Here is a 72,089-nt window from a genome sequence, read left to right as displayed (position 1 = left end):
CTCCGATGCCCAAATTCAAGAACTTACTCTATTCAATCCTATATGCAATTTATAATTCTCACTTGCGAGTTCAACTATAAATTCATAGATAGTACTCTATTGTTAGCTACGAAATAGAATAATTAAGTGCAAGATTGAATAAATAAATTAATATGATAAAGTCAAGCAAAACAATCAACCGTCAATTTACAATAATCAAGAACGACCCATAACCCCAGAATAATGAGGTTCTTAGATACTCATGTTCATAACAATCATCAAAACATTATTTTCAAATATAAAAGCTATGAATACTAGAAGAAAAATGGAAGAATTGATGAATTCCGTGCTCCCGAGTGTTTCGTACTTGTGTTTTCTCTCTCAAAGTTGCGTCTCCCTTGCCAAAATAGGTATAGGTTTGCTCTTGGGGTCGAAATAACTGAGTCGCGGGCGAAATATGACAAATTCACGTCACCAGTACCCAGGGTAGCGCGGGACGCTAGCCCTATCGCTGAAATTTTGTTCTTCTAGGATTTACGCCACAGGTAGCACCCCACGATACCCAGGGCGCTACACTGTTCAAATTTCTCACTTTGTTCCCTTTTTGCTTCAAATCATGTACTTTCGTCCCACATTACCTCTAGATGACTCCTAACATAAAAATACCACGAATTAGCGTAAATTATCACATTACACATCCGAAATCTACGAAACATGAGTAAAATGTGAGGCGATATGCATATAAATATACATACTTTAAGCCGAATATCATCTTTCATTAACAAAAGAAATTGCAATATCACATCATTCCAGAAAGGAATGATTCAAATGGAAAATGGCACGAAAGGGTGTAAAAACGCATTCAAGAATTTCGTATTGATCTGAAATATCAGTGCAACCAAATCAAGCAAAGCAAATGAATCGGGGGAATTAATAGTGTATGTCAAGAAATTACCATGGTCCAACTTCTATGATTTAAGAAGGGGTCGTTTGGTTGGGAAATAAACTATCCCATGATTAATTATTCTGAAATTAGTTATCTTGGGAATATTTATCCCACTCTTTTATAGAGATAAAAAAATGGAAATACTTATCCCACCCTTCCATAGAGATAAAAAAATACTATACCCCGGGATTAGTTATACCACGATATTATCCCAATCAAAAAAATAAACTTATTTCAAATTTAATCCCGAAATTAATTATCTCTTATCCCACGTACCAAACAAGCCCTAACAGGATAGATAAGAATGGTCATTTTCTTAAACAAGAAAGTCAAAGTTACGTCAACCCAAAATATAATGCTCCCATTTCTTTTACCTTGTGGAGCAGGAGAACTTCCTTTTTCTTTCTTTTTTTCTTTTTTTGTTTTTCACGCGGTGTCCGATATTTATATTGAAGCCCGATTAAATTTGGATTCGCGCCGGGAAATCCTACATTGAGAGTAAAGCGCTCCCCAATAAAGACGACTCCATACATAGGGACTCAAATTCGAGACTTCTAATTAAGGATGAAGGAGTACTTACCACTCCACCACAACGCTCGCTGGTGGAGCAGGAGAACTTCAAACCAAAAGATTTATATGCCATAAGCAAGTTCTTTTCATCTTTAGGTTTTTCCTTTTTTAATGTCATTAGCAAATAAATTGTTTCTTTAAGGAATCAAATTTGAGGAGCCAAATGACAAAGAGGCTAATATATAGGACACCCGCGCCTTGTACATTTAACAAATTGAGTCATGTTATTGCTTTTGAATTTCAGATTTATCATTAATATTTGAAAGATTTAACTTATATAAATTGTTAATATAATAAAATATTTTTACACTATAAATATAATTTAATAATCAGCTATATATAGTACGTTTTTTATCTTTTTTTTTTAATTATTAATTTTATTTTTATGAAAAAATACCTGTAAATATTTGAAATGACTTGTAATATAAGAACCTTTCACATTGTCAATATAGAAAAGTTACTCTTCCTATTTAATAGATAGTGCTAGTGTGAAAGGAAGTAAATGATCAACACATCATAAATAGGACAACTGGAGCAGTCTGGTTTTTAAAGAAAAAAAAAATTGCATGTGGGCTTTGCTTCAGTAAGCTTATGACAATCAAAATAATGCCATATTCAATGAAAATATGAAATCATTGATCTCAACTAAGCAACATACTTGGTGAAACCTTTGCATTTAAGTCCTTTATTTCATGCAATTAATTCCATAAATATTCTCACTTTAATTTTCTACTCCTCTAGCTAATTTATGTGTTTCTATGATAAAATATACAACAATCAAACCTATTTATAATAATACTTTTATATAATAACCATTCACTATAAAAAATAAGTTTTTCTTGGAATTGATCTTTTATGTTATGTTACAATATAAGTTCTTTATAGTAACACTTTACTATAATATTCAAAAAAATATCGGAATAAACGTGACTGTTATAAAAAGGTTTGAATGTACATATGTCATCACAACTTTTATGGACTTGATATAGGATTATCCATCTTAACTAGTGTATGTAAAAGATATGCTCAACGTTTCCTTTGTTTTATCTCATAATCTATGTATTTTGCTGTATTATTTTTTCTATTATCTTCCCTGCATAAATAAACTTAATCAAATGACCTTTAATTGTCATGAAGTCATGCATTTCGCTGAGGTATCGCCATTCACATTTTTGCAAGTAATCACTAATTATGCCAAATTTGAAGTTTAAAAACAAAAACAAAAAAACAGACTCTTGTTGTTTTTTGGTACAAAATATAGAAGATATCCTATAGTCCTTTTACGGCAGAACTCAGAATTACGCTATCTTTCAAGTACGGAGAGCCCATTTGGATTGGCTTATTTTAAGTGTTTTTAAGCCAAAATCGCTTTTAAGTTATTTTGTAGTGTTTGGATAAAGTGAAAAAGTATTTTTAAGCCAAAATGACAAAAATAAGCAAAAAACTAGAATTCCTGACTTATGGCTTTTGGCTTAAAAATCACTTAAAACAAGTTCATCCAAACGGGCTCTAAGTCTTCACGACATGCATCATTGCAATTGCATCCTTATTGAATGTGATTTTAGCTTAGGTCACCTTGAGATCTAGATCTGGAGCCCGAAACCAAAATATTACTTTTTTGGACTCAAAGTATAAAAATAAGTGAAAAACTAACTGATCACCAATTTATATATAACACATGTGTTGAATGCGCTATATCTTAACGGCACGTTTGTCCGTTAAAGCATAGCGTATGCAACATATGCGCTATATTTGAATTTTAAATTGGCAGTCAAAATATATATAGCGCATATACAGGATGCACTATACCAGAAGTTGAAAAGACAGGCAGGTACAGCGCATCCTATATATGCGCTATACCTACATAAAATATCGGGCCAGTCTTCTTCCCCGACCAGACAGAATCAAAACTCAAAAACGGTCCCCCCACCCATTTTTAAAAAAAAATCTCCATTGGAGCGCACCCGTCCCCCAAAAATCATGTCCTATCCGTATTTTAGCAAGCTAACATCGGATCCAAGGCGTTGTCGTGTAGTTGATCTCATCTATCGCTAGTTTAAGCTTGTCACGACCCAGATTTCCCACCCTCGGGAGTCGTGATGGCACCTACTAATGGGAGCTACGCAAGCCAAACCTTAACTACTTGCTACACTTTCATTTTTGCTTCTTTTAACAAATACAAGCCGATAATATGATAAAAGCAGAATTTTAAATAATTAAGCGGAAGTCGACAATTATATATCTTAAGGCTACGTCTATTACAACTTTTAAAACCTCATATACCCAAAACCTGGTGTCACAGTGTCACAGACTGTCTAAGAGTTACTACATACAAGGCCTGAAGAAATACAATACACTGTTTCTGAACAAAGAAAATGAAACAGGAATTAGAGATAGAGGGAGACGCCAGGGCCTGCGAACGCCTGCAAGTCTATCTTGGGTCTCTGAATGGACTGAAGGAAGCCCTCCAACTACAGTCCGAAAGCTGCTCTTGGATCTGCACACAGTGCAGAGTGTAGTATCAGCACAACCGACCCCATGTGCTGGTAAGTATCTGGCCTAACCCCGGCGAGGTAGTGACGAGGCTAGGACCAGACTCCAGATAAACCTGTGCAGTTATATAATATATGGCGGAAAATAAATAGGAATAAGCAGTTTAAAATGGGATGGGGGGTACATGCTTCGGGGAAACATATAAAGTCCAACAGAAACTTAATAAAATATGAAAGGACAACTCACTATCTACAACAATACAATAACAATACTGTTGTGGCGCGCAACCCGATCCCTTATCACTTAACATTGTTGCGGCGTGCAACCCGATCCAATATAATATTTGTTGCGGCGTGCAACCAGATCCAATATAATATCTGTTGCGGCGTGCAACCCGATCCAATATAATATCTGTTGCGATGTGCAATCCGATCCAATATAATATCTGTTGCGGCGTGCAACCCGATCCAATCTTGCTACAACATCTAACTACCTCAGCTATAACCAAGCTTGTTACAACATCTAACTACCTCAGCTATAACCAAACTTGTGACAATACCTAACACTAAGAATCATCAACCTAAACATCCGTAATATCAATTAAGAACACAATGCAGGGGGAACCACAACTCATAATAGCCCGGCAAGGGAGCAATATAATGATCTCTTCTCTTTCTTACTTTTACTTCACAATTCACTTTACGACTCGAACCAATACCCTAGAGTTTCAATTATCACTTATACTTTCACAATTCATTACACCACTGGAGCCAACGCTCCTCAACGTTCAAAGGTCACAATTCTTTTCCAAAACTTTACACAACAAGTATAAATCTTCACCAAGGCATGGATAATACAACGAAGTCATGAAAATCACAATATAAGACACCAATGTATAGATATTCGTCACCATGCCTATACGTCGAACTCAACAAGAAGCAAATAGCAAATAGGACACAACTCCTAATCCCTCAAGCTAAGGTTAGACCAAACACTTACCTCGATGCCTCGAACACAACTCAATCTTCAATTATAGCTTTACCCCTTGATTACACCACCAATTCGCTCGTATCTAGACACAAGTTACTTAATTACATCAATAAACGCTCAATGAATCAATTTTAATGCATGAAAATGAGTTTTCCAAAGTTTTACCCAAAAAGTCAAAAATCTTCCACGGGCCCACATGATCAAAACCCGAGGTTTGAACCAAAACCCGATTACTCATTCCCCCACGAACCTAAATATGTAATTTATCTTGAAATCAGACCTCAAATCGAGGTCCAAATCCCCAATTTTTGAAAAACCTAGGCTTTACCGAAAACACCCCAATTTTTCTAATGAAAATTATTGATTTGACGTTGAAATCGTGTTAAAAGATGCTAATGATTGAAGAAAACTAGTTAAAACAACTTATATTTGATTTGGAGAAGAAAGATTGTTTGGAAAATCGCCTCTTAGGTTTTTGGGGTTTTGATAAATGAAAATAACTGGAAATCCCGTGTATTTATACCCCTCTCAGGCCCCCTGTGAGCACCGCACAAAATGGACTGCGGCCGCACAGGCTTTCCTGAGGTATTGCTGGTCCAGTGCCTTGTGCGGACCGCACGAAATGGACCGCGGACCGCAAGAAATGAGCGCGCCTGTGAAGACTTGGCCTTGCTCACCGCAGATCGCACAAATCCCACTGCAGTCGCGGAGTCCCCACCGCGGCCGTGAAGTTTCCATCGCGGACTGCATGACCTGGCTTCAGAGACCTGCAACTTTTTCCTAAGTTCAAAACTTCCCAAAACACATCTGAAACACACTAGAGCCCTCGGGGCTCCTAACCAAACACACGTGCTAACTCAACAACATCATACGAACTCATCTGTGCGATCAAATTGCCAAAATAACCTCAATAACAATGAATCAAACCTCAAAATCAAGAATTTTTTTCTCGAACTTCATCAATTATCAAATTCAGCAATTTAGATCTGGATCACGTCAAACGTCGTCCGTTTTCAACCAAACATTACAAAAATAACTTAAATAATATATAAAACCTGTACCGGGCGCCGAAACCAAAATACAGGCCCGATACCACCATGTCCTAATCAAATTTCATTTAAAATTTCTTTAAACAATTTCAGAAAACAATTTTCTTTGAAAATTCATTTCTCGGGCTCGGGACCTCGGAATTCGATTTCGAGCATACGCCCAAGTCCCATATTTTCCTACGGACCCTCCCGGATAGTCAAATTATGGGTCCGGGTCCGTTTACCCAAAATATTGACCGAAGTCAAATTAGCTCATTTTATAATTAAAACTTATCATTTTTCACAGATTATCATATTTAAGCTTTCCGGCTACGCGCCCGGACTGCACATGCAACTCGAGGTGACTCTAAATGAGGTTTTCAAGGCCTCAGAACACGGAGGTTTCATTTTAAAAGAAGTGATGACCTTTTGGGTCATCACATTCTCCACCTCTAAAACAACAGTTCGTCCTCGAACGGACAGAAGAAGGAAGTACCTGAGTCGGGGAAAAGATGGGGATAACGGCTCCGCATATCGAACTCGGGCTCCTAGGTCGATGACTTAGGAGGCTGACCTCTCCACTGAACACGAACAGAAGGAAAACTCTTCAACCTCAACTGACGAACCTGCCGGTCTAGAATAGCTACCAACTCCTCCTCATAAGACAAGTCCTTGTCCAACTGGACAGTGCTGAAATCTAACAAGTGGGATGGATCGCCGTGATATTTTCGAAGCATAGACACATGAAACACTTGATGCACGACTGATAAGCTCGGCGGCAATGCGAGTATATAAGCCACCTCTCCCACTCGATCAAGAATCTCAAACGGGCCAATGAACCTAGGGCTAGGTTTGCCCTTCTTCCCAAATCTCATCATGCCCTTCATAGGCGACACTCGAAGCAATACCCGCTCACCTACCATGAATGCCAAATCTCGAACCTTGCGGTCGGCATAACTCTTTTGCCTGGACTGAGCTATACAAAGCCTATCCTGAATAATCCTGACCTTGTTCAAGGCATCCTGAACCAGATCCGTACCCAACAATTGAGCCTCTCCCGGCTCAAACCATCCAACCGGAGATCGACACTGCCTACCATATAAAGCCTCATAAGGAGCCATCTGGATACTCGACTGGTAACTGTTGTTGTAGGCAAACTCTGCTAAAGGCAAAAACTGATCCCACGAGCCTCTAAAGTCAATGACACAAGCTCGGAGCATATCCTCCAAAATCTGAATAGTCCGCTCGAATTGCCCGTCCATCTGAGGATGAAATGTTGTACTCAACTCAACCTGAGTGCTCAACTCTCGCTAAACTGCTCTCCAGAAACGCGAGGTAAACTACGTACCTCGGTCCGAAATGATAGATACATGCACATTATGAAGACGAACAATCTCCCGGATATAGATCTCAGCTAACCTCTCAGATGAATAGGAGACTGCCATAGGAATGAAATGCGCTGACTTGGTCAGCCTATCAACAATGAACCATACTGCGTGGAACTTCCTCCGAGTCTGCGGGAGTCCAACAACGAAATCCATAATGATCTGCTCCCACTTCCACTCGGGAAGCTCGATCCTCTAAAATAACCCACCAGGCCTCTGATGCTCGTGCTTAACCTGCTAACAATTCAAACACCGAGCTACATATGCAACGATATCCTTCTTCATTCTACGCCACCAATAATGCTGTCGCAAATCCTGATACATCTTCGCGGCGCCCGGATGAATAGAGTACCGGGAACTATGGGCCTCCTCTAAGATAAACTCTCGGAGTCCATCCACATTAGGCACACAAACTCGACCCTGCAATCTCAAAACTCCATCATCATCTAAGGTAACCTTCTTGGCACCTCCGCGCTGCACAGTGTCTCTAAGGACACATAAATAGGGATCATCATACTGCCGATCACGGATACGCTCCAATAAAGAAGAATGAGCAACCATGAAAGCTAATACCCAACTAGGCTCAGAAACATCCAACCTCACGAACTGATTGGCCAAGGCCTGAACATCCAAAGAAAACGCTCTCTCACCTACTGGAATATAAGCAAGACTGCCCATACTGGCTGACTTCCTACTCAAAGCATCGGCCACCACATTGGACTTTCCCGGATGATATAAGATGGTAATATCATAATCCTTTAATAACTCCAACCACCTCCTCTGTCTCAAATTCAAATCCTTTTGCTTGAACAAATACTGAAAACTCTTGTGATCCGTGAACACCTCACATGCCACGCCATACAGATAATGCCTCCAAATCTTCAATGCGTGAACTATGACTGCTAATTCTAAATCATGAACTGGATAGTTCTTCTCATGAATCTTCAACTGCCGCGAATCATAGGCAATAACCTTGCCATCCTGCATCAACACTACACCAAGCCCAATACGAGATGCATCACAATAAACTGTATAAGGCCCTAAACCTGTGGGCAAAACCAACACTGGTGTCGTAGTCAGAGCTGTCTTGAGATTCTAAAAGCTCGCCTCACACTCATCCGACCATCTGAACTGGGCACCCTTCTGGGTTAACCTGGTCATCGGGGTTGCGATAGATGAGAACCCCTCCATGAACCGACGGTAGTAGCCTGCCAATCCTAAGAAACTCCGAATCTCTATAGCTGATGATGGTCTAGTCCAGTTCTTGACTGCCTTAATCTTCTTCAGATCAACCTGAATACCCTATGCTGATACAACATGACCTAGAAAATGCAACTGAACTCAACCAGAACTCACACTTCGAGAACTTAGCATATAACTGGCTTTCCCTCAAGGTATGAAGAACCACTCTAAGATGATGCTCATGCTCCCCCCGGCTGCGGGAATTTATCAAAATATCATCAATGAAGACTATCACAAATGAGTCCAAATAAGGCCTGAACACTCGGTTCATCAAATCCATAAAAGTTGTTGGGGCATTGGTCAACCCAAATGACATGACCAGGAACTCATAATGCTCGTACCGAGTGCGGAAAGCTGTCTTAGGGACATCGGATGCCCTAATCCTCAACTAATGATAGTCAGATCTCAAATCAATCTTTGAGAACACCTTGGAACCCTGAAGATGATCAAACAAATCATCGATCCTCGGCAATGGATACTTATTCTTGATTGTAACCTTGTTCAACTGCCGGTAATCAATACACATTCTCATTGATCCGTCCTTCTTCTTAACAAACAACATCGGCGCACCCCACGGAGAAACACTAGGTCTAATGAAACCCTTCTCAAGCAAGTACTACAACTGCTCCTTCAACTCTTTTAACTCAAGCGGGGCCATACGATACGGCGGAATTAAATGGGCTGAGTGCCCGGAGCTAAATCAATGCAAAAGTTAATATCCCTATCGGGTAGCATACCCGGAAGGTCTGAAGGGAAAACCTCAGAAAACTCACGAACAACAGGCACAGAATCAATAGAGGGAACCTCGGCACTAGAATCACGAACATATGACAAATAGGCCAAACACCCCTTCTCGACCATGTGCCGAGCCTTCACATAAGAGATAACACTACGGGTAGAATGACTAGGAGTCCCTCTCCACTCCAAACAAGGTAAACCCGGTAAGGATAAGGTCACAGTCTTGGCATGACAGTCTAAGATAGCGTGGTAAGGTGATAACCAATCTATTCCTAATATAACATCGAAATCTACTATGTCTAGAAGCAACAAATCCACACAAGTCTCAAGACCCCTAATCACAACTATACAAGAGCGGTGGACTCGATCTACCACAATAGAATCACACACCGATGTAGACACATATACAGGATCACTTAAAGAGTCACTAGGCATAACCAGATATGGTGAAAAATAAGAGGACACATACGAGTACGTAGACCCTGGATCAAATAATACTGAAGCATCTCTATCACAAACCAGAACTGTACCTATAATAACTACATCTGAAGCTTCAGCCTCGGGCCTAGCTGGAAGAGCATAACATCGGGGCTGGGCCCCACCACCTTGGACTACATCTCTGGGATTGGCCTCCACCTCTAGCAGTTTGAGCTCCACCTCTAAATCCTCTACCTCCACATCTAGCACCTCTAGCCCCACCTCTAGCTGATTGGGCGGTTTGTGCAACACCTGGTGCCTGAACCATAGCGCGGGAACCCTGCTGCTGTGATTGAGTACCCACTAACCTCGGACAAGTCCTCCTGATATGACCATACTCACCATACTCAAAACATCCACCTGAGTGTTGTGACTGAGGAAACTGAGACTGACCCTGGCGACCCGAATGACCACTCCAAAAACTTTGGAGAGGTGGTGCACTGATAGGAGCTGGTGGTGCACTGTAGGACTGCTGATCCGAATACTACATTAGCGGACCACGCCTACCTGAAGCACCGTGAGAAACCTGAAGAGCTGACTAAAATGGCCTAGGATGATGGCCTCTACCATATGAATCTCTGCCTCTAAATGAGGCACCACTAAATCTACCCGAATAACGGGGCCTCTTATCTGACCCATGACCACCTTCCTACGACAGAACCACCTCCACTCTCTTGGCCACATTGGCTGCCTCCTAAAAAGATATCTTACTCCCAGTCTCCCTAGCCATCTGAAGACGAATCGGCTGAATAGACCATCAATAAACCTCCTCACCCTCTCTCTCTCTCTCTCTCTCTCGGTAGGAAGTATGACAAGAGCATGGCGAGCTAAGTCGATGAACCTGGTCTCATACTGGGTAACAATCATGGAACCCTGCTGGAGGTGCTCAAACTGCCTCCGATAGGCCTCTCTCTGAGTAATGGGGAGAAACTTCTCCAGAAATAACAATGTGAACTGCTCCCAAGTCAAGGCTGGCGATCCGGCTAGTCTCGCTAAGCAATAATCCCTCCACCAAGTCTTGGCGGATCCAGATAAGTGAAATGTAGCAAAATCGAACCCATTGGTCTCAACAATGCCCATGTTCCCGAGGACCTCGTGGCAGCTGTCTAAATAATCCCGGGGATCCTCAGTAGATGCACCGCTGAAATTAGAAGTGAAGAGCTTGGTGAACCTATCCAGCCTCTACAAAGCATCGGCAGACATAGCCACTCCATCGCCGGTCTGAGCTACCATACCCGACTGAACTGCTCCAACTGGCTGAATCGCTGGATTCTAAATCTGGGGAGCTACTTGCTTCGGAGTGCGAGTAGCAGGAGTCTGGGCTCCTCCTCCAGCCTAAGAGACGGCTGGTGCTACAGGAAGCAAGCCTGCTCGGGTGACACTCTCCATGAGGCCCACTAATAGTACCAGAGCATCCTGAAGAATTAGGGTAGCAATAAACCCCTCTGGGACCTGAGCTAGGCCCATCGGAGCTGCTGGAGCCGAAACCTCATCATCAAAGTCAACCTGAGGCTCCGCTATTAGGGCTGTTGCTCGGGGCTGAGCTCTACCCCTACCTCGGCCTCTGGCACAGCCTCAGCCTTGCCTCTACCCCTTGTAAGAGCTGCTGCTGGGGGCTCGGGCTACTAAGCGGTAGATGAGAAAGCGCGTGTTCTCGCCATCTGCAAAAGAACACAGTAGAAGTTCGATTAGCATTGAGGAACCAAACCGCATGATAGGAAAGAATAATGTGAAGTTTTCCTAACTCTTTAGCCTCTGCGGGATAAATACAGACATCTCCGTACCGATCCTTCAGACTCTACTAAGCTTGTCAATGAACTATGAGACCCATGTAACCTAGGGTTGTGATACAAACTTGTCATGACCCGGATTTCCCACGCTCGGGAGTCGTGATGGCACCTACTAATGGGAGCTAGGCAAGCCAAACCTTAACTACTTTCTACACTTTCATTTTTGCTTTTTTTAACAAACACAAGCCGATAATATGATAAAAGCAGAATTTTAAATAATTAAGCGGAAGTCGACAATTATATATCTTAAGGCTACGTCTATTACAACTTTTAAAACCTCATAAACCCAAAACCTGGTGTCACAGTGTCAAGACTGTCTAAGAGTTACTACATACAAGGTTTGAAGAAATACAATACATTGTTTCTGAACAAAGGAAATGAAACAGGAAATAGAGATAGAGGGAGACGCTAGGGCCTGCGAACGCCTGCAAGTCTACCTTGGGTCTCCGAATGGACTGAAGGAAGCCCTCCAACTACTGTCCGAAAGCTGCTCCTAGATTTGCACACAGTGCAGAGTGTAGTATCAGCAAAACCGACCCCATGTGCTGGTAAGTGCCTGGCCTAACCCCGGCGAGGTAGTGACGAGGCTAGGACCAGACTCCAGATAAACCTGTGCAGTTATATAATATATGGCGGAAAATAAACAGGAATAAGCAGTTTAAAATGGGAGGGGGGTACATGCTTCGGGGAAACATATCAAGTCCAACAGAAACTTAATAAAATATGAAAGGACAACTCAATATCTACAACAATACAATAACAATACTGTTGCGGCACGCAACCCAATCCCTTATCACTTAACATTGTTGTGACGTGCAACTCGATCCAATATAATATCTCTTATGGCATGCAACCTGATCCAATATAATATCCGTTGCGGCGTGCAATCCGATCTAATATAATATCTGTTGCGGTGTGTAACCCGATCCAATATAATATTTGTTGCGGCGTGCAACCCGATCCAATATAATATCTGTTGCGGCGTGCAACCCGATCCAATATAATATCTGTTGCGGTATGCAACCCGATCCAATATAATATCTGTTGCGGCGTGCAACCCGATCCAATATAATATCTGTTGCGGCGTGCAACCCGATCCAATATAATATCTGTTGCGGCGTGCAACCCGATCCAATCTTGCTACAACATCTAACTACCTCAGCTATAATCAAACTTGTTACAACATCTAACTACCTCAGCTATAACCAAACTTGTCACAACACCTAACACTAAGAATCATCAACCTAAACATCCGTAATATCAATTAAGAACACAATGCAGGGGGAACCACAACTCATAATAGCCCGGCAAGGGGGCAACATAATGATCTCTTCTCTTTCTTACTTTTAATTCACAATTCACTTCACGACTCGAACCAATACCCTAGAGTTTCAATTATCACTTATACTTTCACAATTCGTTACACCACTGGAGCCAACGCTCCTCATTGTTCACATGTCACAATTCTTTTTCACAATTTTACACAACAAGTATAAATCTTCACCAAGGCATGGATAATACAACGAAGTCATGAAAATCACAATATAAGACCCACAGTCATGCTTGACACCAACGTATAGATATTCGTCACCATGCCTATACGTCGTACTCAACAAGAAGCAAATAGCAAATAGGACACAACTCCTAATCCCTCAAGCTAAGGTTAGACCAAACACTTACCTCGATGCCTCGAACACAACTCAATCTTCAATTATAGCTTTACCCCTTGATTCCACCACCAATTCGCTCGTATCTAGCTACAAGTTACTTAATTACATCAATAAACGCTAAATGAATCAATTTGAATGCATGAAAATTAGTTTTCCAAAGTTTTACCCAAAAAGTTAAAAATTGCCCCCGGGCCCACATGGTCAAAACCCGAGGTTCGAACCAAAACCTGATTACCCATTCCCCCACGAACCCAAATATGTAATTTATTTTGGAATCGGACCTCAAATCGAGGTCCAAATCCCCAATTTTTGAAAAATCTAGGTTTTACCCAAAACACACCAATTTCCCCCATAAAAATCATTGATTTGAAGTTGAAATCATGTTAAAAGATGTTAATGATTGAAGAAAACTAGTTAAAACGACTTACATTTGATTTGGAGAAGAAAAGTTGTTTGAAAAATGAAAATAACTGGAAATCTCGTCTATGTATACCCCTCTCAGGCCCCTGTGCGGAACGCACAAAATGGAGTGCGGCCGCACAGGCCTTCCTGAGGTACTGCGGTCCAGTGCCCTGTGCGGACCGCACGAAATAGACCGTGGCCACACAGGTCTCCACCGCGGACTACAAGAAATCGAGCCCGACCATGAAAGCTTGGCCTTGCTCATTGCGGACCGCACAAATCCCACCGCAGTCGCGGAGTCCTCACCGCGACCGCGAAGTTTCCACCGCGGACCGCGTGACCTGGCTTCAGAGACCTGCAACTTTTTCCTAAGTTCAAAACTTCGCGAAACACATCTGAAACACACCAGAGCCCTCGGGGCTCCTAACCGAACACATGTACTAACTCAACAACATCATACGAACTCATCCGTGCGATCAAATCGCCAAAATATCCTCAATAACAATGAATTAAACCTCAAAATCAAGAATTTTTTTCTCAAACTTCATCAATTATCAAATTCAGCAATTTAGATACGGTTCACGTCAAACGACGTCCGTTTTCAACCAAACTTTACAGAAATGACTTAAATCATATATAAGACCTGTACCGGGCAGCGGAACCAAAATTCGGGCCCGATACCATCATGTTCTAATCAAATTTCATTTCAAATTTCTTTAAACAATTTCAGAAAACAATTTTTTTTGAAAATTTATTTCTCAGGCTCGGGACCTCGGAATTCGATTCCGGGCATACGCCCAAGTCCCATATTTTCCTACGGACCCTCCAGGACCGTCAAATAACGGTTCCGGGTCCGTTTACCCAAAACATTGACCGAAGTCAAATTAGCTCATTCTATAATCAAAACTTATTGTTTTTCACAGATTATCATATTTAAGCTTTCCGGCTACGCGCCCGGACTGTGCATGCAACTCGAGGTGACTCTAAATGAGGTTTTCAAGGCCTCAGAATACGGAGGTTTCATTTTAAAACAAGTGATGACCTTTTGGGTCATCACAAAGCTCCCAAATCATCAATTTTTCACAATTCAAAAATTTTTAAATCGAGGTATTCCGACTTACTTTTTGGTAAAACTCATGTATATAAAGTTCTTATTGGTTGTTTTTACTGTGTTGTATGTCTTTTTGTGATCGTTTTGTGATATAATTATTTTTTTTATTTTTTATCCGGATTAGTTTATTTATGTGCTAAAAATTATTTAAAATAATTATTGTTATTTTATTGAATAATTATTGTTATATGTGATTTTATTATTGTACGTATATTAATATGTGACTGTATTGTTGTTTAGTGCCCTTTAGTGTTATGTTGTGCCTTTAATTATTATGTAGTGCCCTTTAATGTAGTAAAACTGATAATAAATTTTAGCTTATGGTAGTTGACTTTGTTTATGACTATTTAGAGTAGTGTTACTTTAGTGCCCTTTAGATTACGTAGTCTAGAATAAAAATTACCTGCTCTCCTTAACAAACTCGGTTAGAGTACTCAATTATGGATATAATATATTAGTAGATAATTATCAAATATTAGATATGAATCATAAAATAATCAGTTGACGTTACAAAAGAGACGCTGCCAAAAATTTGTGCAAAATGTGGCAGTTAACAAATAAATCGTTACGAATGACACAAATTAAATATTATTTACTATTAAGTTTGTAATATTTTTTATATGAATAATTATTGAATATATATTGATTATTTATGAAATTGTAATATTTACTTCTGTTATAACCCAAAAAAAATTAAAAGAGAAGATAGTTCAAACAAAACCATGTAGAATTTTAGTAAAACAATATAGGAAACTAACATATGAAATATTATTATAGAAAAATTATCAGCTTAAGCATTTGTTATATGAATAATTACTAAAATATCTGTTTAGTTATTGAAATTAATTATTTAATTCTCTATTAACCCCAAAAATATTTTTAAAAAAAGATGATATTTCAAATTAAAACCCTCTCAAATTAAGTAAGGACAAGATCTTCAAGTTGCTCGTTTTCACTACACAATTAATAAAATAATGAGTTTCTCAAATTTATCCAAACATTATATATAAACTTTATCACTTAACTTACAAATCCTAATATGGTGATATCCCACGATGCACATTATCCTGTTGCTGATGGCTCCAGGATAGACCACCATGATCCAACACACTAAAACTGAACATATTCCAACTGTCAATTGGTTCATAACTTGTAAAATTCATATCTGGCCGGTACCCCCTTTGAAATATATGAGTATTAATACAAATATAATATATAAAAACATAATAATACAAAGGAAAATTGAAATTTACCACTCGACTTGTGGATTATGTAAACTTGGGAAGAAATTATGTCCTTGCTCCTCATTCGCCCGTGGAGATAAGTTTAGATCTGGCCAAACTCTTTCAAACGAAACCTGTTCGGATAAAACTGCTCCAAAAAAAATTACCCGATGATTGAGGGTTATCTCTATTTTGCGGAACCTCAATATTGCGAACGTCTTCAGATGTGACGTACATTTTCAATATTTTTATCACAAGAAGTTCCCGATGTTCATCCGGAGTCCTCAAAAAATATGTGAGAGGTTTATCGTCTTTGATGTTAAACTCAGCATAACAAGCAACCCCTTGCGAAGTAATACGAATATCTTCCGATTACTTTAATATTAACCAAACATTTTCTCACACTTATTTTTTTTACATAATAACGAAACCAATCTATCGTACTCCATTGTAAGTGGTAACTTAACAATACACTGTGGAGAACAACTATAGCGTACTGAGTTATTCTCCACCACAACCCCACCCCCCAATATAATAAAACTCTAATTTTTTGCTCTTCGGACATTATGATAAAATATAAAAAAAGTTAAGCAAACAAATATTTCGGAAGACCTGGAGGATCTTGAATGGATTTTTAACGAAACAATGAAACACCTTAAATAAGCAAAAAATCAATTCGAGGGCTCCAATAATTGAGGGTATAGCACATGCATGATATGCGCTGTATATGTGGCGCGTATTATGCATGCGCTATACCCTCAATTATTGGTGGGTCAGTAAAGTTCAAATCCATTAGTGGTGGGTCAGTAAAGTTTAAATATAGCGCATGTGTTGCACTTTAACGGGACAAACGTGTCGTTAAGGTATAGCGCATTCAACTCATGCGTTATATATAAATTGCTCATCAGTTGATTTTTTCACCTATTTTTGTATTTTGAGTTCAAAAAAGCAACACTTTGGTTCCGGACTCCTAGATCTGCACCATATATCTCCCACGGTACTTCTATATAAACAAATGTACTTAAGTTAGTACTAAGGCTACATTTAATATTTTAGTAAGTAGTACTATTTTTTAAGCATATCTAATTATGACTTAAAAATCTTCTTTTACAGTATTTCTTAAAGTTCGTACTTAACCGGATAATTAATGTCAAATAAATTACTATAGGGACTATAAAAGTCAAAACTAGAAGCAATGTGCCACTCATTTGGGCAGTGCACTAATTTTCTGTTTGAGGTAGTCTTCTTGTTCTTTATTTAAGTCCTGCTGAATTAATGATGCAACTATTTAGAAACTTAAACAGAATTCTTAAATGTTTTGGAACATGGGTTAATGACAAAAGAAAGTAATTTTGTTAAAACAATCTAAGAGTACTTGTTTGCACGTAAGGATTTACATTTCAAAACATATCTAAATAAGATATTTATTGTTCTTTGATACTTATAGATGTTTGATAGTCAACGATTTTCTTGCTAGGCAATTAGGAACTAAATAAAAATCCTCTCGAAAATAGCAACCATTTTCCTTCCATAAACTAATCTTCTTTTCCTGGTCAAATAATGAGAAAAAAGTTACAAGAATGACTATTTTCTTTTTGTACTAAGTAAGTTCTTTGAAAAAAAATGAGTTTTTTGTATACAGAAAATAGCAGTACAAGATATTCATTTCAATTATCTCTTCTTAATATGGTTATGAATATCTTAAGCTAGTACACTTATAGTAAAAAAATAACTCTTTTCTTATGGTAGCTCCTTAGGAGTATTTTGGATCTTAAAATTAATAAAAGCTTTGAATTTGATAGACAAAGTAGGAGTTATAGTTAGAGGTAAACTAGGTTAGAAAGAGATAATGATTATCTATTAGTCTCTTCTTTTCTTTTTGAAGTTGCCTGACTCCAATTGAATTAGCACATTTTCAGTGATTTTCCGTAATTTCCTCCAACCTTCCTTATTTTCCCTTTCTCTCTTATTTATCTTGTAGACATGGAATTTAAAATATTAAAGTAATTACTAATATTATATAAATATTAGTAGAAGAAAACCCCTAATTAACAACTACTTCAAAAGTTAATGCAGTTGGGTAAATTATAATTGTTACATATCGTTTCATAATGTATTGTATTGTATTGTACTGTATCGTTTGATGAATACAATGTTTGGATGGATTGTGTCGTTTTGCGGTCGTTTTATGGTATCATGCACCAGTAATATAATGAATAAACTTGCAATATTATAAAGAAAAATTATGAGATAGTATATAAAAAGATAGGGTAAATGATAAAATAAAATTATTTAATAATAATGAAGGGTGAGATTGAGAGAAAAACACAAGGAAACGACACGACCACACCAAATCGGTCGTTACATAAAGTGACACATTTCATCGTTACGTAACGACAGATTTAACGATACGATACAATAAAATTTAAGTAACAATCAAAACAAACATTGTATTTAAAGTAACAATACGATACGATACAACTGGTAACAACCATCCAAACAAGCTGTTAAGTTATGAATAAAACAATGAATTGAATTGTAAAGGATTTTGAAGACTGTTCAAAAATATAATTATGTTAAAAATTTCTTGAAAATCTCATACATAAAATAAGGTTCTCCATCTGTGAATCTGTCCGATCTTATGTGAAGATGCTTGACTGTTTTAAGAATTCTTTTTTTAAACTTATGGTAAAACATACCGAGGACATTTATGATATAAAACAATACTATTAAAAGTAAAAAAAAAATAAAGATGAAGTTATTTTAAAATATACGAACTTATCATTCATTTTAAGACAAATAAATAGAAAATGGTGTCAAATAAAATAATAGGTACTCCCCCGCAAAGTGCTAGCCATTATTAATTTGACATTAATAAATACAATATAAGAAGAAAAAAAAACGCTAAAGCCCAAAGTCAGAGAATACAAAAGCAGAAGTGAAACCAAGAAAAAAGAATCAAAATCAGCAGCAGCCAACTTCTCATAGAAATATACAAGATAGTTATTGGCATTGGGGTTGGTGGATATGCAGCAGAAGAAGAAAAGGTGGAGGAATTCAGTTCGAAAGGTGTTAAGTTGTGCCATTGCTGTAATAACTTTTGTGTCTCTGCTATCCGTACATGTTCATGTCCCTTCCTTTGATGTTACTAGCTTCCCTCACAACAAACTTCCTATGGTACTACAACAATCTTTCTACACTTTCTCTATTCTTCTTTATGTAATAAATGTTTCTTCAGCTTGTTTTTCCTCAGTTTTCTTGATCTTTGTTTTGACCATTTTTATTATTTCAATGTGTGTGTGTGTGTGTCTTATTAATATTTTACTTTTGATGTACATTGAAAAAATTGTGCATCCGTTTTGTCAATTTTGTTTCTTATTTCCATTTCACATTTTCCATCAAGCTACTGTATTCTTTTGGTGATTCTTGATATTAGAAAATACTTTCCAAAGTCTTTTGTTTGTTTTTTATATTTTTGGTTTGTTTAGGCGTTTTTGGCAATCTTGTGCATAAAACATCCTACATTCATGTAGGGTCCGGGAAGGGCCGCACTCCTAAGTTGTGACGTAGACAACCTACCCTAATGCAAGCATGAGTGGCTGCTTCCATGGCTCCAAGCCGTGATCTATAAGTCACATGGAGACAACTTTAGTGTTAGTTACAAGGCTCCCCTTTCTTGTTTAGACGTGTTTATTTATTGGGTTTATCCCATACCCCACTTGTGGGATTCCACGGGTCGCCGTCGATAGTTGTTATTTATTGGGCTTAAAACAGAGGTGAAGGATACAGAGATTAATGCGTATCGAGTTGTTATTATTGTCGTTTAGGATTGTTCAGTATGATTTTATTACTGATCTGTGGTGCCTAAATATTTGTAGCAGCATGAGTTGTCGTACCAAAGATTGAGCGGAGAGCGAAGCTGGATTGAAGAATTTGCTCCACCCCATTTCTCAAAAGCTCCTGTTACTGCTAGCAAGGTTGTATGTTCTTTCAAAGTATATTAAAGTTTTAATATCTCACTTTAAAAAAAAAAGATTTCTTTTCCTCTAAGTAAATTGAGAGTAGTTATATATCTTTCATGTTTTCACTCCTTTAGATTTGACAGTTGGATGGTGCAAATTGGAATTGGACCTTGGATAAGTTATGGAAACCGCCTCCAAATCGAGACTATGTTCGTTGTGTTGCACCAACTTCATCATATACTTGTAAGTCATTTCAGCTTTTTCCTATCAACAAATATTTCAAAATAGCTTTAGTCATCCTTGTAGCAAACATAAAATAGGATCATTCTGTTGCTTATCTTTCATAATAGTGCATTTAATCTCCAGCTCCTCCAGAATCTCGAGGCTACCTGCTCGTTCATACTAATGGTGGACTCAATCAGATGAGGGCCGGGGTCTGTATTTTTCTACTCCCTTAGATGTATCTTTTTTTGGAAATTTTTCCGCTAACAGTTTAGCCATACATGTGTTTATGCATAAGTTTGGTATGTCATTGTTTGAACTGAAAGCAGTTATTGTTGTTTTGTAGATATGTGACATGGTTGCTGTTGCTCGTATCATAAATGCTACTCTTGTAATCCCGGAGCTTGATAAGCGCTCACTTTGGAAGGACTCTAGGTCTGCAATGATACTTTTATTGTTCATGAGTGTCAACTTGCAAAGGAATAGTAGCATACTTTTCATCCTATTATGTTTAATCAGCAGAACTTGTGAATGTGTATACACTTACTCTTCTGCTCTTGAATTGCAGCAAATTCTCTGATGTGTTTGATGAAGACCATTTCATTAATTCTTTGGCAAATGATGTAAGGATTGTCAAAAAGCTACCAAAGGAACTTGCATCTGCAGCTAGAGCTGTTAAGCATTTCAGAAGTTGGTCTGGTGTAGATTACTATGAGAAGGAGATAGCTACCATGTGGGATGAATACCAGGTACATATCTTGCACTTTTTTCACACAAGGAAACCACAAAAAAGGAAAAAAACTTTATTATGGCTAATATATCCGAAATAATTTTGTAGGTAATTCGAGCAGCCAAGTCTGACTCAAGGCTGGCAAATAATAACCTGCCTCCTGATATTCAGAAGTTGCGCTGCCGTGCTTGCTATCAAGCCCTCCGATTTTCTCCCCAAATCGAAGCAATGGGAAAGGTGATCATGTTTGTTTATGCTTATTATTGTTTCTGTAATATCTCCACTGTTATATTGTCACAGTCTTTCATGTCATACACTCTTTTATTCGCAGTTGTTGGTAGATCGTATGCGAACCTATGGTCCATACATTGCTTTACATTTGCGCTATGAAAAAGACATGCTTGCCTTTAGTGGATGCACACATGATCTATCCCCAGAAGAAGCTGAAGAACTAAGGGCAATCAGGTAGGTTATTATGACACGAAGCTAACTCATGTTTGAAATTTAGAAGCATATGCTTGTAAGAAATGTCTTCTAGAAAGACAGAATGCACATGACTTAGACTATTTGAATTTAATAGCAAGTTGCTTTTATTTCATTATCGGAAACAACCGCTCTACTTTCACGAGGTAAGGGTAAGGTTTGCGTACGATCTACCCCTCCCAGACCACACTTTGTGGGATGACACTAAGTTTGTTGTTGTTGCTTTTATTTCATTGCCTTCATCATTTATAGGGAAAGCATCCCATGGTGGAAAGTGAAAGACATCGACCCTGTAGAACAAAGAGGCAAAGGCTATTGTCCATTATCTCCACGGGAGGTGGGGATGTTCCTTTCTGCTCTTGGGTTCACATCGAACACCCCGATTTACATTGCTGCAGGAGAGATATATGGGGGTGATTCCCATATGTCTGATCTACAGTCTCGCTATCCCTTATTAATGAACAAGGTTTGTTGTCTGCAAACTAACCTCAAATAGTTGTTTTATGTTTTTCTTATTTCTGTGATCATTATTTCTAAAAATTTAGGAGTCAATCACTGTGACAGTGGACGCCCATAAACTTATATTTTCTGACCTGCAAAGTCCTAAGATTGAAAGCTTTTATGAGCTACTAGATTAACCTCTAACACCAAATACCATCAATTAGCTTTAATATGAACACTTTCTTTTTGTCAAATATGTAAAATCAAACTACAGTTTAACGTTCTGTCACTAATATACATCGCTATGATATCCCTTAAGGTTTTCGTTGGTAGTTGTTTATTGAAAAAAAAACTGGTTCTGTTGCTGGTTGTTGATATCTGCTTTTGAAACCAAGTGTGAGATTCTATTTGGATCCAAAGAGAGAATGCAGTATAAGTGAGCAGGTATACTTACCTCAGCATATCCTGTTGAACATCTTTACTGAGCTAACTGATAGCTGTTTTGAGATATGGCTGATAGAAGTATTACCTTACAGCGAAATCATAATGTTGTAATTGTTGAGACAGACAGACAGCACTTTCAATGTGACTAGTAATGTTGCCAGCTTGGTAGTGTAGATTGATAGGTTGCGTGAGAAGCCAAACCTCCACTATGTTTCGAACCGTGTGCCACTAGACCTCGAGGATTTCTCGCTTATCAATAAAAAGGGAAAGTTCATCTATTGAACTGGTAGATTGTTCCATTTAGGAGTGGAAAAGTAAATTTGTCAAACCATATAGATTTACATGAGACTTGATGATTGAGCCGAGGGTCTACTGGAAACAACCTCTCTACCTTCATAAGGTAGGGGTAAGATTTGCGTACACATTCCCTCCCCAGATCCCATTTGTGGGATTTCACTTGGTGTTGTTGTTGAGACTTGATGATCGTGTCAAACTCTGTCAATATGGAAATTTCCATTAACTAAAGAAATGATATGAAAAGAAAAGTTAGATTCTTCTCAGCATTCACCTATCCTAGTAAAATCTACTCACTCTTCAAGACTAACTAATGGTTTACGTGACCCTTTTTCCCTTAATCAAAGGAAACGGATTTTGATGAAGTATTCCAAGATGTGTTCCTTTAACTTGAAAATGCATTTTTATTGTAAAGAACCCATCTCATTTCCTAATCCAATATCTTCCCCTTCATATCGACATTTACTGCCTGCTTAATTAAATGAACAATCTTTGTGTTTTGCAGGAAAAGTTGGCGTCTTATGATGAGCTTGAACCATTCAGCAAGCATGCATCTCAATTAGCTGCAATAGATTATATTGTGTCAGTTGAGAGTGACATATTCATTCCTTCGTACTCAGGGAATATGGCAAGAGCAGTTGAGGGACATCGTCGGTTTCTGGGGCACAGGAAAACAATATCTCCTGATAGGCAAGATTTTTTTTCCTGAACACGTTTTATCAATATCCTTTTCATGGAATACTCTGCTATCAAGATTCGAACTAGCTGCTAAATATTTTCATGGAATTGATCAGGAAAGCTCTCGTCCGGCTTGTCAACAAAGTTGACCAAGGTACAATGATAGAGGGGAAAAAACTGTCTGATCGCATTATTGAAGTTCACAGAACAAGGTATGTCAAAGTAAAATTTGTTATCCTAAGTGATGTTTAACTCATGACATGAATGCTCTTTTAGCCGTGGAAAATTTTAGTAATAAGATGTTTTTACAAGAATACTAGAATAGTAATAGTTACTGCTTGCTCTTATTCTTGTCCTATGTTTCTCGAGGCTGGTCATGTATTGTGGTGTATTTGACCAAAGGCCTGCAATAGGATTTTCATAGTCTGAAATTAGCCTTCCATTTTCACATTTATTTAAAGCCATAAAGGTATGTTATGTCAAGCTTTGTTTTGTTTGTATTGGGATTTGAATGACGGTCTGCCATTGGATGACCAAGATATTGCCTTTATGGATGCATAATCTTATCTTATTCTTCCTCTGCTTATAGTGGTTATATTGGTAATTTTTAACGATGAATCAATATAATATAACCTCAATAGTTTGTTGTTGGTTGCTCAGGCAAGGATCGCCTAGGAAGCGAAAAGGACCGATTTCAGGAAGGAAGGGAATGGATAGGTTCCGTTCAGAGGAGGCATTTTATGTAAATCCTTTACCAGATTGTTTATGTCAAAATGAGCCATCATACTCAAACAAGTCTCATGCTATCGTGTAAGATCATACTAGCATTGAAGCTCGACCAGGCATCAGCAATGCAGATGTATATATACAGACTTGGAGGTATAGATGATAAAAGAGTACATGATTTCTATTGAGATGAGACTTTCCATGCAGGGGAAGTTGATCAAATTGAATAAATAAGCAGTCATATATTATGTAGAGGGAGGGAGAAGCACAAGGGTGCACTTGTACATTGGAGCTTTTTCTTTTTCATTCTTGGACATTTTCAGTAAAAGAATAATATTGATTGAATCTTCCCTGCATGGTATATTGATGTTATAACTGACTCCATTGAGTACACCATGCACAAAATCCACTTTTACCTGACTACTGATACCCAGACTTGAGCAATTATTGCTGCTGCTTCTCTCTGTACTAAAGCAACAGAACTACAGATGTGGGTCTCAATGCATATTTGAAGCCAAGCCCCATAAGAGGTCACCTTGATATGAAACGTGATTGTAGTATTTAAACTCATGATCCTGCTATCGGAATTATGCACCAGTCCCTAGAACCTAAAACGAATTTGATAGATTCATTATTGATCGAAAAAGATTACTGCTGTTATTTCTAACGGTTTTGTCAAGGTAAGTTGGATTTCCTTTTCTGGTATAACAATATGTAAGTAATTGTTGCGTTTTATCGTCTTAATCTGTTGTATTTTTTACTATGTTATCCATTGGGGATTAGACGTTATATATGTTCTGCAACCACTGGAGGGTGAAGAACAGATATAGACCTGGTGCTGATGCACTTCATTTTGTTCATTCCTCCTGATAGATTTCAACTAATAGCAAAAATTTGTTTCTAAGTCTATCATAAAGCTTCTTTGTACAAAAAAGGTGCAGTGAAGTACGGGAGATCAGTAAACTTCCTTTCTGCAAGCTAGTTTGTAAATTGCTCATGACATCAAGACCGATTTGAACACACAAATTCGCAGATGTGATTTGATATGCGATGGAATAGTTTGGCTTCTTGTTGGGTTAAAACAGCATCGCCACGTTATGACTCAACACTGTATTATTACTAATATATAGAAGAGCGGGAGAAGCAGCTCAAGGTCGTCATGTGTGCTTGCTGCTAAAGGGTATTCTGGTCATTTCATACTGCTCCTAAATTTGGCTGAAAGCTAACGCGTGTGATCAATATGACAGCTGCCGCATTACTGATTTATCTGCGGTACTTCAGTATGACAGATAGGTCACTCTCTATCTCTATCGGTTCATCTTCTTTGTTTTTCTCTATCTGATTTGTATCTTTCACAGAAGAATTAAATAGGTAATTTCAAAGTGCAGAATTAAATTTGCTATGTTTTTTTCTCTCTTCGCTCAGAATTCCACAACCTTCTTCTTCGCTGTAAGAAATAATTGGTGTTTGGCTTGGATTTTTGTAGTTCCTTAGTTGCTAAATTGACATAATCACATGGTTGACAGTCACTGCTGATCTTCGCTCAGAATTCCTTTGGCTTCTGCTTCTTTCGTTGTAACAAAAAATTAGGGTTTTGTTTGGGGTTTTGCAGTTCAGTAGTTGCTCAATTGACATAATCTTATGGCTGAAAGGTTAGTTTATTGTTCTCTCTTTTTTCATTATATGTGACTATGATTGTTTTATTTTTGGGTTCTTGCTGATTTGTTGCTCGCAATTAAATTGTAATTTTATGTTAATTTTGTGAAATTCAAAAATAGCTAAAAAAGAAATTGGGATTTCCTTCGATTATCTAACGTTTAAGCTCTTTATTGCTTTGGTAGCGACTTTGCTATTCTGGAGATCATCCATTAATTGAAGTTCTCTGCACCTTCCTATTCAATATGGATTTTCCCAATAAGGAAAACTAACAAATACAGAGGATGACAATTGGTTGTCCATTGAGTTGAGATTATGGGTTCAAAATTTTAATATCAGTTGAAATTTTGGTGGTACTTTGGGCCACGCATAGGGGTTTAAACCAGCAATGTTCAATGTACTGATATGTAAACTTTCTTTATGGATAATCTAAAAATTAAGTCTTTCTTATGTATAAGAGGAAAGGATATTGATATGCTTCCTCTGAGATTTCTCTAACAAGCGAAGTTTTGTTTAGTTTATGAAAAGAGTAGTGAGAAAACTGAGATTTTAACAATTTGGAGGTCATTATGAGCTCATTGTATTTTTTTTTATTATTACCAAGTAATGTGAATATGAGCTCATTGTCTTTTTTGATAAAAAAAAAGTGAATTCTGAGCTAAGCTATATTCACTATTAGATTTGACAATCTATCCGGCCATAGAAACTGTGATGTTTAATTGTTAGCATGTAGGAAAGAACTCATATGGAGAAATTAAGTAAATACACACACACAGAGACTTGGTCATCTTTAATCTTTTGTGCACTCCCACAATTTTAGCGTATATTTAACTGGAAGTCTACAATGTTACCATCTTTCATTAAACTTTGTCAAGAACTAACTTAAAACATGAAGTCATGGAAAATCTTCATTTTTTTTTTTTGAGAAGGTAACATGAATGTTCATAGCTTATTTGTGGAACTGATTATAAAATTGTAATCCTAAGTGTATTAGCAGATAACTAATAAAGACTTCTATAGCAAATCTACTATAACTTGTTGCTATGCATCTCATTTGACTTCTAATTTTCTTGCATAGATTGTAGATATTGAACTAATTGATGGACTTCGATCAGTTCCTACAGTTACTTACATGAATTTTTTTAACCAAAAGTACAGAGTATACAAAAATAATGTACCTCTTCATCATCTCTGTTCTCACTTCTCTCATACCTTAAAGAGAAGGGAGATAAAGGTTGAAGATTTATTAAAAAGGTGGAAACGAAAGTAGAAAGCACTAATGAAACTATGTGAAAATAAGATCTGCCCTAAGCTTAGTCGCCCATAGTCTTCAAGATTGAGCATTACCAAAGACTGAAATTACCAAAGCAGTTCATAGAAACCATGCAATTACCAAAGCAGTTCATAGAAACCATACATGATAGTTCAAGTGACAAACTGCATTCCAGTTACCATGAACCTTTTTTTGGAAATTCATATTCCTCTTGCATCATAAGAACAATGGATACATCAGGAATTGTTGTCACCTTTTTATTGCATATTTGAACTTGGAAGCATAGATATATTTAAACAACATGACTTTGGGTCACCCAAAAAATATTTTGAATATGCTATTTCAAAAGTGGTTATCAAAGTATTCAATCTCCATGTGAAATTAAATATAACTACATGTGTATCTTGGTGAGTGATTATAAACATAATTTGAATGGGCAAAATGTAGCTGTGATGACCCGGCTAGTCGTCTCATGAGTTACCGCTCCATTTTCCCCATTTCAGCTTCTTTACGCTTCGTTATCCGTGTTTTATGGGATCGAGATGATTAGTTCGAGTTCGGAGAGGATTTGGTACGAAATGAGACACTTAGTCTCTTTTAAGAAGGCTTAAGTTGGAAAAGTCAACCGAATGTTGACTTATGTGTTAGAGGGTTCAGATGTGAGTTCCGATGGTTCGGTTAGCTTTGGGAGGTGATTTGTGACTTAGGAGAGTGATCGGAAGTGGTTTTGGAGGTACAGTGTAGAATTAGGCTTGAATTGGCAAAGTTAGTATTTTGGCGAATTCCGGTTGATAGGTGAGATTTTGATCCGAGGGTCGAAATGGAATTCCGAGAGTTTCTGTAGCTTCGTTATGTCATTTTGGACTTGTCTGCAAAATTTGAGGTCATTCGGACGTGGTTTGGTTGGGTTTTTGATCAAAAATGGAATTTGGAAGTTCTTGAGATTCATAGGCTTGAATTCGATGTGATTTGATGATTTTGGTGTTAGTCGAGGTGTTTTGATGATTGGAACGAGGTTGAATAATGTTTAGGATGCATTGGTGCTTTTGGTTGAGGTCCCGGGGGCCTCGGGTGTGTTTCGAGTGAGTTTCGAGCGAGTACGGACACCCCGGAACTTAGAAAAATGGAGGGAGCAGCAGTTTTGGCGCGGACCGCGCTCCTTTTCACGCTGGGCGCGCTGGCCTAGTGTTGGACGCGTCAAAGTGGCCGCGGCCGCGGTCGTGAAGACTGCAGGTTGCTGGTCCTACTTCGGAAGCTCATATCTTTTGATCCACAAGGAATTTTGAGGTGATTCAAAAACGAAAGTTATAGCCCTTCGTGTCTAGTTTCCAGAAAGGTAAAGATATCGCAATTTGGACATTTTTACGAAAGGTATGGCTAAATACTAAAGGTAAATACTAAAGGTAAATACTAAAGCATGTCCCTGTAGAGCAAGACCTGCGCGGGCGCGGTCGTTTTCGCGCGGACCCCGCTGGTTTTGCGCGGACCGCGGTCATTTTTGTGTGGTCAGCGGTGTCGGAATCCGAGGGGTACTCTATAAATACGAGGTTTTGGGTTTTACTTGATATTTTGACCTAGAGAGCTCGGATTTTGGCGATTTTTCGAAGGTTTTTCAAGAAATTGGTCGGGGTAAGTGATTCTAACTCAGATTTGGTTAGAGTACAGGAATCTATCACTGAATTCATCATTTAATTCGTGATTGATGGAATTTGGGAAGAAAATTGTGGAACCTTTCAAAAATGTAAAATGATGATTTGAAGAACCAAATGGTATCGGAATTGGATAATTTTGGTATGGTTAGACTCATGAGGGTATGAGGATTCTGAAAATGTAAATTTTACCCGATTCCGAGACGTGGGCCCGGGGCTCGGGTTTTGCTAATTTCGAGATTTTTGATATTTTTTTCGAATGTTTTCGCTTGGGCTTTGTTCCCTTAGCATATTGTGACGTATTCGTTCTGATTTTGGATATATTCGACGCGCGTGGAGGCCAATTCAAGGGGCAAAGGCGTCATGAGCTAGAGAATTAGCTAGTTCGAGGTGAGTAATGGTTGTAAAGGATGTTCTGAGGGTTTGAAACCGTGGATTGCACATCTTAGTGCTATATTGAGGCAAGATACGCGCTGGATGATGAGCGTGGTGTTTTCACTAATGGGGATTGTGACTTGGTCCATCCCGATTGATGATTTTACCGAATATTTAACTGAAATTCATTTGTTACCATCATGATTTGGGCTGATTGCCATAATTGGGCTTCGTGCCAACTATTTGGACCCTTCGGGAATTTTTATCATTGATTCCTTACTGCTTGACTTATTATTTGAACTCAGTCCTGTTGATATCTACTGTTTTACAAACTCAGCCACTTTTACTCAGATTTGAAACTTAAATGATATTTCTACATCATGTTTTGGGCTGAGAACTACTGTTTTACTAATGCCCAAGGGGCTTATGATGATTTCTGGACTAAGTGAGGCCGAGGGCCATATGTGAGGATATGCTGAGTGATATGAGGCCGAGGGCCTGAGATACTATTTATGCCATGCGGTGGCTTGAGTGATGTGAGGATATGTTGAGTGATGATGCCACGAGGTGGCTTGATATAGCACTTGGGCCATAAGGGGCCCCTCCGGAGTCTGCACACCCACAGTGAGCGCGGGTACCCATGTGATTTGAAACAGTGGTAACAATGACACTGTTTGATGAAAGTTGGTCAGGTAACAATGGCTGACCATTATGCTGAGTGATTGTGAGGTCGCCCGCGGGGCTGATACTATACTGAGAGTGAGCCCGAGGGGCTGATACTATGCTGAGCGATTGATACTGTGCCCGAGGGGCGGATTTCTACTTGTTAATTACCTGTTAAATTACCTGTTTTACTTGTTTTAAAAAGGAATATCGTTTAATTTCTTCACTAATTTACTGCTTTAAGTGATTTTACTGCTTGATATGGAATTGCTTTGTGCCTTTACGTGTTTTCATACTTTCAGCCATTATTTGTAATTATTACTCACTGAGTCGGAGTACTCACATTACTCCCTGCACCATGTGTGCCGATTCGGGTATAGCATAGTCCGCACCTGAGCGCTGATTCCTTCCAGGCTAGGCAATGATTTGGAGTTACGAGGTAGCTGTTGACGTCCGCAGCCCCTTGACTCTCTTATCCTCTATCATTTATGTTTTCTTCAAACTGTTGTATCGGATTCCGTACTTTGTAGACCTATAGTAGATTCTGTAGTAGCTCATGACTTGTGACACCCCAGTTTGGGCTGTGTCGGAATGATTCCTGCTGTTATTATCGTTAAATTCCACAATTTATGAGCATTATATTATATGATATTACTGTTTATGATGATTAACTGTTTAAAAGAGGTGTTCCGTTTTGGTCTGGCTGGCCTTGTCTTCACGAGAGGCGCCATCACGACCGGGTTAGGGGATCGGGTCGTGACAAGTTGGTATCAGAGCCTAGGTTACTTAGGTCTCACGAGTCTTGAGCAGGTTTAGTAGAGTCTCACGGATCGGTACGGAGACATCTGTATTTATCCTCGAGAGGGTGCAGAACCTTTAGGAAAAATTTCATATTCTTGAAACTCTTATCGTGCTTCCTTGATTCAGCTTGAAAAGTAACTCTTGAAATTCCTTCCACGTGTTCGTATGCGCGTATGAGCGCTCAGTATCAGATATGCATAAACAACTTGTGATTCCCCGATCGAGGGGCGAGATGTGATCTCTATGAGTTGATGTTGGGCCGGTCTGTAGGACTTGAGGTCGGATCTTTGCCTATGGCTTGAGCACCGAGGTGTTGATTGTGTGAGCAAGTGTTTTGAACTTATATGTTCGGTATTTCCCCTATTGGTTTGAATGACGGCTGGATAGCTACGTGATGAGTATGTCAATACTGCGAGATGTATCTATATGACTCGGAAGTGGCGAGGAAGGTCTGCTGGATGATAGATGAACCATTAAGTGTTTGATTTCCATTGTAATTGGATGTGTATCCCCGAGTTATGGGCGCGTGAATAATCTTTTCATGTCTCCTATTTGGAGTGAAGTAAATTTCATGTTACGGTATGCATTTGGACTCAGAAAGATTAAGTGACTGTGTAATGTGTATGGCAGTGGAAGGTATACAAAATGTTAATTGGAGGCAAAACAGGTGGGTTATCTCCTGCGGAGTGTTCTAAGGTGGTGTGATCCTTATGTTGGCTATTAGAAGATCTCATTTACAAGTGAAGAATATGCAATGAAATCTAAATTGTGCTGCCTAGAGAGTGGGCTTAACTGTTATGTGAGTGAATACAAGAATTGCAGAAGAGTTAAAAATTCCAGATGATTTGTGTTTCCACAAGCTTATGAAGGAGTGAGTTCAATCTCACTATGGTATTACAGCAACAATAGAGTATGTGCGTTATGATTTATTGAGTGCATTTTGTTATATGGCTTTGATCCAAGTTGGGGAGTTTACTATTAATTAAGTTGATTGCACGGTTAAGAGCTATATTGTTCCAATCTGCCACAGAGATGCCTCGGTATTATTCGATCCCGGTTCCACCTATTCTTGTGTGTCCTCATATTTTGCTCATTATTTGGGGTACGCCCCGAGAGTTTCTTTCTTTACCTATTCATGTATCTACCCCGGTGGGAGATACTATTGTTGTGGACCGTGTGTACCAGTCATGTATTGTGATTATTGGGGGTCTGGAGACCCGAGTTGATTTATTGCTATTGAGCATGGTTGACTTTGATGTTATTTTGGGCATGGATTGGCTATTTCCGTGTCATGCTATTCTAGACTGTCATGCTAAGACAGTCACTTTGGCTATGCCGGGTGTACCGCGGATCGAGTGGCGTGGTCTGACTGATTATATCCCTAGTAGAGTGATCTCATTCTTGAAGGCCCAACGTATGGTTGGGAAGGGTTGCCTTTCATATCTAGCATTTGTGAGGGATGTTGGAGCTGAGACTCCTAGTATTGATTCTGTCCCAGTTGTGAGGGATTTTCCCGATATTTTTCCTGCAGGCCTGCCGGGCATGCCATCGGACAGGGATATTGATTTTGGTATTGACCTGGTGCCGGGCACTCAGCCCATTTCTATTCCGCCATATCGTATGGCACCAGCAGAGTTGAAGGAATTGAAAGAACAGCTTCAGGAACTCCTAGATAAGGGGTTCATTCGGCCTAGTGTGTCCCCTTGGGGTGCACCGGTTTTGTTTGTGAAGAAGAAGGATGGCACGATGAGAATGTGCATTGATTATAGGCAATTGAACAAAGTAACAATTAAGAACAAGTATCATTTGCCTCGCATTGATGATTTATTTGATCAGTTTCAGGGAGCGAGGGTGTTCTCCAAGATTGATCTCTGTTCGGGTTATCACCAGTTGAAGATCAGGGATTCAGATATTCTTAAGACTGCTTTCAGGACCAGATATGGTCATTATGAGTTTCTTGTTATGTCCTTCGGGCTAACCAATGCCCCAGCAGCATTCATGCATTTGATGAACAGTGTATTTCGGCCTTATCTGGATTCGCTCGTTATTATATTCATTGATGATATCCTGATGTACTCGCGTAGTTAGGAGGAGCACGCGGAGCTTTTGAGAGTTGTGTTACAGAGACTGAGGGAGGAGAAGCTTTATGCAAAATTCTCCAAGTGTGAGTTTTGGCTCAGTTCAGTGGCTTTCTTGGGGCACGTGGTGTCCAGCGAGGGTATACAGGTTGATTCGAAGAAGATAGAGGCGGTCCAGAGTTGGCCCAGACCATCCCCAGCCATAAAGATTCGTAGCTTTCTTGGGTTATCAGGCTATTATCGCCGGTTTATTCAGGGATTTTCCTCCATTGCATCGCCCTTGACCAAGTTGACTCAGAAGGGTGCTCCATTCGTATGGTCGGACGAGTGTGAGGAGAGCTTTCAGAAGCTCAAGACAGCCTTGACCACAGCTCCAGTGCTGGTTTTACCATCAGCTTCAGGTTCATATACTGTGTATTGTGATGCTTCAAGAGTTGGGATTGGTTGTGTGTTGATGAAGGAGGGAAGAGTTATTGCTTATGCTTCTCGGCAGTTGAAGCCCCATAAAAAGAACTACCCCGTTCATGATTTGGAGTTGGTTGCCATCGTTCACGCATTGAAGATTTGGAGGCATTACTTGTATGGCGTATCTTGTGAGGTGTTCACTGATCATCACAGTCTTCAACATTTGTTCAATCAAAAGGATCTTAATTTGAGGCAGTGGAGATGGTTGGAGTTGCTTAAGGATTATGATATCACTATATTGTACCATCCGCGAAAGGCCAATGTGGTGGCCAATGCTTTGAGCCGAAAGGCAGTGAGTATGGGGAGTTTGGCATATATTCCAATTGGGGAGAGACCTCTTGCGGTTGATGTTCAGTCCCTGGCCAATCGGTTCGTGAGGTTGGATATTTCGGAGCCTAGTCGGGTGTTGGCTTGTGTGGTTTCTCGGTCTTCTTTATATGATCGCATCAGAGAGTGCCAGTATGATGATCCGCATTTTCTTGTCCTTAGGGACAGAGTTCAGCATGATTATGCCAAAGATGTGACCGTCGGTGATGATGGTGTGTTGAGGATGCAGGGCCGGATATATGTGCCCAATGTGGATGGGCTTAGAGAGCTGATTTTGGAGGAGGCCCATAGCTCGCGGTATTCCATTTATCTGGGTGCCGCGAAGATGTATCAGGATTTGAGGCAGCACTATTGGTGAAGAAGAATGAAGAAAGATATTGTGGGATGTGTAGCTCGGTGTCTCAACTGTCAGCAGGTGAAATATGAGCATCAGAGACCGGGTGACTTATTTCAGCAGATGATTATTCCCGAGTGGAAGTGGGAGAGAATCACGATGGACTTTGTGGTTGGACTTCCTCGGACTTTGAAGAAGTTCGATGCTATTTGGATGATTGTGGATCGGCTGACCAAGTCTGCGCACTTCATTCCTGTGTGTACTACCTATTCTTTAGAGCGGTTGGCAGGGATTTATATTCGGGAGATTGTTCGGTTGCATGGCGTTCCTGTTTCCATCATCTCAGATGAGGTACTCAATTTACTTCGCAGTTCTGGAGAACCGTGCAGAGAGAGTTGGATACTCAGGTAGAGTTGAGCATAGCGTTTCATCCTCAGACGGACGGACAGTCCGAACGTACTATTCAAATATTGGAGGACATGTTGCGTGCTTGTGTTATTGACTTTGGAGGTTCATGGGATACGTTTCTACCACTTGCAGAGTTTGCTTACAACAACAGCTACCAGTCGAGTATTCAGATGGCTCCATATGAGGCTTTGTACGGGAGGCGGTGTAGATCTTCGGTTGGTTGGTTCGAGCCCGGCGAGGCTAGACTATTGGGGACAGATTTGGTTCAGGATGACTTAGAGAAGGTGAAGGTGATTCAGGAGAGGCTTCGTACAACGCAGTCACATCAGAAGAGTTATGCAGACCGGAAGGTTCGAGATGTGTCCTACATGGTCGGTGAGAAGGTCCTGCTGAAGGTTTCGCCCATGAAGGGTGTTATGAGATTTGGGAAGAAAGGCAAGTTGAGTCCTCGGTTCATTGGGCCTTTTGAGGTGCTTCGGAGGATTGATGAGGTGGTTTATGAGCATGCTTTACCACCCAGCCTGTCGAGTGTGCATCCGGTATTTCATGTTTCTATGCTCCAGAAGTATATTGGGAATCCGTCTCATGTTTTGGACTTCAGCACGGTTCAGTTGGATGACGATTTGACCTTTGATGTGGAGCCAGTAGCTATTTTGGGTCACCAGGTTCGGAAGTTGAGGTCAAAGGATATAGCTTTAGTGAAGGTGCAGTGGAGAGGTCGGCCCGTGGAGGAGGCCACCTGGGAGACCAAGCGGGAGATACGAAGCAGATATCCTCATCTGTTTGAGGCTTCAGGTATGTTTCTTGACTCGTTCAAGGACGAACGTTTGTTTAAGTTGGGGAGGATGTGACGACCCGGCAAGTCGTCTCATGAGTTACCGCTCCATTACCCCCATTTCAGCTTCTTTACGCTTCGTTATCCGTGTTTTATGGGATCGAAATGATTAGTTCGAGTTCGGAGAGGATTTCGGGTGAGTTTCGAGCGAGTACGGACACCCCGTAACTTAGAAAAATGGAGGGAGCAGCAGTTTTGGCGCGGACCGTGCTCCTTTTCGCGCTGGGCGCGCTGGCCTAGTGCTGGCCGCGTCAAAGTGGCCGCGGCCGCAGTCGTGAAGACTGCAGGTTGCTGGTCCTACTTAGGAAGCTCATATCTTTTGATCCACAAGGAATTGTGAGGTAATTCAAAAACGAAAGTTGTAGCCCTTCGTGTCTAGTTTCCAGAAAGGTAAAGATATCACAATTTGGACATCTGTGGCGAATGTTATGGCCAAAATATTAAAGCCTGTCCCTGTAGAGCAAGACCTACGCGGCCGCGGTCGTTTTCACGCGGACCCTGCTGGTTTTGCACGGACCGCGGTCATATTTGTGCTGTCAGCGGTGTCGGAATCTGAGGGATACTCTATAAATACGAGGTTTTGGATTTTATTTGATATTTTGACCTAGAGAGCTCGGATTTTGGCGATTTTTCGAAGGTTTTTCAAGAAATTGGTCGGGGTAAGTGATTCTAACTCAGATTTGGTTAGAGTATAGGAATCTATCACTGAATTCATCATTTAATTCGTGATTTGAGATGAAATTTAGGAAGAAAATTGTGGAACCTTTCAAAAATATAAAATGATGATTTGAAGGACCAAATTGTATCGGAATTGGATAATTTTGGTATGGTTAGACTCGTGAGGGTATGAGGATTCTGAAAATGTAAATTTTACCCGATTCCGAGACGTGGGCCCGGTGCTCGGGTTTTGCTAATTTCGAGATTTTTGATATTTTTTCGAATGTTTTCGCTTGGGCTTTGTTCCCTTAGCATATTGTGACGTATTCGTTCTGATTTTGGATAGATTCGATGCGCGTGGAGGCCAATTCAAGGGGAAAAGGTATCGTGAGCTAGAGAATTAGCCAGTTCGAGGTGAGTAATGGTTGTAAATGATGTTCTGAGGGTTTGAAACCCCGGATTGCACATCGTTGTGCTATAATTAGGCAAGATACGCGCTGGATGATGAGTGTAGGGTTTTCACTACTGGGGATTGTGACTTGGTCTATCCCGATTGATGATTTTACCGAATATTTGACTGAAATTCATTTGTTACCATCATGATTTGGGCTGATTGCCATAATTGGTCTTCGTGCCAACTATTTGGACCCTTCGGGGATTTTTATCACTGATTCCTTACTGTTTGACTTATTATTTGAACTCAGTCCTGCTGATATCTACTGTTTTACAAACTCAGCCACTTTTACTCAGATTTGAAACTTAAATGATATTTATACATCATGTTTTGGGCTGAGAACTACTGTTTTACTAATGCCCAAGGGGCTTATGATGATTTCTGGACTAAGTGAGGCCGAGGGCCATATGTGAGGATATGCTGAGTGATATGAGGCCGAGGGCCTGAGATACTATTTATGCCATGCGGTGGCTTGAGTGATGTGAGGATATGTTGAGTGATGATGCCACGAGGTGGCTTGATATAGCGCTTGGGCCGTAAGGGGCCCCTCCGGAGTCTGCACATCCACAGTAAGCGGGGGTACCCATGTGATTTGAAACAGTGGTAACAATGACATTGTTTGATGAAAGTTGGTCAGGTAACAATGGCTGACCATTATGCTGAGTGATTGTGAGGTAGCCCGAGGGGCTGATACTGTACTGAGAGTGAGCCCGAGGGGCTGATACTATGCTGAGCGATTGGTACTATGCCCAAGGGGCGGATTTCTACTTGTTAATTACTTGTTAAATTACCTATTTTACTTGTTTTAAAAAGGAATATCATTTGATTTCTTCACTGATTTACTGCTTTAAGTGATTTTACTGCTTGATATGGAATTGCTTTGTGCCTTTACGTGTTTTCATACTTTCAGCCATTATTTGTAATTATTACTCACTGAGTCGGAGTACTCACATTACTCCCTGCACCATGTGTGCAGATTCAGGTATAGCAGAGTCCGCACCTGAGCGCTGATTCCTTCCAGGCTAGGCAGTGATTTGGAGTTACGAGGTAGCTGTTGACGTCCGCAGCCCCTTGACTCTCTTATCCTCTATCATTTATGTTTTCTTCAAATTGTTGTATCGGATTTCGTACTTTGTAGACCTATAGTAGATTCTGTAGTAGCTCATGACTTGTGACACCCCGGTTTGGGTTGTGTCGGGATGGTTCCTGTTGTTATTGTTGTTAAATTCCGCAATTTATGAGCATTATATTATATGATATTACTGTTTATGATGATTAACTGTTTAAAAGAGGTGTTCCGTTTTGGTCTGGCTGGCCTTGTCTTCACAAGAGGCGCCATCACGACCGGGTTCGGGGATCGGGTCGTGACAGTAGCTTATCTTATAACACTATATATTTGACATGTTAGAAGAAAAGAGGATACTTTACAGCTATTCACCAAAATAAGTTTAACTAATTATCTCATTGTTCATTTTCCAAGCCATCACTGAAACAGTGAATCTATCTATGAAGCTCTATTTAGAATTTATTTATTTGCGTACTTTGTTGATGCAGTTGTGGAAGTGCATTATCTACTACGCTCTATGACGAACTATTGTTGTTCATGTGGTGGATTTTGTATCTCTCTTTTCAGTTGGTAATAAGTTTTGTTAAGGCCAATCAATACTTGGTAAAAAATAAAAAAAATGTAATAGTTTGTATTTTCTACATTTTGACCTTTTAACAGCTCTGTTTCACTGTTTGATTTATTAGTTCATAGTAATTCTTTGCGGCATTTGGCAGTAGCTGCTTAAAATGATTTTAAAGTTCTTATGAACCATCATATTGCCTTATCTTGAGCAAGTGCAAGTTGCTCTCCCTCTTAGTTTGTTCAAGCACTTTTGCCTACAAATTTTACTTATTGTTGGCACTAAATCACACTAGATTTAAATCTTTTTCAGGAAACCACACAGTTTTTTGTTTCATTAGAGGGGCACTTAATTTTCACTATCTGGGAAGAAGATAACATCATCTAGATTAAATGGCATCTCTTTTCCTTAAATTTTTCTTCGATCGCATTTGAAATCGCATAATACAAAATATTACATTTTTGGTATAATACATACACTACTTTTCGTATACTTCTCTTAAAAAATCCTATTTCTTTTTGGCATGAATGCTATCTGATCTAATTAACTTTGAATTTGTACTAATCTCTCCCCCTATTACAAGATATTTCCATTGATAAACTTGTGATGCATCATAACAATGAAGTTTTCTAAAATAGGTTTATTTTTTTTGGGTTTATCTAATGTGTTCCCTTTTTTTGCACATCTAAAGGTACAACTTTCCTATGGCAAGAAATACTGAAGGTACTGCCAACGAGTCCAAAAATGAATCTAAGGTAAAAAAAATTTACTTTTCCCTAATGATAAAATTTATTTTTGTTGATTTATGATTTATTTTCGAGATTGTGGTTTCTAATTTTTTATTTGGATTTAGTTTGGAATGATAAACTAATAATCTTGTGTATGTTTGTAATGAAGATTTGGAGGGATAGGGCTATGTCTATTTTGGAACTTGTATTTTCAAAGGCTGTATTTGGCAAAATATTGGTTATATTGGTTCACCATTGCTCTGTGCCTCAGATAAATATATCTTGAGAATCCAAATTTTCCAAAACAGTGAAATAATTGTTAAAAGTTAATTCCTGAGTTAGCAGTTGAAAGGTCTACAAAAGAAAATGAGAAAGAATGAAGTTTCTTCTTTTCATTCTCTTAAGGCAACTAATAGTGCAGCTATGGCAGAGATTCTTTTTCATATTTTCAATAATTTCCTCTAATCAACTTAAAACTATTTGAAATTTGAAAATAATTTGTATTTCTTCCGGTGGTGTAACAACTTTAATACATTTAGTAATTTGACTATTTTTTGTATAAGTTATCAATAAATATTTAGAAGCTTCGTCTATCGTTGTGCTCTTCTTTCTATTTTACACTAAAACCATAGTCAATGTTCAAAGTTTCTGCCATATACAAAAACTAATTCTATAATAAGAAACAATTATAGTATTAATTCATTTGCTTTTCAGCGTTATCACTATTGAATTCTTTGTTTTGGTCGTCATCTTATTTGCCTAGAATAACAAATACACACTTTGAACTACAACTCTCTATATCTGTTTGTAGAACATTTCATATATAGAAATTGTTGTTATTGTAGCTTTGATGTTAAAGTTTTATAGATTGCTTGAACTGCAGATGTCAACTGTTAAAAAGCATTTACTGTCAGCTTGTTGTGCGCAGAAAAGGAAGCAACAGTACTCAATAGAAACCGTCTCTAAAATTAACCGTAGGAGACGTGATCTATACAAGCAGTTATCAGTTGATAAAAAAGAATTGATTTTAACGCGTCGTCGATCAAAAAAACTTGAATTAAAAAAGGGTTTGACTGCGCTGCTTGAATATACCAACAAGCTGCTGGGTTTGAGCTGCATACAGAAAAAACTCTGACGATAGTCGAGGCACCATGCATTGCTGGGAAAGGTTAGAAACCTAAAAAGATTTATTCGAGCAAAAGACACATCTACGTATACACTCTTTGTAGACAGAAATATATGCATGTATATATGTGTTCTTCGTCATAATTGTACTTAAATACAATTTGCTCTTGCTAAACACATTTGGATTTGCATATTAGCAGGTATATCTTCAGTTGTGGGGGCAGTAGTTGATTGTCACAAAGGAAAAAATATTACTAATCACTTCTCCGTTTTTGAACATGGTAAGTGAGTGAAAATATATTTTTCCAGCTTGACTGTACTCCCTTTTAATATATTAATTAGAACTATTTGTATGTTAGGTTCGACCTCTGGTGCACCCTGTGACCGACATCATGTAGAGATATCTACTATCATAAACAAAGGTTTGTCTCAATTTAATCTAGGTTTCTCTCAATTTAATCTCATAACACCACTTGCTGCCTCTCTCTTCTCAACACTAATATGATATATTATTGCAACTAATATACACAGGTTCTAAATCAAAAATAATAAGTTAGAACTGGAACATTAGAAAACTACCCACTAATGCAACCATTTTAAAAATTGTTCCAGACTGTAAATATTGTGGAGCAAAAGATTTAAATATGAGCCACCAACATTTTGTTGTAACAATAGTTCATTTAAGTTGACGTCACATGAAATGTCTAATGAACTCTTGAATTTATATTTAGGCAATACCAAAGAATCTGAACACTTCCGTACCTACCTTAGATTATACAACAATATATTTGTATTTACTTCCCTTGGAGTGAACTATGACAAAGTACTAGCAAAAAGAAACCAAGAAATTTATACATTTAGAGTACAAGGTCAAATGCATCACTTTATAAATGATTTAATTCCAACAAATCGGCGACCAAGAAATTTACAATTGTATTTTTACGATGAGAATGCAGAAATATTAAATCGAATACTTCGACAATCGATTGTTGAGAAGCTAATGGACATACTAAAGATAAATCCTTATTGTATCTTCTTGAAATATCTAATACATATTCCAGAATTATCAAACTTTTATATTGCATTGAGATGTGGCTCTGGCTTAGATCAACGAGTATATAACCTGCTAACTGTGTCAGAAGTAACAACATTATGGCTAGAACAAGAAACGAGCAATAATAGTTCTGCACCCCATATTCGAATTTATACTCACGGTAACAAAAGCCAATTAGTAAATTACTATTATAGTTACTATGATCCTTTGCAATATCCACTTTTAGTTCCTTATGGTCAAAACGGCTAGCATTGCGGTATTCCAAAAATCGTACAACTTAGAAATAAATTGAGAAAGAGAGCTTACTATGAGACTGAGTAGCTTCCGAGTGTCTCTAACATGTGTTCAATTGATGGACTACTAGATATAGAAGCGGATGTTCTGCAAAAGGGGAAACGAAAAAGAAATAATGTTTCTTGTCGTGAATACTACTGTTACAAACTCCAGATGAGAGACAATGAGGAAAACGGAGTTTTACATTCTGGTAGATTAATTCAACAATATTCAGTTGATGAATTCATAAAAGTAGAAACTCAAATATTAGATTTTGCCTCATTTAACCAAGATTTATTTCGGATTGATGTACTACAAGGACTTTTAGATATCTTGAGACTTGGCGAAAGAGAAGCTTCTAAGATAGGAAAACAAAACTTTCTTCCGACAAGTTTTACGGGTGGTCCGAGAGATATGCGTCAACGTTATATGGATGTTATTGCATTAGTGCAGCATTTTGGAAAGCCTGATATATTTCTGACCATAACATGTAATCCCTCTTGGCCTGAAATAAAGGAACATTTGCTCCCAACAGACGAAACTCAAGTTGTATTAAAATATTAATCCGACCACCTACAGTAGATAACAATGATGACCATTCTACATATAACATAGTGTATGACGAAATCATTCAAAAAGCAGTTCTATAAGTCTGTAGCTTTCTTCTTTATATTCCTGATTTAGCCTTATGTTCTTTATTTCAATAATTTTCTTGAGACTTGAGATAATTTCTCTGCAATTTACTATGTGCTAAATAAGACTTGGCTTGTGTATCTGCAAATCCTTCCTAAACTTTTACTCATCTGATATAGTTTTCTTATGCACAATATACAAATCAGAATATTTACATTGTGAAACTTTCCAAGATCAATAAGTCAAAGCATTCATCTTTGCAAATCTATAAATACAAAAGCTACTTGCATATTTATGTGATTTTTTTTCAACTCTGTGAAGCTGATCTGGCTGACATTTACATCAAGAAAAAAATAATATTTTTAACTCCGTTTGTGTTCAAATTATATTGTAACACAGCCGGTCCCAAGCCCGGATAAAGGAGGGGGGTCTATTGTATATTGGTAATAATAGTTGTATTTTATTTCTTTATTTGAATGTACTTACTGATTTCCTCTTATAAATTTTTATATATCACTATTCAATATGTTGGCGAAAAAAATCTATTGTTCGTTTAAGAAACGAAATGAGAAATAAGTTAAAAATTTATTCATCTTCTATTTTGATGTCTTTATGTTCCTTTACTGCTTACTAACACGTATAATCTGTGTTGCAGGTATTTTTAAGAGATCTTCTAAAGTAAATGTTTTCACAAGTTGGTACTAAAAGGTACTGTCACACTAACCAAATTTTAATATAGTAATTTCATTTTCTATCTTAGAGATTATTTCATTGTTTGATTTTATATGGATATCTTTGCATATTTCAATGATGTGATTAGTTTTACTACTAGAATTGTCCAATTAATCTTCTTTAATGTCTTTATTATATTCATTCAAGTATTATGAATACATACAAATAATTGACATCATATATATTTGATAGAAACTAAATGACCCAGTATTATTTGTTGCATCATAATACACGAGTTGATGCACAACTGTCGAATTGGTGTGACAGCAAAGGATAGGCTTTTGAAAATATTTACATAGCTGCGGCAGGTGGCTGTTGTGGAATTAAACAACCCTCAGGTTCCTCTTTCTCCTGAAACGTCTGTGCTAATTTTGATTGCTCAAGAAATTGAAATCATAGCCTTCTTCAACCTTGGTGTGAATAATAACAAGTGTGTTCTCTTGTGGGTTATTATATTATGGTAGTAGAATCGCAAATCAGTTTTTCATAAGCACCTCTAACTAAGGAAGATAGACAGTACTGATTTTGTCCAACTGTCAAATAATCTATGCCTTTCTAATGAACTTCTTGCATTGGCATCCCATAAGTCAAATAGGTTTGAATTTCTTGCCATTTTTCATTGGTCTTCAAATTACTGCATCTTTCTAGATAAAATTTCTCTGTTTTTCACGTCATTCATCTCCAAATTGCACCTTATAAAACAAAATAGGTATCATTTGTTTTATGGTACTTACTCGCTTTGTTCTTGAACTGTCTGGTCATGGTACATGCTTTGGTAGTATTCTTCCCTATTGAGTTGTAGCTTGTAGGTGGGATATTCATATAGATTGGCTTCAGTAATTAAGGTGAATTTTCAATTTTACTTCGCTTATGTGTAGCACCGGTTGATTTCAGACAACTACAATCTTGATTTTGTCGAGTTAAAATCATTTAAAGTGCATGGAATTAGGTTTAATAGGTACTTGAACTTATCCAAAAATAAATAAAAGAACAGGTTAACAAGCACATGATTATATGTATTTCTAGATATCTTCAATTGGATCTGCTTAGCATGACTTCTTTTCTGTTGAATTATGTCAAATTTCCATCCCACATCGGTGAGTTAAGGAGTTGGTGGGAAACTTTTCCCCTATAAAAGAAGGCTTAATGTTTAGGATTTAGACACACCTCTCATTTGCCTTCTCATCTGTTTAAGGCATTTGTATCTTCTCTCTTTAGTATTATTTCACTTGTATTTTTGGAGTGGAATAAAATATTGGTTGTGTCCGAGGAGTAGGCAAAATTAGCCGAACCTCGTAAATTCTGGTGTTCCCTTTATTGTTGCTTTGTTGTCTTATTTATTATTTGGTGGCTGTCATAAATTTTGGTATAGTAGTTGTGACTTATTCACACTCTATACATTTGGCTTCCGCAACAATTGGTATCAGAGCCAAGGTACTGTCTAAGTATGCTCTGTGGTTGCAGCATAGTCTGATCTTCCACATCAGAAAAGATTTATCTTGGTAACTGAGTCAAGGTTCTGTCTGAGTATGCTCTGTGGTTGCAGCTTAGTCTGATCTTCCACACCAGAAAGGAAATAATCTTGATTTGTGTCGTCAGCTATTAAATAATATTTGTGTCAAAGATGGGAGACAATAAACAAGAAGAATCTACATCAAGTGTCAACAATACGTCATCATTGGCATCTTCGCTTATGACAAGAATTGTGTCAAATGCGAAATTTGCGGTAGAAATATTTGACGGGTCCGGACATTTTGGGATGTGGCAAGGCGAGGTTCTAGATGTCCTTTTTCAACAAGGGCTAGATCTGGCCATTGAAGAAAAGAAACCAGATGTTATTGGAGAAGAAGATTGGAGAATTATCAACTGTGTTGCTTGCGGTACCGTTCGATCCTATCTTGCTAGAGAGCAGAAATATCCATACACAAAGGAAACTTCTGCAAGTAAATTATGGAAAGCACTGGAGGATAAATTTTTGAAGAAAAACAGTCAAAATAAATTGTACATGAAGAAGAGACTGTTTCACTTCACCTATGTTCCTGGTACCACGATGAATGAACATATCACCAGTTTCAATAAGTTGGTCACAGATTTGCAAAATATGGATACAACTTATGATGATGGTGACTTGGCCTTGATGTTGTTGGCGTCACTTCCTGATGAGTACGAGCACCTTGAAACTACTTTACTCCATGGAAATGACGAAGTTTCTCTCAGAGAAGTTTGTTCGGCTTTGTACAGCTATGAACAAAGAAAACGAGAAAAACAGAAGGGCGGAGAAGGAGAAGCACTATTTGTGAGGGGTCGTCCTCAAAGTCAAATGATGACAAAGAAGGGAAGATCCAAGTCAAGATCCAGACCCAGCAAAGATGAATGTGCCTTTTGTCGAGAAAAAGGGCACTGGAAGAAAGACTGTCCGAAGCTGAAGAATAAGGCCAAACATAACAATGGAAAGGCCATTATGGATTCAAATGTAGCTGATTGTGATGATTCAGACTTCTCATTAGTTACAACAGAGTCATTAACATCATCAGACATATGTTTGATGGACTCGGCTTGTAGCTATCATATGTGTCCCAACAAGGACTGGTTCGTGGAATTTCAAGAAGGAGAATATGGAGTCGTCCACACAGCGGATAACAGCCCTCTTACCTCATATGGCATTGGTTCAATACGATTAAGGAACCATGATGGAATGATCAGAACATTAACAGATGTTCGATATGTACCGGATTTGAAGAAGAATCCCATCTCTGTGGGAGCCCTAGAATCAAAAGGGTTCAAAATCATTGCAGAAAATGGAGTGATGAGAGTATGCTCCGGTGCACTAGTGGTAATGAAGGCTAATCGGAAGAATAATAATATGTACCGCTATCTTGGCAGTACAGTTATTGGGACAGCAACAGTGACATCCAGTGACGACAAAGAGGCAGAAGCAACCAAGCTATGGCACATGCGCTTGGGACATGCTGGGGGAAAATCCTTGAAAACTCTATCATATCAAGGATTGTTAAAAGGAGTCAAGGCTTGCAACTTGGAGTTTTGTGAGCATTGTGTTAAAGGGAAACAGACAAGGGTTAAATTTGGTACAGCGATCCATAATACTAAAGGCATTTTGGATTATGTACACTCTGATGTTTGGGGTCCTTCCAAAACACCTTCATTGGGTGGGAAGCACTATTTTGTAACCTTTGTTGATGATTTTTCCCGAAGAGTATGGGTGTATACAATGAAGAGCAAAGATGAAGTGTTGGGAATTTTTCTCAAATGGAAGACGATGGTGGAGAATCAGACAGGCAGGAGGATCAAGTGTATTCGCACAGACAATGGAGGTGAATACAAAAATGATCATTTCAATAAGGTCTGTGAAAATGATGGCATCGTCCGACATTTCACTGTTAGACATACACCACAACAGAATGGAGTGGCAGAACGTATGAACCGGACCTTGCTGGAGAAGGTACGGTGTATGTTGTCCAATGCTGGCTTGGGCAAAGAATTTTGGGCTGAGGCAATTACATATGCATGTCACCTCATTAATCGTCTACCATCTGCTGCTATTGATGGCAAGACACCATTTGAAAAATGGTACGGAAAACCTGCTGTAGATTATAACTCTTTGCACGTGTTTGGCTCAACTGCATATTATCATGTGACGGAGTCAAAATTGGATCCAAGGGCAAAGAAGGCTATTTTTATGGGAATTACTTCTGGAGTCAAAGGATATCGCTTATGGTGTCCTATGACAAAGAAAGTAATATTCAGCAGAGATGTTACCTTTGATGAATCTGCTATGGTAAATAAGGTAACAGAAGACACCAAACAAAATAAAGGTGCTTCTAAGCAGGTGGAGTTTGAGGGAAAATTTATTTTTCCTACACAAGAAGCAGAGGAGGAAACAAATGAAGATTACCCTCTGGAAGGAGAGCCAGTAAAGGAGATTCCAACTCAGGAACCTCAACAACAACTTGAATCAATAGCAACCAGCAGGCCAAAAAGAACAATAACGAAACCTGTTCGTCTCATAGAGACGGTTGCTTGTGCAACCTCAATTGTAGCTGATGATGTTCCTACTACTTATAAAGATGTTGTCCAAAGTTCAGAAGAAGATAGGTGGAGGATTGCCATGAATGATGAAATACAGTCCCTTCATCAGAATCATACATGGAGATTGGCCAATCTCCCGAAGGGAAAGAAAGCAATTGGGTGCAAATGAGTATTTGCAAAGAAGGAAGGATTTCCTAACCAAGTAGATGTTCGCTACAAAGCAAGATTGGTGGCCAAAGGATATGCTCAAAAGGAGGGAATTGATTACAATGAAGTGTTTTCTCCAGTTGTAAAACATTCCTCCATTAGAATTATGTTGGCTTTGGTAGCACAATTGGATTTGGAACTAGTTCAGATAGATGTAAAAACTGCGTTTTTACATGGAAACTTGGAGGAGGAAATCTACATGACTCAGCCAGAAGGATTCAAAGTTGCTGGAAAAGAAAATATGGTGTGCAAACTTGAAAAATCGTTGTACGGATTGAAACAATCTTCTAGACAATGGTACAAGCGATTTGACGAGTTTATGTTGCGGCAAGGGTACAAGAGAAGCAAATACGATCATTGTGTGTATTTGCACAAGCTTAAAGATGGTTCCTTTGTATATCTTCTCCTATATGTTGATGATATGTTGATAGCTTCCAAGAATTTGGAAGAAATTGATAAGTTGAAGATTCAACTGAAGAAGGAGTTCGAGATGAAGGATTTGGGTGAGACAAAGAAAATTCTTGGCATGGAGACAATTAGAGATAGACGTTCAAAGAAACTCTGTTTATCTCAAAAGGAATATTTGAAGAGAGCGTTTTGGCATAGATGACAAGACTAAGCCAGTTAGTACTCCACTTGCTTCCCATTTTAAGCTAAGTACTACTATGTCGCCAATGGATGAAGCTGAACGAGAGTATATGTCAAAGGTACCATACGCAAATGCTGTTGGTAGCTTGATGTATGCAATGGTTTGCACAAGGCCTGACATTTCACAAGCTGTTGGAGTTATTAGCAGATATATGCATAATCCAGGGAAGGAGCATTGGCAAGCTGTGAAGTGGATTCTACGGTATATTCATAATACTGTAGATGTCGGGTTAGTTTTTGAGCAGGAAGACAATCAGTCTGTAGTTGGATATTGTGACTCAGATTTTGCGGGTGATCTGGACAAACGAAGATCAACTACTGGTTATGTGTTTACTTTTGCAAAGGCACCAGTTAGTTGGAAGTCTACTTTGCAGTCAACAGTTGCTTTGTCTACAACAGAGGCAGAGTACATGGCTATTACAGAGGCTGTGAAGGAGGCAATTTGGCTTCAAGGATTGCTAAAGGAGCTTGGTGTTGAACAAAAAGGTATCACAATTTTTTGTGATAGTCAAAGTGCTATTCAATTAGCGAAGAACCAAGTTTATCATGCAAGGACGAAGCACATTGATGTTCGGTATCATTTTGTACGAGAAATCATAGAAGAAGGTGGAGTCACGGTGAAGAAAATTCATACTACGGAGAATCCTGCTGATATGCTAACAAAGGTGGTGACTGCGGTCAAGTTTCAACATTGTTTGGATTTGATCAACATTGTTGAACACTGAAAATTGAAGATGAAGACACAACCAAAATTTGTTACCGAGAGAAAATTGAAGATGTGGAATTTTGCCAAGGTGGAGATTTGTTGAATTATGTCAAATTTCCATCCCACATCGGTGGGTTAAGGAGTTGGTGGGAAACTTTTCCCCTATAAAAGAAGGCTTAATGTTTAGGATTTAGACACACCTCTCATTTGCCTTCTCATCTGTTTAAGACATTTGTATCTTCTTTCTTTAGTATTATTTCACTTGTATTTTTGGAGTGGAATAAAATATTGGTTGTGTCCGAGGAGTAGGCAAAATTAGCCGAACCTCGTAAATTCTGGTGTTCCCTTTATTGTTGCTTTGTTGTCTTATTTATTATTTGGTGGCTGTCATAAATTTTGGTATAGTAATTGTGACTTATTCACACTCTATACATTTGGCTTCCGCAACATCTCCTTCATTCCTTTTAAAAGAAAGACTAAGCATCTAACTATGTCATTTATATTCCATTTCAATAATTCGCACAGCGTGTTTTTCCCAAGTGAAGTGCTTATTCACCTTTTTTAGTGCCAAAAAGAATCTTTTTGCGCTTTTATTAGAATGGTGCTCAAAAATTTGCCATGCACTTATAACAAGTAACCAAAATTTCTGACAGCAATCAAAACTTCTGATTGGCACACTTAGTAATACTATGAATTAAAATGCTTAACAATTTAGATTTCACTTATTTCATAAGTACATCAATAGCAAATCGAGGACACAAGGTAGTTTTTCAAACTGTCATTAAGCGTCTATTTTTCCTTCTATACCATTTAACTATTGTCGTACATTTAATGGTTTATTTCTTTTTCCTGCTACATTATATTGGCTTAATTGTGTAGCTTGATAATTTGTGTGTGTTTACATACTAGAAAAGTAAAAATTGCTCTTGGATTTCTATCTGTTCATCCTTGTAGAGTGAAATTGCACCAGAAAATCATTTACTAAGCTTTGGGAGGATCAAGGATGAGCTTGATGCTCTGGCTCTTGACATTCCGAATGCAAAAGATAAATTCACGTCTTATGTGGAGCATGCTAAAGAAACAAACTAGCTGTTACCATTCTTTGGGTTATCTGACGATGCATCTTAAATGAGAAGATCATATGGATTAGCTTGTTACATCTCTATTTGTTGTTCATTGATTGCCTTCTCTAAGTAGCTTGTGCCATTTTGTGGGACTCGTGGATAGACACGATCTGTGCAGTTGTAATGAAGATTTGGAGGGATAGGGCTATGGTTATCTTGGAACTTGTATTTCCAAAGGTTTTATTGGTAAAATATTGGTTATATTGGTCTATCAGTGCTCTGTGCCCCAAATATATGTATCTTGAGAATCCAAATTTTCCAAGGTTGTGAAAATTATTGTTAAAAGTTAATTCTTGAGTTAGCACTTGGAAGGTCTATGAAAAAGAATGAAGTTTCTTCTATTCATTCTCTAGGCAACTAATAGTGCAGCTATGACAGTTTTCACTGTATTGGATATTAGATGGAACACCATTTCATTGGCACCAAAACATTTGGAAAAAAAAAAGTACAATGCTTCATATGTTGGGCCCGTGTCTAGTATCATATATATATATATATATATATGTACGGCAAGTAGCATAATGTTTGGGATGAGGTAGGGAGTGCTAGTGTAACGAGGAAGATAACGAGCGTGCAATGGTAAAATAAGCTTTTATTGCAGGATATGCTAATCCTTCGACCGAAAATATTTAAGTGTAACAGATTCTACTGGATATTCAACAAGTACAAGAGTTAGAATAGAGAAATGTGTATTCTAAAGTTAAGAAGGAAGGATCATGAACAATTCTCTTTTTAGCAGCAAACTCATTGTATGCTTAAACTAGTTCCATTGGAAAGGCAAAACTTTATTGATCACAATTTGTTCAAAGAGACCTCTCTATTCATTTGAGAGTTCAGATGTAACAGGGTTGGAACCAAAATTGCCGATTACAATGGTCCTGGAAAGGTGCCATTCTCCCTCTGCTCGTTCCATCTATCTATCTGCAGCCACAATTAAAGCAAAACATGTCATTGCCAAAAGGAAACAATTAAAAAAAAAGGCAGCAAAGAAACACCTTAAGTCTAAGCCTCAGTCGACCTATGAGACTTTTGAGGTCAAATATCACAGTGACCAGAAGTATCAAACTTGCCAACAATTCCCTTGCTCCCTCAAAATAATAGATAAAAGGCTGCTTTCACTCCTGTTTATTTCTCAAGAATAGTTTCATTGATTACCACGCCCTTTAACCATACCTAACCACTTGTTCATACAGAGATTCATACATATTCGAAATTATGTAGCATTGACTTGTTTAAACTCAGAAATTATGTTAGAGCAGGATTTTAATTTGAATCACAGCTTTTACCGCAGGCACAGAGCCAAATCTAACACAATCACAGCCCCAAGTATGGCTCAAAGATCTTCAGATCTGACCTGCAATAACCTACCATGCAATTGGATCACCACTCTATGAACTTTCAACCCATCAGCAAATTACAATCAATATCAACACCAACACAAAGCTCTAGGAGTGACCCACGACTACTAAATTTCTTAGACCAACTAAACTCCGCACCATGAGACCACTGCTAACATTCAACTCCCACCTCCCTCTCCACTTTCCACTCTAAACGCAATCAAGACAATGGAAAAATGAAAAGTGAAACCAGTTATCTCACCCTTATGATGAAAGTTGCATAATTTATCAAAAGTTGAAGAGATTTGTATAATCTACCGACGGAGGAGTGTCTACTAGTTCCTGTGAACCATATTACCTGATTACTGGCCAATCCACAGGCACCCATCTTATCCACCCCTTTGGATGAATTGCAGTGCTAGGATTTGAACACAAAGTCAATGGATATGGGCCCCACTGTATGCTAATTTCATTAACTCCTGAGAAGGCGTCATTTTGGATCACATGTCCAGACTTTTTGACAGCTCTGACCTTCTCCCATCACAGATGGAAGATGCTCACTACCCTCTGGCTCCTCTCTGCTGAGGGAAGGTGCTAAAGGCAGTCACTCTTATCACTCCCTACCCTATTCAGTTTGTACTCATTTTATCTCAAGTCAAACCCAGACCCCTCCTCTCTCCTGATTTAAGGATTTTATGGTCTCTGATTTGTGGGCATTATAGTCAGAGCTTCTCTGAAGGGGAGCCTTGGCGTAACTGTAAAATTCACGGGTTAAAGCCGTGGAAACAACCTCTTGCAGACATGCAGGGTAAGGCTGCGTACAATAGACCCTTGTGGTCCAACCCTTCCCCGGATCCCGCACATAGCGGGAGCTTAGTGCACCGGACTGCCCTTTTTTTATAGTCAGAGCTCCTCTATATACCCTCTTGGCCTCTTTACCACTGCAAATTTCACCTTCATACTTCTCATAATCTGAATAGTGTCCCTAATCCGTTTCTTCAATTTAGTTGCATAGACGGATTTTGTGTTGTATCTTAGGATCAATTGTCGAAAAAAGCACCGAGAATCATTACTGCGGACTTCGCGATTGCTAATAAGTAAATTTTGCATTCAAAAATCTTTGTTAATCCAATCAATACATTAACATTTCAAGTTATAGTGATTTCTATGATTAACAATTCAATTTCCAGATCAAGACAATCACTCCACTTTGGAACATGACTGCTTCCATCCAACCAAATCCAAGGGAAATTTTGTATATATAAGCGAGCTGGTGACTTCTACTTTACCCCATATTTGCCCAACGTTTAGTTGAAAGCAAGATTACGGCAAGCGTACAACCAAAAGCATATACATAGACACACATTATGTATATACATATTAATGTATATGTACACACACACATATACATAATCTGATCTTGCAAATGCAACATAGAAACAAACATACCCATTCACCAGGGCAAAGGGATCGGTAATATTTGGCAAACTTATCACATTCAGGAGCGCCTTCACCCTTTGCAGCTATGCATCTGAAAGGCAAACCAACCAAATATATTTGAGGCTACACCGATTGTTTACAAAAGTACATACAAATAGAAAAGAGCAATGGCCAGTATATTATGCAACTAGAATAGTCTCTTTGTAATTGAGCTAACAGTGTCTTTTTTGCTTCCATAACTTTTGTATTATTATGCATCTTCTTGATGCCAACAATGAAATCTATTATTACTTCATCAAAAAAAAGAGCAATGGCCAGTCTAGGTATATTTACTGACCGATGATATTCAACATATCTTGTGAAGCAGTGCCTTGTCTGATTCGTAGTAGGGAAACGGAAGTCAGCAGGCGCTGTCTCGAGCTAGTTGACAATCACAACAAGAACCACAACATAATCAAATGGATAAGATATAGCCAATATATAGAAGTCAAAATTGATTTTCCAGTCAATCTAACCTTGATCTCAGGGGTCTCATCCGCTGATTGTTGATCCCCATTCCCAGAAGTCTCGTCTTCAGTACTTTCAGTGCTTTCTTCACTGGCAGCCTCTACAGGAGGGGAGGGTTCATTAATTTCAGGTGCTGCTGTGTCAGAGGCTCCACTGCTTTCTTCAGGTGCAGCAGGGACAACTTCACTACTCTCAACCACTTGGGTTTCCTCAGTTCTGGAAGTAACTTCCTCAGATGGAGCAGTAGAAGAGGCCTTAACCTCAGTTTCTTCCACTGGATTTGCCACTGCGGTGGATTTCTCTTCTTTCTCTTTCAGTAAATATTGCTGCACATGCAGGATTTGGATAAAAGTTTGTCATTTGCTGAAAAGGCTTCTATCATGGAGATGAAAATCTCAGTAGAAGAACAAAGCGTTTTAGATGTGTCCTATACTAGAGCTATGGGAACCCAATAGAAGTATAGCCAATAAAAATAATTTCAGCGGGAGTGCCCACATTCATCTACAGTATCCAAACAATAGAAGACCTGAAGAGCTTACAAGCTCGTGAATAGGCAAAGGAGACATGCTAGAAAACCTTCTCCAAGTCACTATTAAATGGTTCCTAAAAAAATCATTTCGAATACATGGAAATGCCTACTCCAGCATAAAATGTTATTAGATGAGATTTAATGTACTTTTTTTATCTTAATATTTTTCCAGAGAAGAATCTAAATTGAGACGCATGTTGGCTGTTGCCATGTTAAAGTTAAACAATTAAAAGAGATTTGCATTTTAAGCATTTTTGTGAAATTGTCTTTCAAATAAAAGATTTAATTTTTGTCCAGTTACCACCTATCGTAGTAAACCTCCTTTCATTATCGGAATGAGCTACATGCCTCCTAGAAAGGGCCCAGGTGGCAGATAAATTTGGAGTTACATAGGTTAAACACAGTCGTAAGACATTTCACTATTAGTTTCAGTTACATCTTACGCAGACAACTTCAGACAAACTTCCGAAGCAAACATCATATAGAGGAAAGTCGCTTTCTTTGGCCTTCCTTTTTGTTTACTTTAGCTTTCCAAGGAAACAGTTTTTATACACAACTTTATACCAATCTACCCCAGACCCCACTATGTAGGATTATACTGGGTATGTTGTTGTAACTTTATACCAACCTAACGAAGGTATACAATATTTCCCTTGAACCAAACATACAGTGGAAATAGGCCACTTCCATTTTCCTTTCCCAGGGCCGAATAAGATGTTTTCCTCTTCACTTTTACACCTAGAGACCTTAATAGGCAAAAAAACAAATTCCACTTTAGTTGAGGATGGCAAACGGGGCAGGGCGGGGCAGGGTGCAGGTGAAGCCTATCCTGCAAAAGTTAACTCTCCCACCCTGCTTGGCATATTTCTCTATTATGACCCGCCCCATCCCTGCCCATTCTACCCCACTAAAGTTTTATCCGTTTTCCCTTATTTGCACAATTTAGCTAAACCTGACGAGTTTAACATGTCATTATTCTCTATATCACCCTGCGATGCTTTTTATTTTCAAAAACTTTGTTTTAATCCGCCCCGCATGTTGATTTGCCTTGCCGTGCCCATTCCTATCTCTAACTTTGGTCACTTTGTCATCTAAACCAAAATCCTATAGATAGAAAGGAAAACACCCAAAACCAAAGCCAATAAATCAATCAAATTAGAACTCGTAATAGGTGACGCATCCCATGACCATCAGCTGATTATTTGCTCTTATTTCCTCTCAAATTGAACCGATAGTCCGATACCCACAATTAAATTCTAAATCTCAGAAAAATAAACAAACATTAACTTGGATAAAAAATCATGCTGTCGGCTATACATGCCAATTATAATTGCCTAAGACTTATCCACCCCTCTTCCAGCGCTACTAATTAAAAGAATATTCGTTCAATATGCAAATCTATGAATCTAAACATGATTCAAAAAAATCAAACTCGTGAGCTTAAGAAACTTAAAAAAATATAAAATCAATCAACTAGGCGTAAATCCAAAATTAGTTGAGATCCGATGTATAAATAACATAATTGGGCCACGAAAAAGACTAAATTGATAAGAGGTGATGAAAGAGAAGCACCTCCGATAAAGATGGGGTACTTGAGTTGTCAACTTCGGCCATTGCCGCTGGATATTTGCAGACGGGCTTAGGTGTTTTGGTAGAAAGTTCGATTACAGGAACCTACTCTACGGAAAGTGAAGGCAAGAAAGGGGGAGGCTATCAGCCGTGAGACACGTTGCAGATATCGAGCTGCGGCCCGTGGGCCTAACAGTTTCGCTGTCGTTACTGGGCTTACTTAGCTTCCTAAGCTGGTTTCTTAGTTTGGAGGAAGTAGACCTTTTTAGGCAAAAAAATCGCAGAAATATGATATTAGTGGGAGTGGTCTTTCACTTATGACCCCTCACTATTGCTCATGGGCAAGCGAGGGACAAAATTTGTTAAAGTTGAAATTTTATTCATAAGGTAGGGGGGGATTCCATTTTGAGAGTTATTTTAAAGAATGAAAACTATTTTAAAGTTTAGCCGACTCAGGATAAACATTAACCATTGGGCTGAATTTAGGCTATTGTAGAACCTAACTTTAGACTCTGGCGAACTGAAGTTGACCTAAAGGTTTGAAGAAGAAGAAGAAGAAGAAGCAACAGCATAAGCAGTTTGAAGTTTACCAAAATTGACAAAACTTTAAATAGCTCTTAAAAATTGCATATGTTTTGAACATGGGTGCTCGAAGCTACAACCTGGTGTCATTTCAACTTGTAACTTTCATTTTCAAATATCACGGATCAAAGTTAAACTGATTAAGCGAGATACATATCTTACGTTCACTTATTTGGCACATAAATTTTTACCACTTTTAGATATAACTTTTGTGATTCTTTTATATCGTCCGGAGAAGGAGTGGTTTAAGCTATATTGTATCTCCGAATTACACGACAAGAATTTTATGGAGGCATTTCTATCTTTCCCTCTATATTAGATATCAGGCGGGGTCGCTCATATGGACCGACCCGGCCTATTTAGAAAGGATAAAGACATAAGGTTTAGAGAAATTAAGAGGTAACTTCCTTAAGGAGAAATTACAAAATAACACAATTATTTTTATTTTATGGTGAAAATAGATTTCATCATGGATGAACTCTCTTATCGTTTTGCAAGAAAAGAAACAAACATCCCTTTCTCTCCATCAATAGAGAAGTATTATTCTGTTGTTCTCTGAAAACAAAACACTCATATAAGAGAAGATATTTTGAGATCGGATAGGGATCCTCCAAGAAAAATTACCTGCTAAATTCCAAAAGAAAAAAATACCATAACAAGAATAAAGATAAAATGAGATGAAGTGTTGCATTTGATGGTGCTTGTTCTTCTTGTATGAGGTTTCTTTTTAGTTGCAATGTTATGAAAAGTACTCTAGAGAATATTTTCTATGGTTGCAAACACTATTATGATAATTTATTTGTATTAAATAGTAATCATTCTACTTATGACTATCATGTGAATTATGCATCATGGTATGCTAAATTAGGTCACATATGGCAAGATCGAGTAAATAGATTGGCTAAGGAAGGATATTAAGATTTGTTCCCCAGAATAGACATGCCAACTTATAAACATTGTCTTGTCGGAAGGATTACGTATAAACCATCAGGGAAGGCTAAGACAAATGAATGCTCATTATGATTAATCAATTTAAATGTCTGTGATCTAATGAACATAAAGGCTAGGTTTTTTGTGTCGCTTTTCATTATATTTGTCGATTATTTCACATACCTTCGATGATGTCTATTTGATTTCTTATAAATCTGAAGCACTTGAATGCTTTAAGAAATATTTGAATGAAGTTGAGAATCAATTAGACAAAAGGATTAAGACCTTAAGAACCGCTAAAGGGCGTGAATATCTATCAAACAATTTCAATAATTGTGTAATGAAAAGGGCATCACCAGACAGTTAATTATTCCTTACAAACCTCAACAAAATGATATAGCAGAAAGAAAGAATAGAACACTATTGGATATTATAAGATGCATGATCGCGCATACAAATTTACATATCTCCTTTTGGGGAGATGCGTTATTGACTGCAGCCTACATATTGAACAGAGTACCTTCTAAATCAATTTCTTCACTCTTTATGAGCTTTGGATTAGTGATAAACCAAACATAAATGATTTACAACCTTAAGGTTGTATTGCATATGTAAAAGATTCTTTTAGCATGCTTGGTAAATTAGGTCCAAAAGGCAAGAAACATATCTTTATAAGATATTCAGAACACTCCAAAGGGTATATGTTCATTGGTGAATTAGAGAATAGAAGTGTTACTGAGATTGACTCACAAGATATCACATTTCTGAAAAAAAATAATTTTCCAAAGAAGGGCGAGGTAAAGAATGGAGAACCTCTTTATGAAATGTTGAACTCAGATAGTCAACAAGTATCGTCTGACATGGTTGATAATCAAATTGATCAAGATCTTGTTCTCAATCCGAGTGGGAGTGGGAATTCTCAATCCCAAAATTCTTCTAACGAACCTGAATTTCAACTATGAAAGAGTACCAAGAAAAATATACCCAAATGTACTTATGAGATTGAAGATTATATTTTCTTGGTATCTCCCACAAAAATGAATGAGACAAAGTTTGTGACTCGGGCTTTATTGAGCCGTGAAAAAAATGAATGGATGAAAGCAATAAAATAAGAATTAGACTTCATGAAAATCAATAAAGTTTGGATCTATTTGACCTTCCGCCCGAGCCATCGGGAACAAATGGGTTCTCAAAGTTAAATACAAAATGAATGGGTCAATAGAACGATACAAGGCACGATTGGTGGCCAAAGGGTTTACTCAATAAGTTGGAATAAATTATGAGAAAATATTTCACCAGTTGTGAAGTTTACCTCAATCTACTTATTTTTGACTATTATTTCACGTTTGATTTGGAATTACACCAAATGGATGTGAAGACAGTTTTTCTCATTAGAGAACTAAACGAGAAAATCTACATGGAACAACCTGTAGGCTACACCGTTAAAGGCCAAGAAAGAAGATCTGTGAATTGAAAAGATCTATTTATGGCCTGAAATAATCTTCAAGGCAATGGTATTTGAGATTTCACAAGGAGGTAATCCATATGATTTTACCATGATCAATAAAGACCATTGCATTTATGTGAAGAAGTCCAACATAGTATTTGTAATTCTTTCTCTTTACGTGAACAATATTTTATTGGCCGAAAATAATATGGAGTATTTAAACTATTATGTCATGGCTTTTAGAGTCATTTGATACGAAGGATATGGGTAAGGCAGATTATGTCCTTGTAGTTAGGATTCAAAAAGTCTGTTTTAGAAAGTTATTGAGTCTATCTCAAGAAACTTATATAAAGAAATTTTGGAGCTTTTTTCGCATGAATAATTTCAAATCCATGGATACTCCTATAGCGAGAGGTGAAACTTTAACCCTTGAAATGTGTCCAACAGCTGAAAATAAAAAGAAAGACAAGTCTCAAGTTCTCTATTCAAGTGTCGTTGGAAGCTTGATATACGTTATAATGTATACTCATCCGAATATTTGTTATGCCATAGGTTTATTAAAAGGTATCAATCCAGTCACGAAATAGATCATTGGTAATAAATGATGAGGATCTCCCGATACCTAAAGGGAATTGCAGATTATTCACTATATTATAATGGAATAATTTATTCTTGAAAGATTATGCAAATATGAGAGACATCATGGCAAGTGAATAAATAATATTACAATACATACATGCACAAAAATGATAGTTGATCTTCTTACAAAATCAATATCTAAAGACATATTTGAGAAAAATATTGTGGCTCTAGGTTTGCGAAAGATAAGATAATGTTTATGTATTGTAAAATATTTTGATCAAAATAGTATACTCAACAATGTATTATTATTGAGTTTATTTTCATATTATGTATGCATGTGATGATATCCTTGTGAAGGATATAAGTGTGTCGAACAAGTCGCGAGATCTGCTCTCTCACACGGGCAATCACCTCTGACGTCAAGGAACGTGCAAAGATGAGACCTATTAGAACCTTGATTAGTGCAATATAATGTATATTTTTGGATAAAATGGTCGGTCTTGACTAGAGACTTATGGATTCCATGATCCTTAATGGCTTGTTTTATAAGTTAGATGCGAGTTTCTCTAAGAAATTGAATTTGAGGATTATTAAAGTAAAAAACTCGGGTTGGACATATGGAGATGTATAAACTACAATTTGTATGGTGTTGAATGAGTAAAGTAATAAGACACGCACGCCAATATAAGGTAGGAACACCGTAATATGTATTTCATACCACATGTGCTAGAGATCAGTGGGATAATAGAAGAATGAATCCCTACTTTTTTGTTGTGTGAGATCCCGAAAAATTATATTAATTTTTATTGGAATACCCTTTGACCTTAAACGGTTTCTTGAAGTGCCAATCGATGTTGCTATTTTAGCATGTCACTAATAGCCATGAGTGATTTGACAATGAAGTGTATGACTAGGAAAGTAGTTGATTTAAAACAGATAGATTCATTGACATTGGGCCTGACTCTTTGACATTGGCCGTGGCACGGCTGTGGCAAGGATTGGGCGTTATGGCCTTGCTATTGACCTATGTACGGGGAAAATAATCATGTGGGCAATGGGCAAGACATTGTCATATGGGCTGTTGTGGGAAAGTATTGGCTATTGTCTTGGAGCAAGCAAGGCATGCTTGGCAAAGACTTAACAATGTAGTGTGGGCAAGTCGGGGCGGCATGACATGGCATGCGCGCCAAAGTCAGTGGCACGAGCACTTTGGGTTGTAGTAATGACAAGTGCAGACTAAGCTAAAGTAAAACAATATGGGATGATGTCAAAAGCTTTAGATAGCTAAGACAAGGCTATGTGAAGCAAAATACAAGCAATGGAACGGGTGAAACAAGGGTTGACATGAACAAGGTAGAAACTCGACCAAGACATATGCGGGCGGTAGTGGCGTCGGGCGTGTGCAGCAAAGTTATGAGCAGTGGGTTGCGGGCAAGGCATTGGTGTGGAGCAATGTTAAAAGGGTCCAAGGATGGGCACAATGCCAGCCTTGGGCATGCAGCAGTTGGGCAGCAAAAACGCATATGTAGTGCACATGCCTAAGTAGTGAGAGGTTACCTTTTTGTAACTACTTGTACCCATGGTTGTTTTATGCTTGTATCCACCATAATTTCGTGTATATCATGGACTATATAATTGGGGATGTCAACGATAAGTTAGGAACTGATTTAGCATTAGCCCGCCAAGTGACAAAAGCTGTAGGCAATAAGTGTCAATGTGCTGTCAAGTGCTAAAGACAGCCTATGTGCTATAAATAGGTTCCTTTGGAATTAGTCAGATGGATGTAGAGAATTTTGTGTGAAATTTAAGAAGGGAAACAAGAGAGAAACGCAAGGGTTTCTAAGTGTTTTAAAATGGGCTAAGGTCGGGCATTGGGCCGGTCTTAGTATACAAGATCGACTTGTGATCTTGGGTAGACAAAGTGGGCTGTAAACGATTTGTATTCATAGCAAAGTGAGGGTTTCCTTTATAAGTGTTTGAATTAATACAAAGGTTAGGATTTTCCCATATTTGAGTGTGTTCTCTTTACGTTTACTGACTAAAATAATTCTAAGTACGAACTTGCTGAAAATTTGGCTAAGTGTTGGGAGGGCTGAGTCAAGTGCGAAACTTGACTGCCACATGGGTGTGACTTTGGACTAACTAAAATCGCCCTCGTGACAACTGGTATCAGAGCGGACCAAGGTTCATGGCGGTGGCAAGACGGCCAATAGCAGATTTTATTTTGCTATTTGAGAACATGGCTAGTGGCACAAGTGCTGAACTGCGCCAAAGGGTGGAACAGTTGGCTGCACTCGTTGGGAAGACTCTAGAAATAGGTGTTAATTCTTCTGTTCTTGCAATAATGGAACGTTTCGAGGCAGATTATATGGCGAGGCATGAAACTACGCTGGAAGAAATGGCCTTGGTATGCAAGGAAAAGGAAGAACTGCAAGTACCTTGCTTTATGTTTTGATGATCTAACAAAATTACAATCAAGAACCAGATAAGGAACTTTTTACACATTCTCAAGACCTTAAGATCGGAAGGTTCCAGTTTGGGATATGGCTCAACTCTTCAGAGTAAAAGGAACAACTGAGGGAACAGGTCACTTCCAGCTCCCGAGGTAACTATACGAAGTCAACTCTCCAGCTGAAAAAGTTGTTGCCTGCACACGTTACAATACAGGAACAGTGCAACAGTCAACTTTTTGTGGAAGGCTTTTTACTTACCTTGCTTACATCATTGTAAATAATGTCACACATGTATTATTAACATCAAGTAAGGTAAAACACATCACTTGAACACTTAGAGAATTCACTCAAGCTCTCTCACGTGACCGATCATCCAATAAGCAATTCTCAAAGTGCATCAAGAACAAAGAACAAAACAACTTCGACCAGTTCCCACATCAAGTTATTGTATGTCCTTAGTTGAGTTGTAACTTTGTTTTCAAGTGTAATTCCTACTTAGCTTATTTAAAAGTATTCTGTAGGAAACCCTTTGAAAATCTTAAACCCTTGTTTTTGAGTCTTGGCTAGATTTAGTTGAGTTGTAGAATCTTTGTAATAGAGTTATTACAAAGTGGTTTGTAATAGAGTATTACAAGTTGCGAGGGATTAAGAGGTTAATTCCTAAGTTGCATAGGTTATAATCTAAAAGTTGCTTAGTAGTGAAGTTGAAATCCTATAAGGGTAAGTCGTGGTTTTTAATCCCGTTGAGCTGGTAATTTTTCACATAAAATTCCTTTTGTCATTCATTTATTACAGTGTGCGTGTGTTCCGTTGAGCCTGATAGAGAACCTGGTTCTCTATAGAGTTTGGTGGACCCTTATATTCTTTCAATTGGTATCAGAGTAGGTTCTTTCTATCAGGTTAACACCTAGAAAGGATCCTCATGGCTGCTCCTCCAAACTTCAAAGAATGCCAGTCTAATTACTGACCATCTAGGTTTAATGGACAGTATTATGGATGGTGGAAAACTAGGATGCATGACGGACCCTTTTTCCCTACCAAGAATCTTGGCGACCCAGCTGTAGCCATTCCCAAGACAAGGAAGGAACTCAATGATGCTGATTGAAAGGTAGTAGAGAAGAATTTTCATGCAAAGAAAATTCTTGTTTGTGGCATTGGTCCTAACAAATACAATAGGATATCAGCATGTCAATCAACCAAGGAAATTTGGGAAGCTCTTCAGACAACTCATGAAAGAACAACGCAGGTTAAGCAATCCAAGGTAGACATGCTTACAACTAAATACGAGCTCTTTAGGATGAAAGATGATGAATCTATTCAAGATATGCATACTCGGTTCACCTCTATCATTAATGAGTTTCACTCTCTTGATGAAATTATTCCAAGAAATAAGCTTGTCAGAAATATTTTCAGTGTGCTGCCCAGTTCTTGGGAAAGAAAAGCGAACGCCATTATAGAGGCCAAGGACTTGCAGGAGCTAACCATTGATGTGTTTGTTGGCAATCTGAAAACATATGAAATGAAGAAGAAGAAGAAGAAGAAGAAGAAGTAGGAGGACAGTGAAAGAAGAGAGCCCAAAAGAGAGAAGAACTTGGTCCTCAATATAGACAACAATGGTACAAGTGATGTGGATAGTGACATGGCTTACTTGACAAGAAGATTCCAAAAGATGGTTCGCAGGAATGGAGGCATTCCAAAAGGGAGAAGTTCTAGCAAGCCAAAAAATCATGACCTCTGTCATAAATGTGGCAAGCCAGGACACTTCATCAAGGATTGCCCTCTCCTAAAGCAATATCAGTACAAAAACAACTTTGACAAAGTGATCGGGTCCAACCCTACACCACTATAGAGTGGCAAGAGCGGTCGATGCGACTTTTACCCGAAAAGGTCGGGATCGAATCCACAGGAAGCTAAGATATATTTGGAGTTGGATTCCTATCTAATCTAGCAATGTGTAGTGCTCTTGATTGCACTTCCAATCATTCTTTTGTTTGTTTGCTATTTCTAATTTTATACTAATGATGCACGAAATTAAGCTAAGTAGATATTTTTGTAGGGTTTTCTAAATTGGTAAAGAGGCATTAGGGAAGTGACTTACTCCTAGGTGAGTATCTAACGGGATCTAGAACTTAGGGAAATAATGTTATAGTTGGTATCATGATATAGCCAATGCACGTAGCTACTTACTCTATACCTCTCGGTAGTTTGAGTGACTTTGCCCTAATTGGCTTTCTCAAGCCCAATTGGGTGTTCACTTTGTGCAAGCAAAGTTGGCTTAAGTCGGGTATTACTATCTCTATATTTAATCCTTTAATTGGGTATCAATCTCTTGAATACACCCCAATTCCTTATTGGCCTGAATTTCCTAGACTTAAGCTCTCTTTCTCAAGAAGAGCTTAAGTCAAAAGGGCAAAATTAGTATTTGAAACCACCAATTCAACATAAAAAGCACAAATCAGGCCAAATATTAATCACCCACAAACATCTAAGCCCTAAATTAGAAGATCCATTAAATTCCCACACTAGGGTTGAGCCACAACCCTAGCTAATGGGTTTAGCTTCTCATAATTTAAGAAGAAATCATAGATTGAGATGAAATAGAAGCCATAAAATGTAATTACAATATAAGAATCTAAGATTAATTGTTAAACAAGCTCTAAAATTACTCAAATAAGTGAAAACGGCGGTTTCACATGCTCAGCTAAATAAAAGATGACCTAAAAATCTGAAAAAGAAGTATTTATACACAACTAAATTTTTCGGACAAAAATTTCTCTATGGATGTACCGCTGACTGTAGAAAATGGACCGCTGCAGCGGTGAGGCTACCGCGGCTGCATAATATCAAGCACGGACCGCAGTCTTCAATTTTTAGCTCAACTTCAGACTCTCTAAATCTTTCCTCCACTGACTGCGATAAAAGGACCGCTCTCGCGGTAGAGGTACCGCTGCTGTACAAAAGCACTGCGGTTAGCAGTAACCTGCAATCCCAAAAATGCAGCTCTTTGAATCTTGCCACTGCTGACCGTGAGATCAAGATTGCCTCAGTGGTGGATCCTCCGCATCCGCGGTTGATTTTCCACTGTAGCTCTCAGTTGACTCAGCTTTTGACTACAATCATAAAATAGACTAGAATTCCTAGTTATCAACTCCCCCAAACTTAAGCTTTTGCTTGTCCTCAAGCAAACAAAGTAATTCTCACCTCCTCAAGATAAAATAAAGGAAAATTTAGCTTTCCTAAAGTAACCCCATCAAGAATCAATTGGGACTAACAATTACCCTCAACTCTAATGTATTATCAACAATATACCACCTTTTAGCACCTTGGCTATAGTGCGACACAAAAGCATCAAGAGTTGACTCAACTCATCAAGGTAACTCTCTTATTACATTGGTCATTGTGGAACCCAAACTCATACTCCTCAACTCTCCACAAGCAAACCTCACTTTTAGATTGTAGCACTCAGAACGAGAATTGTGGAAAACACACTCATCTCTTTCAAAGGAAGGTCATAAGTTCGACTCTAAGTACTATAAGCTTGCCCTTTATGTGAGTCACCACTAATGTATGCTCACCCAACTCAAGATCATATAGGGCTTTTGTGGGGATGTAATGAAAGCTTTTGGTTCATGGTAGGATATGTTGGTCTAAGAAGGTTTCATCTTCCTTTAAGCACTTCATTTGCTTCATTTTGGCACATAGTTTCTTGACTCTTTGAGTCATTTACTTCTTCCTTAGGGGCTAGAGAGACACGCTGACACTTTTTCTTGTTCATTTCAATTTTTTTTCTCCTTTCCAATCTTTCCATGCCTTTCATATTTTGCTTGTATTGAATCCTTTCATTTCTTCTACATTGTTCACTTTCTTTTTGAATTTTTGGCTTTTCTTCATTTTGTACCTTTTATCACTTTTGCATTCCTCGTCTCTCCCCCCAAACTTAAGTGTTTGCCTTGTGCTAAGGAAAGATCGGGTGCCAAGAGAGGATCATTTTAGAATGAAAAAAGGCTTGTATCATGGTTATTGAAAGAATAAGGGCTATGACTCAACGGGGTTGACTAGGGATACCATCATTGGTAGGCTATGGATGTTTTCAAGTCTCAATTAAGATCAAAGAGAGCCTATAATCACTTCTCAAGTCGAGCTTCACTTAGGATTTCGCCTAGAAAAACATTCAGGGCAAGTTCTAGACTTATTGGCACGGGACTTGGACTTGCAAATCAATACCTCACCACACAAGCTATATGATTTCTAAAGAAACAGAGTTGGGGGCCCAAAACAACCTTAGCTAAGATTTTAGCAACACAAATGGTTCCGAGAAACCACTCGATAATTGTTTAGTCAACACAAGACTCTCAAGGTCACAACTATCACCATCATGTACACACCAATTTATTTTTAACCATAAGGTCAAAGGTAAATGTGTTAGGCCCAAGTGAAGCTTTGCCTGAGGCACCATTTCTTACTAACTGCTATTTACACAAAAACGAAAAGAAAAACAGACTCAAACCCTTAAGAAGATTATCATGCCATCCATCATCGGGAAGAGCCATCCGATTCATACAAACTCCATCTTTGGAAAGAACCGTGGAATTAAGAAAACCAAAGGCTTATTGATCATTGAAACTTGTAAAATAAGAAGCTACGAACCGAAAAAAGAAGCTATTAAATGAAATAAGAAGCTATACTATTAAGGGAAATTGCAAAAGAAGCTATGAAGTAAAATGCGGAAAGTAAATTAAATATGTACAATAGGGATTTAGATGAATATAAATGAGAGGGAATGAATATATACATGAGAGAGTAACTTTATATACAGACCAAGATCGAAAAATAATGAAAAGTGAAATAAATGGTAAAGTCATATACATACCAAAAGTGAAAAATAAGCATAAAGAAACAAAATAGTATCATAATTACAAACCAACTACAAATTCATCAAAGTAGGGCCACCCCCTCAAATAAAAGCTAGAATTGCCCTCAATGCTAAATAACCAAAAATAAGCTCAAAAAGAAGGGTAGAGAGTAAAGGAAACTCTCTATGGGTCCTCTATCTGCATCGGGTCCTGTGGCAGCATAGGGTCCTGTGGCTGGATAGGGTCTTGTGGCTGGGCGCCTGGATCACCTATCTCGGGGGCATGTGGCTGGATGGGAGCAACTTCCTCAGTTTCCACCAGTGCAATCTCTACATCATCAACCCAGGGCATCACTCTCCTCCTCTTGGGCTCTCTCTCAATCTCTTGCTCCTGAACTTACTCTGTCTAAGCCACTGGAGGCTAATCATGTAATAGTAGCTCCAATGGTAAGTGGTCTGCTGCCTTCATCTTCTCCACCTCCCTCCTTAATTTCTTCACAGACTCCTTCGAGGCCCAAGTCTTTTCCAGCTTCCTTGTTTGCTTGCTCAACTCCTGAAGTGATTTTCCTTGAACTGCTAGAGAATCCATTATAAGCTTTTGGTTCTCCAGGAGCACCTTCTGGTTGTCCAGAAGCTCTCTAAGAGACCTCTCTACCGAAGTAGGCACCTATGGCTGTGGGGGAACTGATTGGGTTGCCACCGAACTGGATAGCACAGTCAGCTTAGAAGTTGCTGCCTGCATCCAGTTGTTGATACTAGAGAGTGTTTGGATCAATCCTTGGGCAATCAATGGGTATGTTGAGAAGGATGGAATTTCGGAAGGCATGGAGGTAGATGGTCCAGAGGCACCCTACACCACTATAGAGTGGCAAGAGCGGTCGATGCAGCTTTTGCCCGAAAAGGTTGGGATCGAATCCACAGTTAGCTAAGATATATTTGGAGTTGGATTCCTGTCTAATCTAGTAATGTGTAGTGATCTTGATTGCACTTCCAATCATACTTTTGTTTGTTTGCTATTTCTAATTTTATACTAATGATGCACGAAATTAAGCTAAGTAGATATTTTTGTAGGGTTTTCTAAATTGGTAAAGAGGCACTAGGGAAGTGACTTACTCCTAGGTGTGTATCTAACGGGATCTAGAACTTAGGGAAATAATGTTATAGTTGGGATCATGATATAGCCAATGCACGTAGCTACTCACTCTATACCTCTCGGTAGTTTGAGTGATTTTGCCTTAATTGGCTTTCTCAAGCCCAATTGGGTGTTCAATTTGTTCAAGCAAAGTTGGCTCAAGTCGGGTATTACTATATCTAGGTTTAACCCTTAAATTGGGGTAATCAATCTCTTGAATACACCCCAATTCCTTGTTGTCCTGAATTTCTTAGACTTAAGGCCTAAGTCAAAAAGGCACAAATTAGTATTTGCAACCACTTATTCAACATAAAAAGCACAAATCAGGCCAAATATCAATCCCCCATAAATATCTAAGCCCCAAAATAGAAGATCTATTAAATACTCAAACTAGGGTCGAGCCACAACCCTAACTAATGGGTTTAGCTACTCATAATTGAAGAAGAAATCATAGATTGAGATGAAATAGAATCTATAAAATGTAATTACAATATAATAAACTAACATTAATTGTTAAACAAGCTCTAAAATTACTCAAATAAATAAAAACGGCGGTTTCACATGCTCAGCTAAACAAAAGATGACCTAAAAATCTGAAAAAGAAGTATTTATACACAGCTAAATTTTCCGAATAAAAATGCCCTTACGGAGGTACCGTTGATAACTGAAAGTGGACCACTGCAGCGATGAGGCTACCGTGGCCACATTAAATGAAGCGTGGACCGAGGTTTTCAATTTTCAGCTCAACTTCAGACTCTCTGAATCTCTCCTCCATTGGCCTCGATAAAAGGATCACTGTCGCGGTAGAGGTACCGTTGTCGCACAAAAGCACCGCGGTCAGCGGTAACTTGCAATTCCTAAAAATGCTACTCTCTAAATCTTGCCACCGTGGACCGTGAGATCAAGATAACTTCAGCGGTGGATCCGTCGCGTCCGCGATTGATTTTCCACTGTAGCTCATAATTGACTTAGCTTTTGACTTGTGCAGGTTTTACTCCTTTTTGAGTTGGTTTTGACTTTCTTGTCTTTTTTTGATCAAACACTGCAAGCAAGCACAATAAGTTAGCTTTTGGGAATACTTGTACACACTTTAAATCCAAAACTTAAGCAAAAAGAATCATAAAATAGATTAGAATCCTTACTTATCAACTCCCCCAAATGTAAGCTTTTGCTTGTCCTCTAGCAAACAAAGTAATTCCCATCTTCTCAAGATAAAAGAAAGGAAAATTCAGTTGTCTTAAAGTATTCTCATCAAGAATCAATTGAGCTAATGATTACCCTCAACTCAAATGCATTATCAACAATACACCACCTTTTAGCACCATGGCTATAGTGCAACACAAAAACATCAAGAGTTGACTCAACTCATTAAGGAAACTCTTTCTGTTACATTGGTCATTGTAGAACCCAAACTCATACTCCTCAACTCTCCACAAGAAAACCTCACTTTTAGATTGTAGCACTGAGAACGAGGATTGTGGAAAACACACTCATCTCTTTCAAAGGAAGGTCACAAGTCCGGCTCTAAGTACTATAAGCTTTCCCCTTATGTGGGTCACCACTAATGTAAGCTCACCCAACTCAAGTTCATATAGGGCTTTTGTGGGGATATAATGAAGGCTTTTGGTTCAGGGTAGGATATGTTGGTCTAAGAAGATTTCATCTTCCTTAAGCACTTTATTTGCTTCATTTTGGCACATTGTTTCTTGACTCTTTGAGTCACTTACTTCTTTCTTTGGGGCTAGAGAAGGGTAGAGAAAGGAAACTCCTTATGGGTCTTTTATCTACATTGGGTCCTGTGGCAGCCTGGGGTCCTGTGGCTGGGTGCCTGGATCACCTGCCTCGAGGGCCTGTGGCTGGATGGGAGCAACTCCCTCAGTCTCCGCCAGCTCAATCTCCACATCATCAATCCGGGGCATCACTCTCCTCCTCTTGGGCTCTCTCTTAATCTCCTGCTCCTGAACTTTTTCTGTCTGAGCCCCTGGAGGATGATCATGTAATAGTAGCTCCAATGGTAAGTGGTCTGTTGCCTTCATCTTCTCCACCTCCCCCCTCAATTCCTTCACAGACTCCTTCGAGGCCCGAGTCTTTTTCAGCTTCCTTGTTTGTTTGCTCAGCTCCTGAAGTGATTTTCCTTTAATTTCTAGAGCATCCATTATAAGCTTTTGGTTCTCCAGGAGCTTCTTCTGGTTGTCCAGAAGCTCCTTGAGAGACTCCTCTACCGATGCTGGAACCTATGGCTATGGGGGAATTGATTGGGCTGCCACCAAACTGGATACCACAGATAGCTTAGAAGTTGTTGCCTACATCCATTTGTTGATACTGGAGAGTGTTTGGCTCAATCTATGGGCAGTCAATGGGTATGCTGAGGAGGATGGAATTTTTGAAGGCATGGTGGTAGATGGTCCGGAGGCAGCATCTCGAATGGCAGTATGAGGCTGTGAAGTAGTGACTACCACTACCGGCTCTTCAGACTGGCCAGTAGAAGTAGTAGATTTGCCTTGGATCCCTTGGCTTTGGGATTGTCTGGACCCTTAAGGCTGTACCATGAAAAGGGCATCTTGGGTTTGACCTTGACATCAAAATTTCTTTTCTCCACCTCCTGATCTTCCAAGTATATGGTGAGGATGTTTGAAAAGGGGTACGATCTATCACGCTCATTGACCACTCTGGTTTTCACCCTAGACATGATATTCCCGATATTGATCGGGAACCCCGCCATAATAGCTGCCACTATAATCACCCAGGAGACCGACAAATATTTTTGTGAGTAGTGGGGTCTACTCTGCTGCATACAAAGGTCTCCCAACCCTTTGCCTCAAAGTTCAGGGTGTTCCTCAAGATAGGAACCCCTGTTGTTAATCATGCTGGAGTGGTATCCGGGAGAGCTAGGTATAATGCCAACGACGGGCAGGATGCCTCATCTATCGCCACCTTCTCCAAGTACAATGTCTCATCTTCTTCATTGAAGCCCAGGTATTCATTGATTGATTTCCCATCAAACTTGACTTTCAGGTTCCGCACCTTAGTCACTTTTGTGTCCTTTTTGATGCGGGAGGCATTGCCGTAGAATTCCTTGACTAGGTGCTCATTAGCCTCCGATACCTTACTAGTGAAGTAATCCCATCCCACTTGCTCATTGAAGTGTTGCTTCACGTTAGGGTTATGAGGTAGAAGATCTTACTCTATCAACTGGCACTCATGAATAAGTGACCTTAGAGGCCACCACTCCCGGAACTTGTGATATGCCAACTCACTGACAAACCTCCTTTGCCACACTTTAGGGTTTCTACTCATTTCCACACCCCAGGTTTGGGTCATACCCCCTCCCTCATCATCCGGTACCTCATCATCTATGGGATCTTGTCGAGGTGATGAAGCTGTAGGTGAGGTTGAAGCTGAAGACTCACTACCCTCTGCTGAGCTATCAAACGACTCAGTAGAAGAGGCAGTAGGAGAAGTAAGAGAGGTTGGGAGTGTAGGTTCATCTCTCAACCTATGTCTCTGTGGGAAGTCAAGTACATATGCTGGCACTGAATCAGACTCTGAGGCCTCATAGGAGGGCAAATACTCACTCCCCTTGAAATGGGAAGCAACTCTATCGGCAGCTCGACTTTCCCTTTTTGTTTTTCACCGCCTCCTCTAGATTTAAACATTATCTGCAAGTATAATCAGTTGAAAATTGTTAGTACGAATACTAGAAGAAGCAGTGCAGAAAAGTAGTAGAGCGGTTGACAGTGCTTGAACAAAACAACAAACCACGGACCGCAAAAAAGGGAGTACGGCCGCAAAGCCTGCACTGTGGATCGTGGAAAATGCATCACGACCACGGAGGTGTGGGGAATCAGACTACCATCTGATTCAGTTGCACCACGGATCGCGAAAAAAGGAGGGCGACCGCGGTAGTTGCACCACTATCTACGGAAAATCAACCGCGGCCACGGACCCTTGTTTAGACCTCTCTGAACTTGAGCACTGCGGACCGCGGAAAAAGCATCACAGCTTCGGAGAGGCACCGTTGTCAGCGGAAATTGCCAACACTGACCGTGGTTATCAGGACTTAAAATCTCAGATAAAACATATGATCGCGAACAACAGTAAATCAACTGCGGAAGTAAAACCAGGGCTCAGTTGTTACACCCCGTAGCATTACAATGATGTTACGCTTCGCAGTATTAAGTTACAACGATGTTGCACCTGAAAGTATTGTACGTTAAATTTATCGTAAGGTAATTAATATTAGTCCAAGTAAAAGATTATTTGGAGATTATAAGAATTCTGCTATTTTACAAGCGATTAATAAATTCATGAAGGTGAAAGGGGGAGCAAGTCAAAGGAAATGAATTTTGTCCAAGTTTGGCATTTTGGGATAAAATATGGGTCACGCATTATTACCCGATATTTATGGACTAGTATCATATGAGGTACCTCATGGCCATGATAGTAAAGTATATAAGGTGTGTTTAAAGTAAGTAGTATTATAAGTAATTTGGGATAATTTTTAACTATGTGGATAATCAGGTAATTGGTTAATTATCAGGTAACGAGACATTACCTAGTAAATTATAAAATTATAAGATATGATAAATGTCCCCCCCCCCAAAAAAACGTGGCAAAGAGCCACAATACAAAGAGGATGACTCTTACTAGTTTTGGGTTAGGTGGCACCTAACTACTAACTAAAAGACACCTCTTTCTCCCTTTTTAATTAACAAGTCTTGTAAAAGATTTTGGATACTACACTTCATATAACAAGAACGTTGCACTTCCAACCATTCAAAATCCTTCATAAACCAAACAACTCCAGTTACCCTTAAACAAAGTCTAAACGCTGCTACTCTCCAAAAAAAAATAGAACATTGAAATTTTCAATTTCAAATGAAGATTTGACCTAAATACTCCATTAAACCATGAAAAATCTTGCAAGGTTCCAACGAGAATTTTAGGAATCGTAGCAACGTAAAATTTTGCGGATCTAAAGGAGTACAATACAATCTTCTCCAGGTATGTTAAGACTAAGCTCTTCCTTCATTTTGCATGATCTCGTCATTACATAAGTTTGATAACGAGGCATAAAGAAAAATTCATATCCCGGAATTTACGTATATTTTGATAGTCTCGCAAATTTCGTATATTTTCCTAGTTTTGTAAGTTATAATATTCTCCTTATCGGGACTTCATATTTAATTGCGTATTTTCTTTTTCCAATCAAGAGAGCAGAGTGTTTATATATACAGTATTAAAAGTATTTTCATTACCATCGAGCTATAATCGATGGGCAGGCCCCTATTGGGCAACCTCTTATCAGACGGTAAGTTATATACCGAGCATACTGTGGCCGAGCGCTTATGAGCGAGCCCAGTTGGTCGAGATACAGAGCCTATTATAGTCGACCGCCTATGAGTGAGCCTACTACAGCAGAGCAGTTATATATATATACCAAGCCTTATAGGGCCGGACAACTATTTTACTTACTATATTGAGAGAGTTGAGTCAGTATCAGTAGGTAAGCATATCTTTAGATTATCTTTGACTTCCAGCTACTTGCAGTTCTTATATTATCAGTTCAATTTCAGCTTTCAGTATATTGCCATACATACTCAGTACATTATTTTGTGCTGACGTCACTTTTCTGGGGGCGCTGCATTTCATATGTGCAGGTTCAGACAGAAAGACGGGTAGGCCTCCTCATTAAGTGTTGGTCGAGTTCAGCTTGATCAGTACGTTCTCGAGCAAAGAGGGCCAGCTGTAAATGCCTAATTTTTGCCTTGTATATATATATATATATATATATATATATATATATATATATATATATATATATA

The 72,089-nt window shown here is 38.6% G+C and overlaps 2 protein-coding genes across 11 annotated transcripts; one reads left to right on the top strand and one right to left on the bottom strand.

Moving 5' to 3' along the window:
• The first annotated feature begins 18,971 nt into the window (after positions 1–18,971).
• LOC107805611 (O-fucosyltransferase 7-like) lies at positions 18,972–37,274 on the top strand. Of its 10 annotated transcripts, none has more exons than XR_012704025.1 (14): positions 18,972–19,221; positions 19,923–20,021; positions 20,150–20,249; positions 20,373–20,440; positions 20,575–20,663; positions 20,797–20,977; positions 21,067–21,195; positions 21,290–21,423; positions 21,694–21,907; positions 23,126–23,310; positions 23,415–23,510; positions 23,959–25,395; positions 25,637–25,676; positions 36,976–37,274. XR_012704025.1 is itself a non-coding variant. In XM_016629675.2 (12 exons), exons 1-12 carry the CDS (start codon positions 19,072–19,074, stop codon positions 24,110–24,112), a joined length of 1,599 nt encoding a protein of 532 aa, XP_016485161.1. In that variant the 5' UTR covers positions 18,972–19,071; the 3' UTR covers positions 24,113–26,167. The 10 variants fall into 10 exon arrangements, 1 of the variants encoding a protein (XP_016485161.1); XR_012704020.1 differs by having other exon boundaries at positions 25,511–25,676; XR_012704024.1 differs by lacking the exon at positions 36,976–37,274 and adding an exon at positions 25,866–26,167.
• A 12,202-nt stretch (positions 37,275–49,476) lies between these two features.
• LOC107795736 (uncharacterized) lies at positions 49,477–54,465 on the bottom strand. The gene is made up of 5 exons (XM_016618417.2): positions 54,290–54,465; positions 52,197–52,514; positions 52,019–52,101; positions 51,691–51,772; positions 49,477–49,825 (listed from the first exon to the last, which is right to left on the bottom strand). The coding sequence occupies exons 1-5, from the start codon at positions 54,329–54,331 to the stop codon at positions 49,772–49,774; spliced, it is 579 nt and encodes a 192-aa protein (XP_016473903.1). The 5' UTR covers positions 54,332–54,465; the 3' UTR covers positions 49,477–49,771.
• Between the last annotated feature and the right edge of the window lie 17,624 nt (positions 54,466–72,089).

The sequence above is a fragment of the Nicotiana tabacum genome, chromosome 20 (genome assembly GCF_000715075.1).
Source record: "Nicotiana tabacum cultivar K326 chromosome 20, ASM71507v2, whole genome shotgun sequence".
In the NCBI taxonomy this organism is placed as follows: Eukaryota; Viridiplantae; Streptophyta; class Magnoliopsida; order Solanales; family Solanaceae; genus Nicotiana; species Nicotiana tabacum.
Note: the sequence above shows the minus strand (reverse complement) of the source record. Positions and strands in the feature narration are given on the sequence as shown.

Bases quoted from the DNA above. Each gene is read 5' to 3' on its own strand.
- LOC107805611 (XM_016629675.2), top strand. From the start codon at position 19,072: ATGCAGCAGAAGAAGAAAAGGTGGAGGAATTCAGTTCGAAAGGTGTTA. The intron at 23,311-23,414 runs GCAAGATTTTTT...GGAATTGATCAG, and splicing joins AAAACAATATCTCCTGATAG to GAAAGCTCTCGTCCGGCTTG. The intron at 23,511-23,958 runs GTATGTCAAAGT...TTGGTTGCTCAG, and splicing joins ATTGAAGTTCACAGAACAAG to GCAAGGATCGCCTAGGAAGC.
- LOC107795736 (XM_016618417.2), bottom strand. From the start codon at position 54,331: ATGGCCGAAGTTGACAACTCAAGTACCCCATCTTTATCGGAG. The intron at 52,515-54,289 runs GTGCTTCTCTTT...CTGCATGTGCAG, and splicing joins GTACCCCATCTTTATCGGAG to CAATATTTACTGAAAGAGAA. The intron at 51,773-52,018 runs GTCAGTAAATAT...TTTGCCTTTCAG, and splicing joins AGATATGTTGAATATCATCG to ATGCATAGCTGCAAAGGGTG.